At 43.4% G+C, this 56,426-nt stretch overlaps 1 protein-coding gene across 1 annotated transcript; it reads right to left on the bottom strand.

Annotated features, from left to right (window-relative positions):
• Nucleotides 1-1,726: 1,726 nt before the first annotated feature.
• Nucleotides 1,727-51,300, bottom strand: insrb (insulin receptor b). The gene is made up of 22 exons (XM_019880212.1): nt 50,721-51,300; nt 24,296-24,504; nt 24,069-24,202; nt 18,009-18,148; nt 17,682-17,826; nt 17,389-17,603; nt 16,394-16,520; nt 15,998-16,248; nt 15,230-15,397; nt 14,953-15,151; nt 13,691-13,823; nt 13,389-13,542; nt 13,084-13,232; nt 10,744-10,900; nt 10,429-10,525; nt 10,206-10,273; nt 9,876-10,105; nt 9,507-9,617; nt 9,241-9,403; nt 8,650-8,779; nt 8,417-8,551; nt 1,727-7,069 (listed from the first exon to the last, which is right to left on the bottom strand). The coding sequence occupies exons 1-22, from the start codon at nt 51,298-51,300 to the stop codon at nt 6,715-6,717; spliced, it is 4,050 nt and encodes a 1,349-aa protein (XP_019735771.1). The 3' UTR covers nt 1,727-6,714.
• Nucleotides 51,301-56,426: the final 5,126 nt, after the last annotated feature.

Raw genomic sequence — 56,426 nt, 5'->3', positions numbered from 1 at the left:
CCGCATTGGGGGGGGGGTGGCACAAAGTGTGTACGGTACGTGTATGTTTCCACAGGCTCTTCTCCTGTGTAGTGGGCTGCGTCGTCATTGACAACAGAAAATATTCTCTTGATTTAGAAAACAACGCAACTGAATTAATATCCACACGAACAACAAATTCCTAATGTACAAGAGTAGTAAAAGTTTACAGTAAGAAAAAGAAGTCATTGTTTGCCCTCCCTATTTAAGCTAATATGTATATGTGTGTGTGTGTATATATATATATATATAACAACAGGATTAACAACAAAAAACAAAAATGCTCAGTATATATATATATATATATACACACACACACATATATATATCAACATTTCTCTAAAAGGTAATACTTTTTTTTCTTTCAAACAACAATCATAATAATACATACAAATGCTTTGTTCTCAACCCACACATGACATGAGCAAGGCTTGCAAAATTAATTTGAGGGATTTTAAAATTTAGACACTTTGAATGGGAATTAGTGGGAACACAGGGAAATTTACAGGAAGCGTCATCTTGCCTGCCTTGTCCTTGAAGGGAAACCAAATGAGGGAAAACACATTTTTGATAGCACAACTCTGGCATGTATACACTGTGGCCATATGGCTCCAAACATGGCAAAATGTATAGCGTATAGTCGTATATTTTTTTTATGTTTCAGATAAAGCGTATCCACGGTTTTGATTGAAGATTCGAGTGCATCAGATTGAACCATAATCGTTCCACTTCAAAATATATCAAAAATACGTACAGCATTAAATCATCTTTTATTGGAGACATCCATCTTTGAAAGAAGTGTTACATCTATAGTACTGACAAGTTCATTCTTAGGCCAAATGACAAGAAACTCAGTGCATCACACCCTCACGAACTGAGCCATACGATGGAGAATTTGAATCCCAGTGAATCAAATCTGTCCTGAATCAAATCAGACCTCATGTATCGAGGATATGTGTTGACTTATCTTTTGTTGGAGAAACACACAACACTAACATATGTGTGTATGTGGGGAAAAAAAAAATATATATATATATATATATATATATCCATCCACACACACACGTGTGTTTACATGTTCCCTCACTTTTTGCAGGTGGTACGTTCCAAGCCCCTCCCAGTAAGTGATTCTCATTCTTATATAAATACCCTGTAGGGGTCAAGCTGATTTTTTTTCATGGTCTCGATTTTTGTTCAAACAAATTCATCCCCCCAACCCCCAAATAAAATACATTTTTGACTCGTCCGACGTAGAAAGAAGAAAATAGCAAGAAAATGTGCCAAAATAGTGAGGTAAAATGGCAAAGCATTAAGTTATGGTCACAAATCAAAATCCCCAATAGAGTGAATCTACAATAACCAATCTGCAAAGTAGCGAGGCAACACCGTATTTGAATTGCTACTCATCTGATTTTAAATTAAGAGGTTTGAAAATACATTAATAATTTATGTACATTTAATCTATTATAGTTTTTACCAGCCAATAAATCAATAGTGACACAAAAATGTTACACAAATTATTACAGTTTAAAAGTATTATATAAAAGCATGCTTTGGAAACAGCTTGAAAATAAAAATATACTCCCTAATTCCCATAAATTCTCGCAAAAAAAAAAAAATGTCTGAGTGAATATTTCCAAACAATGGCCTTGCTAAACTTCCCAAGTAACGTCAATTGCCGACGACTTTGCAACCCACAAGATATGAGCAAGATCTTTTTTTTTCTTTCTTTTTTTAAGGTCATGAACAGAGCAAACTTCCCTAAATCAAGTGCTTTCATGTTTCCGAGCAAAAGAGGAGGGGATCCACTGCTATTTACAGTTAAGAGCGACTTAATGAGCTTATTTTTCTGAATGTTGGGATGTACGTCAGCAACAATGGGAATCCCCACATTGCGTGTGCTGACATACATATTTTCTACGAGTGTTTGTATATCTTAAAGAAGCTATCGGCTGGTATACATGATTTTCTCTTTCCATGCATGAAGCAAGCTTAGAGCAGACAAAAAGTTCCATTTGTTTCTTTTTTGGTACAAATCGGTCATAATAATCCCAAATGATATTTGATCTCAATAAACAGTTTGAGTTGCACAGAATTCATAGAAGAGCAGATTTCATCGGGCTTCGTTTCATATTTGGAGGTGCGCCCGAAGGGGTTCAGTGGGTTCAAAGCAAGGCACTATTGTGGGTGGGTTTGCTTTGCAATTCTCCCATCCAGCCACTAGGGGCCAGTCCAAGCCGCTTGACGTCAGAGAGAGCGCAGGGTTTTCCTGATTGTCTCCAAAAACAGACAGGACGTCAACGTGGTGAAAAGAGAATATTCGATGAGGAGGGTGGGCTTTGCGCGTCCTTTTCGGCAAGGATGCTGAGAACTTTCTGTTCAGTCACGACTGATATAAAAGGTAGCTAAGGTGTATCTCTTCATCCTCCTCCGAGTATCAGGCCGCCTCCCTGAGACTACAAAAAAGGTTACAATCGAGATTTTCTACATCTGGTTTGAGTTTGTATGGCACACAGGATTGTCCCAGTCTTGCTTTGTCCAACCCAAATGGGAGAAAGTTTGTTGTTGGGGGTGGGCAGCGGTTGGCTTGCCTGCTTCTCCTCCTCCTCTTCTTCTTTCAAACCAGCCTGTCCCGATCACCCCTACACACCCAATCCGCACATCGTTCTTGTTATTCTCTTGATATTCACAGTAGAAGACTTGGAACACAAAGGACAAGAAAACCAGAGGCATTGATACACCTAAAGAACTAAAGTCTTGGGACAAACTACTGAGATGCCCCCCGCCCCCGCTTTCTTCTGCACCAATGCAGTAAGCAAGGTTCATGGTTGAGTGAAAGAATTTCCTGTGGTCTCACAATGGTCCAAAAACAAAAGATTCCCTCACACTAAACACAAAATCCTGTTTTTGTCACAAAGGGGGAGGGACCACCTTGAAATGATTTCATTTCCGCTGTTTTAATGTCCCAATACTTTGGTCCATTTAGTGTCCAGGAGCACACGCGATTAGGCTTACTTGGGAAAAGTGTATTTTGAGGGAGCTCCAGTACAACATTAGCTTAAAAACAAAAATGGGGGAATGTCATCAATTATTTAATGGAAAATTCATCAAAATGTGTGTAAGGTAGGAAGCAGGCAGAAGGAGGCCACTCATGTGAGCGATGTTTGAAAAGATTGCATGTCACGCTTGCCTCTGCGTGCACTCAGGTAGACTTCGGCCAAGACAAGAGACAACAAGGACGACGACAACAATGACGATAAACAAAGCGCAGGCATTCCTCAACGACGACAAACAGGACTCCGGCATCGCTTCACCCTCACACACCCACCAATTTTTTAAATTCTTTTTTTTTTTTTTTTAATGCTCCACTTAGTTGCTAACCGCTTTGCTCATGATCGTAACAAAATAAATATCTACAAGTTCGGGCACCATCTTGATAAGGAATTGCATATGCCACAAGAGGTGTCCGAGAGTTCTGCTCACTTTTCATACGACATACTACGAAACTCGGAGCCGCTTGCGTTCACAGTGACTTGAAAGTTCTTGTAAAGCCAAACGGTTCTGAGTGATGTACTATATCAAATGTTGGTGCAGTGATTCCCAACCCTTGTGTCATGCCAATTACCCAATTTCACTTAACTGGTCTTAAAATGATGTTTTTTTTTTTTTTTTTTAATAGCGATAATCGATCGTGCTTCTGCTCTATGCCAGCGATATACCGTGACAGGCAGAACAATTCAATGTTCTTCCACTAGATGGCAGAGGCGAGACATCCACGACCCGTGAATCCCCCTGTTGCCATTCATACAACAGAATAGCTTTGTGTGTACAGGCTCACACCGAGTCAATCAATTTTTGAGTAAACCGAAACAGAATTATCATCTTTTCGGGATACAGGATATACTGGAGTAACATTTATGTTTGGTGAGCCTTTTCTAATGTTAAATTGTCTCAATAAAGGTTGGGAAACACCGTTAGCGTGACACAGCTCAAGTCCACCATGCTTCTATCATGCATCAAATCCTTCTTTTTAACTTAACTACATCACATTTCATTTACAAGAGCCCAAGATTTATCAAAGCTCTACCTCCTCGCACGACCCCACTAATGCTTCGCAACTCCAACTTTGGAGAAGGCACTGGTATAAAACAGAAGGGCTTCTGAAAGATTCTGACAAGCTTCCGAACGCTACAGGACCCGATTGGTGGCCGTAGTTGTCGGGTTGCACACTTATTGACTGATATGGGTGAATTCATTAAGAGCGATAATGCTCCTTTAAAATGATGTCGTGATAAAACAAAGCAAAGTTGAGTGTTGAGCAGAGGCGGAAAGCAGGAGAAAAAAATGGGAGTAAATCGCGGCGACTAAATCCCACAAAGTCAGACCCGAGTGGACCCGCGACATTTTTCCACTGTCTGGCTCTACTCGGCTCCGTTTGGATTCCTACTGCAACAAATAAGCAAAACAATCTCAGTCAGACCAAGCGGAAGGAGCGTCCCTTTTCTTTTTACTTCCTCCCTTTTTTCCCCAAAGAAGACGGAGGGCACGCTGCTGCAAAATGGAAATGGTGGAGTATAGTAGCGCAGCGTCCATAGCTAAGGCACCGCAACGGGGTAAGCGGATGTTAACACTGACATATCATCAAACCCACCAAAATCCTCAACCAATGAGCAAGCAGCGGTGATTCACACTACCGGCGCTCGAGAAGCATCAGTCGGGAGCCCGTGCAGTTGAAAAGGAAGCCGTAGACAACCACAATGCATACTACGGGATATCTTTGGGATTTTCTTAAGTGCTCCACGTGGATGAACGCACAATTGGGGCGTAGTGGGGAAGTTGCTCAATTACAGCTTCATTCAGTGAACAAAAACCAGAGATCCAATTTTTAGCCCGCATTTAGATCTCAAGTGATGTTGCGATCGCAAAAACACAAACTGAAAAAAAAAACCAAACAAACAATGAAATGTATCCTCGGAGGATACAAATATAATTGGCGCACTCACATGCCCTCAACTCAAAAAGATCGTCTGTCTCCTCTACCTGCTGGAACTTTGTAGCCATTGCGTGGAAGGTGGGAGTGGAACAAGGCAGGGTTGGGGGAAGCATGAGAAGTCGGAGAAACATGCAGAGGCAAACCTAACAAGGAGACAAAGGAGAAAGTCGCACCTTTCTTGTCACTGGAGATTCGGCCAGTTTCGTAGATTCTGACAAATTTTGCTTAAGTGGACAAAAAGGATCACACAGGCCAACCCAACTTGAGGACACTCGGAACCTTCCAACTAATACAGGGACTAGTGTTGCCATCAAAAAAAAAAATGGAAGTACATTCACTGGGCCACCCTCGGAGCAAAATGTGATCAATCGTCACGTGACCTCTTCCGTCCTTTTTTTTTTTTTTTTTTAAAAAAAGCTTTTTTCTGATGGTTTTAGTTATCGCCGTAAAAAAAAAAAAAAAGTCTCCTCTTCATACAGACAGAGGGTCCGACGGGGACTTAATAACAACAAGAAGAACAAAAAAAAAAAAGAAATGATTCAGTGGGTTGAAGTTATTTCCCGTCCAGGTGGTCACAATACGAGAGGAGAGAGCACTCATGGCAGATTAGTGGGATATCTGGGGCTATAAAAATAAAAACATTTCAAGGAAAAACATTGGCAAAAAAATAAAAATCTAGATACTAACAAAGCTTTGGATGAAAAATATTACAAATATGAACTATGTACAAAAAACATCAATGTCATATATTATATATATAAAATGTTGGTACCTTCATACCAATATTCCATATATACTATATATATTATATAAATTCATATATTTCTATATCTAGTAAAATATATCAAAGCAGCAGCTATTGGTCAGTCTGAGGAACTCCTTTATCCAACTCTTAACTGTTTAAATATCCTTCAGCCATATAAGTGAGGACACAGAAAAGAGAGAAAACAATGATAAAAGCAAATAAATTAAAACTAGTCACCCGATGAATATGTGTGTCATTTTGGAATTCTGCAGAACCAGAAGGAAAACAAACAAACAAACAAACAAAAAAAAAGCAAAACAAAAGCAAAAGACCCAACGTTCCTCTAGGATTAGACGTTTGTTCTATGATCAACTCATCCCACCGTTTCCAAACTGAAATGTAATCGTCGTCAAAAGGGAACAAACACGAGCGCAGAGAGAGACACTTCTCTTCATGTATAGGCCACATATCCAAAGGCCACTATCTGAGTAAAAAGACTGAGTCAGAAGAAGAAACGCCCAGTGGAAGGGAGAGCCACGTTTTTCAAGAGGTCGAGCATAAGAGCAGCCTTGTGGTTGTCTAAGGTTCCTCGTGTTCACAGTTCTTTTTTTTTTTTGTTTGTGTGTGTGTGTGTGTGTGTTTTTCCCTCGATCGTTTCCAACAAAATGCGTCCTTGGAAACGTGGGGAGAAGGAGAAACCAAAAGGATGATAGCAGAAAGACCCATGTGCTGTTTGCATCCCTTGCTAGCCTGTGTTTGGCAGTCATGAGGAAGAAAAAGTAAAAGTCCTGAGATCTGTGTTTGTATGTGTGTGTGTGTGTTGAGAAGGTCTTCTCCAAGGATAAAAGAAAAAAAAAAATTGGGAGGATTCTGAAGAATTCCGAGAGGGCTGCTGGAGAAAAGAAGGAAGGTTGAGGTTGGGCCAGTTCAACAAGTTCTTTCCGGACAACAGGAAACGTTAGGAAGGGCTGGGTCTGGGCAACGATAAGATTCGTCCGTTTTTCTTGCCACCGTTCATGTGTGTATAGGGGACGTGCTCCTCGTAGTTCCCCCTCAGGGCCACAGAGGGCCCGCCGTCTCTGTTTAAGCTCTCCTCTCTCTGAGAGTACGAGGACGGGTCCAGGGGGATGCTCTCCATGTTTTCCAGGTCCAAGTCAAACTCCTCGGTCTCGGGGACCTTGTTCTCCTCGCTGTAGAAGAAGGAGACCTCCTGGAAAGACGGGTGCAGGTCGTCCCGCAGCATTTCGATGATCTCGTGGAACATCGGCCGCATTTTGGGATTGTACTGCCAGCACATCTGCATTAAGTTGTGCCTGCATGTTCGAAACAGGAAACTCGCAAATTAGGAGGCGGAATCACATGACCCAAACATCCCTAAATAGATGAGGAAAATCGTCAGTACCCTAGACACATTTCTGACATATTTCCCCAAGTTTATTCAACAAGGGCTGGGGCTATTAAATACAGTAAACCAGCCACCATCGCGGGTTCCAGGTTTGCGGTCCCTCTATTTCACTGATTTTTATTTATTTATTTATTTTTGCTACTTATATCGGGTGTATTTCCACTGTTTACCACTGGATGGCGGCACACTTATTAGCTTGAGAGGGTAAAAATTTGCAAGAACAAGACAGGAGGTACTGTAGTTCGACACAGCCGAGTTTTTGTTGAAAATTATTCAATGTCATCTGCTGTAATCCTGCTTTTTATGCCTACAGAAATCAACAGCTATAGGTTAATTTTATAATGTACGTCTAGGGATGTATTATAACTCGTTTACATTGAGGGATCAGTACACTGTACATTGTTTTTGCTTCATCAATTGCTCTCTCTCTCTCAATTTATGTGTTTAAATGCATTTTTATTGTTTTAAAAGTGTGCTTGAACACCTTTAAAAATGAAATGCCGCAAATGCTATAAAAACATGCCTCGAGAGTATTTATGGAGGTCATTTCTATATCGCGGACTTCATTTATTGCGGGAATGGGTTGGAATGTAACCAGCAATTGAAGGGGCTTGACTGTATTTTTAGCATAAAAAATTCTACAAATGGCGCCATCGATTAATCATATAAAAATAGATTTTTAATTATTCGACACAATAATGTGCATGTTAGGTGCATGTGTCGTCCACTCGAGGCCGCCATCCTCACGTTCCACTGTAGTATGTGACTGAGTGTGGAGGGTTTTTAAAAGCGGAGCCTGCCCTGGTGAGTCAGCGTGTTTGTTTTCTTAGCGTTGTCAATCAAGTGACTGAAAATGCAGCTCTGTCTATTCTTGAATACATTCTAACTCGCTAAATTCATTTTGCTAATATTGACATGTCACACTGTGTCGGCATTTGTAGACATGCTGTTATGATACACATTGCACTTGTTATCTATATATTCTTCGTTTTGTGTGAAATTATCCCAAACTTTGGTTATTCTCTACCTTGCATGCACTCTTTCTGTCGTGCCAACTAATTTTTTTGTACAGGAGGTGCGTGAAACAATAGTTTGTGTGGAAAAAAAAATGATCCTTGCTTCAATCTTTTTTGGTAATCGAATGATTTAAGTTAGTCGTTAAATTGTTGCAGCCCTAGTTAAAACACATGCAAAACTCACAAACACTTGTCATCTTAAGTGAGTACAAGTGAAATTGTGACTTTCAAGAACTCACATCCTCTCGGGACAGTTGTCCGGGCGGTCCAGGTATCCTCCGTCCATGACAAATTTGAGAACCTGCTCATTGGACAGGCCCTGGTAAGGCTGCTCTGCTAGTGTGCTGATCTCCCACAGCACGACGCCGAACGACCTGCGAGAGAGCAAGAAAACATCTCAGGATGTCTTGATGACAGAAACATTTGCAGCTGTCAGGCGCTTGTGGGGGCGGGGGACAGACTCGTCGCCTACCAGCAGTCAGAGTGGGCAGTGAAGACTCCGTCCTTCAGAGACTCCGGAGCCATCCACCTGACAGGAAGCAGGCCCTTCCCCCCTTTACGGTAGTAGTCAGTCTCGTAGATGTCTCGTGTCATACCAAAGTCTTAGACGAAGGGAACGTAGGAGGGGGGAAATCAGAGAGCAGTTTTGTTATCTTATTTAGATATATGAAATCATGTAAAAATCTGTCATTATCATACAAAGCATGACAAACTACACTGCAAAGTACAAATGCAATATAAAACTTATTAAGTTACAAAGAAGACCACAATGTAGCTTATCGTGAAGGACCTCAACGCATTCTGTTGAATGGTGGTCAACAAAATAATGAGTGACAAGTAATGAGGTCAGCCAAAATGAACTTTTGTCTTTTTGAACGTTGACTTTAAACGAAAAACAACTGATACTGAAGATTTTTCTTTTTTTTAATTTCAGATTCACATACACATAAAATAGGGGGAATTTTATGCTGGATTGTATTGTGTGGTGTGCAAATCAGCATAGAGAAAGATAATGCAGCCTCAAAAAAACGAAAACAAACAAAAAAAACACGTGTGTTGGTACCTCCAATCTTGACAGTGAAGTCCTCTGCTACCATGCAGTTTCTGGCTGCCAGGTCTCTGTGCACAAACTTCTTGGCGTTGAGGTAGGCCATGCCATCTGCGATTTCCGCAGCCATCTGGATCATCTCCTTCAGGGTAGGTGGAGGACGACCGGTTGGGTTGTTCTAAAAAACAAACAAACAAACAAAAAAAAAAAAAAAAAAAAAAAAAAAAGTGACTATGGGGTGGAATATTCATATTGGCCATGCATTTGCTGGCAGCGCATACCTCGGAGTCTGGCCTGAGGCTTCGCAGATAACTCTTTAGGTCACCGTGTGTCATGAGCTCCATCACCACAAGGGTGGGTTGACCCTTGGACACAACACCTAAGAGGCGTACCTATAAAAATACAAATGATCAAAATCACAAATGAATATTGCCACCCTTCTATGGTGAATCTCGGAACTGATTATATGAGCCAGCAGGAGTAAATATAGAAAGGAATGTTGGGACATATGTCAAGGCAGTAAAAGCGCAACTCCAAGTTGGAATGTTTGTTTTGGGAGTCAAACTGTGAGTCAGGATGGTAGCGTCAACATGACAAGCCAGTCGGGAGTGCTTATGCTGGTCGAAGTGACTGTAAGTGTTGTCAATTACCACATGGTGACAGCTGAATGCCTTCATAACGGAGGCCTCGTTGAGGAACTCGATCCTCTCTCGCAGGCTGGCCGATTCGTTGACCGTCTTGACGGCCACGCGGGTGTCCGGGTCACCTTTGACAATGTCCTTGGCGATTCCTTCGTACACCATGCCGAAGGAGCCCTGACCCAGTTCCCCGAGCACGGTGATCTTCTCCCGTGGCACTTCCCATTCGTCAGGAACATAAACTACACAAAATGGTGGAGTTGAGAGTAACAGTCAAATCATCAGCTGAAGAGTTATAGGCCCCCCCCCTCCCCCCCAAAAGTTTGTCATGATGCTTCTTACCGTCGTTGGCACTGAGATACTCTGGGTTTGAGGAGGCAATGAGAGGTCCAGTTGGGCCCTCTGTCTGCCTGTAACCGATCCAAATCAGATTTTTTCGTGAGATTTCTTTTCATTTAAAATATGTGCTTTGGCTCCAAAAATATTGGGGGAAACACTGCCTGAATGAACAGCGGGTCCCTTGGTCTTAAAGCTACGACATGTGGATGCTAACATCTTTACGTACTTTTTCTTGAAGACCACAAAGACGGCACCCCCCACGATCAACAGCAGGATGAAGCAGATAACTGGGCCAATGACAACGCCAACTATACCGGGATCCTCTGCAAGTCACATCCAAGTCTTTGGTCAGGTAACAGTTACAAGCCGAGCCAACAGAAGGCAACTTTATTTCAAAATGTGAAATTTTAAATGGAACAATGTGAGGTCAATGTAATGTATCATGTCCACATGTGTGCTGTATGTTGCAACAGTCCACTTGTGTACTGTCGATGAAAACAATCTGTTAACGGTTTCATTTCAATTATTCATCCGGCCTTACTGTTGGGCATGAAGAAGTAGGTGGTTTCTGTGAAAGAGCCGTTTCCTGCCAAGGAGGTGGCGCGGATCCTCACGCTGTAGTTCCCGGGGTGTACAAGCGACAGCTTGGTGCCGCCAGACTTGAGGTACGCAGGCCGAGAAACACAAGCTGTGTGGACCTGGTGCCCCGCCCCCCAACATTAAAATAGTCAAGAATCCAAATACGTACGGATGTTTTGTCAGGTTTTATCGGTCCAACTCATGTATTTCTATTGTTAATTTTTCATATGCCACCATTGTGTTAAAAAAAAAAAAAAGTTTAATTGAAAGGTCAACCATGCCACACATCAGGGGGTGTTCAAACTTTTTCGTTTGAGGGCCGCGTACAGAAAAATGGAAGGATGAAAGGGACACTTTAAAGTTCGTCAACTTTTTGAAACATGCTAAAGTCAATCAAGAAGGGAATTTTATATATACTGTGTGTATGTGTGTGTGTGTGTGTGTGTGTGTGTGTGTGTGTATTTTTTTTTGGTATTTTCCAGTTCATTTCACCAGCTTTCTGTTAAAGGTGTTAAGGAAAATAATTGATGATTTTTCCAAGTTTTTGGGGTGGCCAACATCCTCCTATCTCACAGGACTTAACAGAAGGCGAATCCGATGTCCACATTCAGAACCAAAATGAAGAAAAAAACTATAGTAAGGTGATCATTTTTCAGTTACTTGAGGATCATTAATATGATGTATTCCTAAATCAGTCCCACAGCACAAAGTGAAAGAAACAATTTTTGTCTCTAAAATTGAATTATCTTTATTCACGACAGTGTTTCGAAGATAAATTGTGTTATTCTTTGAATCATTAATGGCTTATCTGTATCTTCGAATCCAGTGGAAGGTTCTACAGTACTCCCCCCACCCTTCACCTTTTTAACTAACCTTGTGGCTCATGTCAAATGTCATTTTTAGTGTTTGACATCCGCTGAAAAATGGATGGCGGGCCGTAAATGCCCCCAGGCCATAGTTTGGACACGCCTGCTATACATTTTAGTAGAATGATAGTTTGTTTCAGCTACAAGATGCGTCCAAAGTGCAGTGCAGTGCGGTGCAGTGGAGGTGCCTGTCCATCCCTGTGCCTGCATTCTAGTCTTCCTTCCCGCTTCTGTCACTATGGAAACAGTGCAGCAACTGGCTTCTCAACTCAGGCAGTGGTACCATGAATAGCAATGCAAGTTGAATCCACACATTTATGCCACACAAACAACTCACAGATAAATATATGCAAACATACACAGCAGAGGTAGCGGCGCTGCAGTTTTATAAACGAATAACCACCCCCCGCCTCTCCATGGAGGATTTTGTAGTTCCGACTGTCCGACTACATACAGCATGGCATTGTAAGGCAATAATGTAGTTCCTAGACCTCCTGGTGGTACAGTACTGACCTCAGTCTCCTTTTTTTTTTGGTATTTTCCAGTTCATTTCACCAGCTTTCTGTTAAAGGTGTTAAGGAAAATAATTGATGATTTTTCCAAGTTTTTGGGGTGGCCAACATCCTCCTATCTCACAGGACTTAACAGAAGGCGAATCCGATGTCCACATTCAGAACCAAAATGAAGAAAAAAACTATAGTAAGGTGATCATTTTTCAGTTACTTGAGGATCATTAATATGATGTATTCCTAAATCAGTCCCACAGCACAAAGTGAAAGAAACAATTTTTGTCTCTAAAATTGAATTATCTTTATTCACGACAGTGTTTCGAAGATAAATTGTGTTATTCTTTGAATCATTAATGGCTTATCTGTATCTTCGAATCCAGTGGAAGGTTCTACAGTACTCCCCCCACCCTTCACCTTTTTAACTAACCTTGTGGCTCATGTCAAATGTCATTTTTAGTGTTTGACATCCGCTGAAAAATGGATGGCGGGCCGTAAATGCCCCCAGGCCATAGTTTGGACACGCCTGCTATACATTTTAGTAGAATGATAGTTTGTTTCAGCTACAAGATGCGTCCAAAGTGCAGTGCAGTGCGGTGCAGTGGAGGTGCCTGTCCATCCCTGTGCCTGCATTCTAGTCTTCCTTCCCGCTTCTGTCACTATGGAAACAGTGCAGCAACTGGCTTCTCAACTCAGGCAGTGGTACCATGAATAGCAATGCAAGTTGAATCCACACATTTATGCCACACAAACAACTCAAATATATGCAAACATACACAGCAGAGGTAGCGGCGCTGCAGTTTTATAAACGAATAACCACCCCCCGCCTCTCCATGGAGGATTTTGTAGTTCCGACTGTCCGACTACATACAGCATGGCATTGTAAGGCAATAATGTAGTTCCTAGACCTCCTGGTGGTACAGTACTGACCTCAGTCTCCCCAACTTTCCTGTAGAAGACCTCATAGAGGATGATGAGACCATTTGGAGAGACGGGTGCCTTCCACTTAATGAACACGGATGCAGGCTCACCGTTCATTAACTCATGGGTCACCTGGCTTGGGATGTCATCTGCTTTCTCTGTACATATCAGACCATGAAGAAGAAAATAGACAATGTCGAGATTATCTTCCTTGCATGCTTTGGGGGGTTAAAGTGTTGATCATTTCTCAAGGCGGTGTGCATGCCTGTCAAACGACACGTGTGTATTTAAACAAAGGTGCAATGCGTATTCACCTTCCGGCATAGTTCGAGCACTGATATAAGTCGCCATGCTGCAGCGCTTGAGGTCTGTGGGATGGTTGCAGGCCATAATCTCAATCTTATAACTGGTAAAGTGTTGCAGGTTGGAGATGACAGTTGATTCTTTTGAGAAGACTTTCAGTTCAACCTGTGCGGGGGAAAAAAAAGAAATTCAAGGATGACCATTTATACGACGTCATATTGCTTTCCAAGCCAAACTGGAATGATCGTGTCAGTCAAATGATCATGTCACTGAAGCCAATAATTTGATAAACAGCCTATGCGGCAAAAAAGACCTTAGCTCCCTCCTCATCCTCCTCTTTGGGTGTGGCTTTGGTAGAACCGTTATGAACGCTGGGGACTGTAGGAAGAAGGAAAGGCATTTCGGTGGCGTTGGCCACTCCCACTGAACGTCGCCGACGCGAAGGTCTGGAAGAAGAACGCATGAAGCATTTAGCAAATGTCGAGAAAAAGAGAGAGGAAAACGGTTTGAGGCTCCAGATGAACGAGCGACAAAAAGGTCGAGGGAATATTGCAATGGGCAGACAGGCTTGTTTGGACCCCCTCCCCCTTAATAGATGGTCATTCAATCAGGTTGTTGATGGGCGTGGATTCAAACTTGTAGGCATGTAATTGTAATTGAAGCTGGATTTTCCCCTCACGGGCTGGTCTGACTCCATGACATCTATCCACTGCTTTAACAGAACAACTTCTCCGTACCTCCACTAGATGGTGTTCATGAGCCAACGTCCACTTCCTGAAATGTAAATGCACCACTGAACCCATGGAGCAAGACCTTTTCGCAGTGGTGTACCAACTCTCTCGGACGGGCATCTTCACTTCTATGAAAGCATCATTGACTACATTGTACTTGGCTTGCTAAGAGTTCAGAGCTTCAGGGTTGAGTTAAAAGCTGCTCAGGTGGGAGGGAAAAAAAAAATGTCCTAGATCCCCTTGCGTGATGGAAAAGAGGAACACGGAGAGGTCTTCGTGCACCGGCTTGCATGACACTGACCTATTACAGCATGGGCTCGAAGTCCTGCTGAGGTGTGTGTGACGTTCATAGTGTGTGTGTCCGAATGGCCGTCTGCATGACTGCACGCCTGACTGGCGTGAATGATAATGGCCGCAGTAATCACTCCCTGTAGAGAAGCCGCAACAGAGCGTGTATGTGTGTTTCAAGTGGATGGGTTAGGTGCGTTGGAGCCTCCAAAATCGGCACCTCCCACCATGTGCCCACCCACTGTGCTGCCCGGAACAAAAACAAGTCCACATAAATGACACACACAAACATTGAAGGACAAGGGAGACTTGGCACGCAGCTCCAGTAGACAAAGACGAACAAAAGACGGGTGATCATGTCTGGCTGGTTGGAGGGCCTCTGATAGTCTGCCGTACCACCGAGAGAGTAATAACAGAACCGCGATCTGCTCTGCATGTTAAAATCCATTTAAAAACACCAGCAACTTATTTGCTGTGTTCGCACTTTGACTTTCTAGCGGTCGCCGTGACAAGAAAACCAAACCGCCGCTGTTGAAATGGCACTTCTGCAATGTACCTGCTCTCAAAGACTTCATTGTGCAGGTAGTTCTCAAAGGTCTTGCGGTACTCAATCTCCTCCTGCTCCTTCTTGAGCTGAACGTCCGTCTTGGGACAGGCGCAACACTTGCCCCCAATGTTCGGCTCGTCTGTGTGGTTCCACTTCTGCTCGTCATCGCTATCCAGGTGGGTCGGGGTCCGCGATGGCAGCTTCATTCCTGTGGAAGGGCCAAATATGTTTTCCGAGTGCGACAAACTGATTCGCGCGAAAACAGCTCACGTGGTCGGATACCGACCTTGCAGGCAGTAGTCAAACTTGTAGAGGTCGCTGTCCTCGGGTTGCTTGCGGCAGACAACCCGGTAGTGGGTGATGTTGCCGTTGGGATTGGTGGGGGGCTTCCACTTGAGGATGATTTGAGAGGAGGAGTTGGAGGAGGAGATGGGATCCAGAGGCACTGAGGGCTCTGAGGAAGATTGAGGTCGACAAACGTTAGGGCAGAACATTCTAGAAACGTCTGACTCCATCAGTCATCATTGATCCCCCCCCCGCCCCCCTCTCTGTTATTGCTGTACGAAAGTAACCTGCCGAGTCTTTGTCCCCCATTGGCACTATGGAGAAATGATTTGAACGAGTCAGTCCTTTGTTTGCACGTTTGTGTGCATGTGTGTGCAAATGACGATCGTGGCGTTCCTGCCAAGTGTTTCACTCCGTTTGATTGATCAGCGGTCAGGCCAAGACACATTCGCTATTAAAATGGAGCAAGAAAACATGCTGCTACGAGCAGCATTTGAACAATGTTGCGTAAACAATTCAGGTCAACACTGACTAATCATTTATGAGTGAGGATTTTTCCTGTACCTCAAGACACACAAAATGTTTTTGGGTGGGGAAGCACGACATGCAAACGGTGTTTAAGAAACTACAAGATACCTGGAAGGCAAATATGGTCAAAAGTTCAAATTTAGATTTTTACTTCTTAATCCCTCTGGTCTCAAATAAAGGTCTACAATTAGTTAACGCGTCAATTCCAATTTGTATGTGGCTCTCAAGCAGTGGAACTCACTGGAAGCATCGGTGCGGACATAGATGATCTCACTCTTGGCCCCGTGAACCTGATGTTCGTCCGACGCAGACAGCTGGGTTTTCACCATGATGGCGTACTGAGTCCACGGCTTCAGGGGTCGGATCAAATGGCCCGGCTCATTCTGCTCCTTGTTGTCGGTAACACGTGCCGGTGGGTCAACGTCGGCGATCACCCAGCTGTTTGAACCGCACGCATCCTGCCCATCAAACTCGGTCACGTTCTTGTACGGCCTTAGAAGACACGAGGAAGAAGAGGGAAGTCAGCTGTGATATGGTGTAAAACATCCATCCGTACGTTTCAGAACAATGGCAGAATTCACGCTAAAGAAACACCTGTCCAAAAGCAAGACAAATTGGACTTGGGTCAGATGCTTACGCTTCTTTGTAGAGAACCATGAACCCCAGCAAGTCTCTGAAATCTAACGGCCAAAAAGGCTCCCACTTCACTAAAATCTTGTTTGACGCCGCCTTGATGAATGTGAATTTCAGCAGCTTGGTTTCACCTGGGAGATAAAGCAGATGATCAGCATGTATCTTTCACCCCCCCCGGGGGAAAAAACAACTACATGAATAAATAAATACAAAATAAAAACAGGAGAGGTTCCTCTAATGTGTGTACAAATCCAGATGGCCTAAAAGCTAGAGGCACATGCGCTACATCTGCAAACATTGGCGCACTCAATCCTTCACCACAAAAACAATGGAAATAACACTCTAAAATACAATGGTAATCATGTGGGGGCTCTATCGTCAAAATCACTTTGGAAATAAACAACAAACCACCCAGAAAATGTCTCATCAAAGAACATTAAGTTTAGTGTCAAACCACATAAAGGCGATAAGCCTAAAAAAAAATTACGTTTTCTACAGTAATGACAATGAAGATTTCGTAGAACTGCGAAGAGTCAAAGCAATGTATTTGCCAGGGCAGTGCACAAATTGGTGGTAACTCCAATAGATGGATTTAAAATTGGTCCAAAACAACATTCCGCCTTTGGCCAATGCACAGCGAGGGATAAAAAGGAAAACCTTTCCAGAGGATGATACGGCTGCGTTAGCGCATATATGCCGATGTTTTCAAAAAAGTGAATATGGGGCTTGGAAAAGCACTTTGGGCAAGACGTATCGTGCTTTTTTTTTGCACCATAGGTGCACTCCATTTATCATTTCATTTGAGCATTTCAATATAACCAAATTGGATTTTTCTTTTTTTTTTTTCCCACTGATGTGTTTTTCTGTAAAAATTTGTAACCCGTGAGAGTTGATTCGGGACTCACTGTTTAAACGTGAAACAAACAACAAACGCAGACTTGAGGTGTGAGTCGGGGCTCTATTAACTAAGTTACGCTCACAGCGATCGCATCAACTTACAGGAGGCTTGGTCTCCGTTGGTGCGCCCAGCAATGTCATTCTTTTGGTTGCGCTTGATGGTGCCCGTCACCTGCTCCATTTTGCTGATTTCAGACATGCACAGTTTGGAGTTATAGTGGAAGAAGGTGCGGCCACGCTGGATGGTCAGGTTGTGCTTGGACCAGTCCCACAGCTCACGCAGATTCTGGTTGTCCAGTGCATAGAAGGAATAGATGCTGAAAGAGATGGAGAGGTGCATTTGTCAGACACTGCGAGAGAGGGGGAGGAAGAGGGAAAAGGGGAAGAAGACTCACTCTCCCTCAAGATGCTCCCCCCTGATGATGCGCAGTTTACGGAGGAATGAGAGGGACACGAGGGCGTAGGCTCTGCGAACCGTCAGGTAGCCTGTGATCTCCTCAATCTGACCCAAACTAGCCTCCAGCTCAGCAGCTATGTTATCTGCAGGGTAAAAAAAAAAAAAAAAGGAAAAAAAAGACAGCGGAGTCAGCTACTGGGGTGAAAAATGATGAAGAGCAAGAAATGCACAGTTAAGACGGTGACTGAGCGAGAGAAGGCAGAGACGAAGACGAAAATCTGAGCGTCTCGAGGAGGCCCAGAGGGAGTTGTGCAAGCGTACTCACTCCCGCCTCGAATCTTGATGATCATGTTGCCGTGGAGAACGGTGCAACCTCTCAACGCCTGGGCCGAGGTGACCGAGTCAATGGTTTTATTCCCCACGCAAAGCTTGGGACAGAGACCTGCGCATGGCGAGCACGTCAACCTGCATGGAGCGAGAGGACCATCAATAAAAACATCAGCATCCTAATGAGAGCGGCACTTGCTGACATGATACCGGTCAAAACGGATCAATACAGACAAACAAGGACGTTTTATGCATTTATTCAAAAAGGGATTACTGTGCTCGATGCATTTCAAAGCTGAGACACGACTGCAATGGAGGCAATGCTGGAGGTCAAAAGGAAGCACCAATTCCAAACGTTTGGGAATTTGGGATGCCAATGTGAGCTTTACCGTGATAGCAGCACATGGTGGCATTGTAACCGAGTTCAACAATCGGGTGCTTTGTTCTTTTCTGGTGTGTGTGCGTGTGTGTGTGTGTGTGTGTGTGTGTGTGTGTGTGTGGTTTAGTACAAGAAGTTGCTTTGTTCAGGAAAAGGCTTTGATTGTGCTCTTCCTATAGTTTTTACAATACCTAATCAACTGAGAGCAGCGGAGCATCTCAGTGTGGCAGTTTGCCCAACAAAAGCAGGCCAAAAACTGTACAATTCGGGATTCAACCACAATGTTTCAGATAAAAAAATATTGACGCAATGACAAAAACAAATTGTGCAAGTGTAGCTCTAAACAACAGCTTGATTGTTTTGTTTTTTTTAAACTTCCGATCGGAAAATTGTGTTGAAATGCTAACCAATCGGACGTTGACCAACAGTATTCTGCCGTGTGAAGTTCCACTCTATTTTGAGATCCATTCACAACTTTTGATTTTTAAAACTAATCAATTTGCATACACTATGTCAAGCCGCACTGTACTGCTGTTTTGGAAAAGGAGTCAAATGACTTTCAAGATGACTGGATTAGTGTTAACATATACTGTGTGTGTGTGTGTGTGTGTGTGTGTATACATACACACACATGAGTCACCCTAATATATATATATATATATATATATATGTTGTGCCTGAAGTAGACAAACAAGTGGCTGTATTTGAACACGGAAAGCAAAAACAAAAACCACAAATGCTCAAGTGCGCAGACCGATTGGCCATGGAATGGGAGATGACAGAGCTCAATGAAGCAGGAATGTGTTGTGTTGTGCTGGTGTGCGTCGGTTCGCGAGCGGGCATGACACAGCACTTCCAACACAACAAGGCCTGGAGTGTTCCAACAAATTAAAAGCCCCTTTTTACACTGCCTGTAAGAGAGGCGTTTTTCCGCCTTTTCACCATGTCACTGTCCTGTATATGCAGCAATGAGGGGGGAAATAGTCGACCCAACTATTTTTTGCCTTTATTTAAAGTACCTTAGCTGTAATGTCGACACCTGCATGAAAAGGTATTCTGCAAAGGGGTGACAAAAGAAACTCTGACATCGTGACGCATCTAATGACCTTAATACCACTGTGTGAAAGAGCCGAGTTACAGCAATACCCCAATTTGCAAATCATGGGTCAGCAATGATGTGGGACCTCTGTGTGAATGAGTCTTAAATAATATGTAGTGGTACAGTAGTAGAAGTATTTCCCAAGAAGGGACACAGTCTGTCTGTATATTTTAAATGTGCGACTATACAATAAATATTTTCCATTTAAATGAATGCTTTCAACATGATGACATTTTGCAAGTGATTTGAATTTATCCCAGTGTCTGCCACAAATTAAAAGTATGGCCAGGAGGCCATACTTGGACTGCTCTGTTCTTTATCCAGTCTATCGAGCATTCAGAGTTTTATTAATACAAAACGCTTTGTTTCAGCTATGGTTGTTGTTGGTTTTTTTTTGTCCAAATTATTTTATCAATAAAGTTGAGTTGATGTATTAATTGAGTTGTTTCCCCCCTAAAATTTGGTCATTTAATGAATGCTAACCAAAATTAGTATTTACCGGTATTCATTTTGTATTTTTTTTCTTCGTGTATGTCATTTATTAATTGGCTAAATTGATTCATTGTAAATTTTAAAAAATGCCAAGACACCAATTTATACATTTACTGCATTTCCTGTAGTGAATTAATTGGTTGACTGAATCATTAATAATTGACCTTAAAAAATGGTTTGTCAAATAACTGTTTCATTTCTTATTTTTTTAAATAAATTTATTCTGCAAACAGTATTTTTTTTCATCACATTAGTGAATGACCTGGCCCATGTGTCCATTTGGAAAAAAAAAAAAAGCAATTGTGCCCCTTAACCACAAATGTTGGGTCACCCTTGCCTTAACCTCTCAAGTCAAACAAGCCATATCCAAAACAGACTGATCACAAATCCCAATTAATACAGTAAATAAATCAAGGTCAACATACTGTAAATAACTATCAGCCAAAGACACGGCATGACACGGTTTTGTTTTATTTGCACAATGCCGGATACAGGCGCAAGGCTCATCATCCTCTGTGCATACATCATCACGTACGGCTGCAGACACAACAAAAAGTGAGACACCAGCTCCAGTCCCCAGAATGCGTGAGCGGCCTTCTCACACTGCAGACGTGCACTTCTGCACGTAATCACATACGCTCGCATGCACTCGGAACGGAGGGCTTCATAGTGCCGCCTTTCAGGAAACCCATTCACAAAAGCGAACCTCGTCCAGCAAGCGCCCGGGCACACACACGCGCGCACACACACACACGCACGCGCACACTGGTTCAACCGCATGGAGGATAACGTTTCATACACAAATGAGGCCTCTCAAAAGAAACATAATCCTGCTTTTTAATTCCGACTGAAGCCTTGACAGCTTTACCTCAGAAGGTCTGCCTCAGATCTCAACCAAGAAGCCGTGCAGTATTGTAGAGTTTTGCTTCTTTCACCGTACTGACATCTCCAGTGGTGGCCACTGTTGTGATGAATGTAACAACACTTCCAAAGCAGCTTCTTTGTTTGCTGGTTATGGCGAACAAAGAATGCTGGGGAGGGGTTTGGAATGTAAGACCAAGCCAGCATGCATTAATTGCCATTTTATATTATGTTTACGCAAATGTTATTATGAGGCCCTTTGCCTGGGAAGCACACCCAAGAGACGGTAGAAAACAAAATTCTTCAACCGTTCGACTCCCCTTGCCACCTGGGGCTCACGATGGAATGCAGTTGTGGATTTTTTTCCGTCACAGCTGACTGGGTCAAACGGCCCATTACAGTTTCCTGAATATTCATCCTTAAACAAAGGAAATTCCACCACTGAATATATATATATAACATATATAAGTGCTTCCGCTTTATGACTTATTATCGAATTGGGAAACACTCTGCAATGATGTCTATTAAACAACGGTAGGAGGCAAATCTCGCTTGTATTTTTGTGCCTTCTTTTTTTTTTTTTGCCCCCTCTTCCACATGGAAAATCATATATTCAGCTCCTTCAGAAGTAACGCTCTAGTTGCAGCGTAGAAAGAGAGAATGTTTTGGCCCGTTGTAGTGAAAAACACAGACACAGAGGCAGACAGCAGGCAGCTAGCTCTTAAAGGGCCAGTGTTTATCTGTCCGGTTGAACCCGGTGACTTGGGCAGCGGCGTCTGGTCGAAAAATCTGGAAGAGTGGATGCAGGTCTGGCAGAACCAGATGCGTCACACACCAACATGCTCTTTTTTTCAACTGCGCTGCTTCACTTGATCTGTCTTTCATCTATCTAGCACCATAGTAAAACTAAAGGGCGAGAGCAAACATGAAACGTTTTGTAACTCCTCTCAACAAAAGAATAGTCGCAAGAGGAAAAAGCAGGCAAGCGTTGAAAGCAGTCAACACAATTGTGGTTTCTCCGGAACTTTTGCCCAACATTAACATGTGTTCCAGTGTCACGCCAGTCGGAGATAATTGCCAGTAGCCATATGGATGACAGTCGCTTCTGTTCAATCACGTTTAATGTCATCCTTTTGGTTGGTTTCTACTTCCTATTTTCCTTCCGATTCCCGACTGTTAGCCAGAACCGCTGTTGACCAACTCTTTGTGCGGAAACAACTTTTATTGGGTACTTCCGTGACTGCTGTTGTGAATTTGGGTCCCACTGGTTTGTGCTCTTCGACCCAAAAAACGCAGAGAGTGAGGATTGACGGGATTCAAGTTTAAGCATGTTTGATTGCATTGAACATGAAGATGTGTTCCAAACTTCATATGGCGAGTATGTGAAAGTGTTCCAGTAAATATTGCCTCCATCGAGCCATCCGCTTTCTATAACGCTTATTCTCTTGGATAACGTGCATATGAGCATACAAAATCACACACTCTCAAAGGAAGCCCCTATTGCGTCTGCCTGAGGGAGTATGATTGACTCTTAATGCAACGTTCTTTTTGGGGAATCAGAGAGAAAGTCGCTCACTCTCATGCACACGTGGACACGATTCATGTTGGAAAAAAAAAAGCCATTATAGGAGGTTGAAATGTACTTAAATGAACTAAAAGCCCAGAGTGTGTTGTCTTTCTTTTTTTAAACAAGCAAAAACATTTATACCAACAAACAACGCAGCGAACAAGGGTAGAAATGCTTGCATCCAGGTAACATTTTAAATTATTTAGCCACATGATGGAGATATCCTCGGGGCAACCTTCTCTTATTTGAACACAAATACAAAGCGCTGTCCTTTTAATTCCCTCTTCCATCTGTCCTCCTTCACCACACCCCACTAATGTCTCTGCACGAGCAAAAATTGCTCCTCTTCCCACTAAAGACTCATCTTGGCCTGCCACTTGCTAAACGCATGTCAGATTTTCCGAGCCACAAAGGGACAACAGGAGGACTTTACCCAATACATTTTAGGCTTCCTGTCCAAACCTGTGTGAATGTTTTGGAACATTTCTCCTCTTTTAGTAACAGTTGGCCAATCTAAATAAGAAATCCACTGATGTGCTCTCTGTGGTCTTTAATACGTGCAGAAAACTCATGTCAGACTTTTTTTTTTTTTAAACACTGTAGTTTGCCTCTTTACCCATTTTTATCTAAGGAATGTTCAGTCAACCGGACTACATCTGCACTGGTTATGCTGACGACAGCAATCGTCAACTCTGATTAAATCCAAAATAATAAAGAAAAAAAAATCCTTAATACATTTGCTTCACATGAAATAATCACACTTAAGCCGCCTAAGTGAACAAGTTCCAAGTCACTGAGTAATCTTTCAAACAGGAAATTAATCAGTTATTGGCAGCAAAATGAATCTGGCATTATAATGCAAGCCGGCTTCCAAAATAAGCAACGCTTGGCCAACGACTACAAATGTGAGCAAGAGGTAATTCAAAATCACTAGGTACTGTAGTTGGAGATAAGAGTTAATCGTTTTCGTAGCCGTGGTTATTTTTACATCGAGACTTTCACTGTCAAGGGAGTTTTCGGGAGCACATCCTCACATTAAAAACACGGCTCTTTCCTCTTGTCACTGTTACAAGATCTAATTTATGCAGGTAAGTCATCCACAATCATGATTCTGTAGCCGGACCGGATGTTAAGGAATGTATGTTAAAGGTCCATTTAGTAGAGCAATAGGTTGATGTTAAAGGTCGTAACCTTTCGGTTTTACGACCATATTAATACGCCAGTATGATGGACTCGGCCGCCCTCAGGTCAGAATGTCAAAACCCTGATTTATAAGACACCATAATCAATGGGATGATTAGAAAATACTAAACACTTCCAGTTAAAATAAAGACTCATTGAGAAGTCATTTCATTATTTCATGAATATTTTAAATCTAGCTGTTAGCAGAGCATTGTGTACACTGGCCTTTGCTTTTTGTCACCACTAAATACCTTTCGAATTATTTCAGGAAAGGAAAAAAAACAAAACAAAATCCGCCTTCGTGTTTGATCAACTTCCAAATGTCATCACTGCTTGTGTGCGAGTGAGTATGTTTACGCAGTGTAGCAGCAAGCCTGTGGAGACGGTATGACACTTGATGTGGGTGACTGATAGCATGTGCCAGTCGCCACTATCAATAGTGTTGATGGTGGCATGTGCGTGCGTGCGTCAGACATACATGGAGGAGTTTATAGTGGTGTATCCAGAAGGACACTCTGGAATGCAGGCGCCGTTGTGGATGACGTATTCATGGCAACCAGACTCCCGGCCCTGGTTCAGTCTCTTGGTCTCCTTACACTGGTTGTGGAGCGCCTGAGAGAAGCGGCAGAGACAAAACAATTCTTCAAGACTATTTTCAAGTCTATCAAGGGCTACTACATGGGTAATATCAGAGCAACAACACACCTGACAGAAGGAGAAGCTGACGCAGCGCCATCCCCGGAAGACGTAGTATCCAGCGGGGCACTTCTCCACACAGGTGTTGGCGTGCTGGAGGTTCCTGCAGGCCACGCAGCTGCTGGCGTTGCCTGGCTCCGAGCAGCTGCCCAAGCACTGGTCGTGGCAGCATTGGCCCCGGAGGTTACACGCGCCATGCTTACAGCGGTCCAGGCACACTAAAGAGAGGCAGAGGGGAGAAGGAAAAGAAGTGGTTAAGACCAGCTTGCACATTGGTGGGCAATAAGAAACTTTCGTTCTGTATCTGCACTGCTACCAAACGGTGAAGCAAAAGGCTGAACATTCCGATTGAGTTTGCCCAAATGGACACCATTACATGCTAACACGAATGACCACTGAAGCGCACCCAATTCGACAAGCTTCAGCTGCAATTCGCATGCAGAAATGGAAGTGAATGACCGCTGACTGCTCGCAGCCCCAGTGAGCAGCGCCACGGAGACAACTTTAATTGCCAAAGGGCTGAACATTATATGTCATTTGCTCGTGTCAAGTTTCATTCGACCTATCGGGAAACAACGTTTGGTCCGAGAGCCAGCGTGTCAATGTGATTGGATTAGCCTTCAGGTTCGACCGGTGCCCTGTAATGATCTAATAAACGGGCGGTTATTGCCTCATCTGTGGCCCAGTAGAGACTGATTACATCTCATACAAGCCACTGACCTTTCTACCAAATGCACATACTAACCGGCTGTGAACAAAACAGGCATCCATAATAAATCACTTAAAGGGAAGGGTTTACGAAGTCTATGTTGGACTCGGGTAACAAAACAGTAATCAAGAGATAAAGAAAAAAAAACTTGGCAAACTCTTGGATCTTTACTTATCAGCATTAAATTAATTTGTCATCCCCAGAGGATGCTTATTATTGATGTTTCAATACCTACCCTTTTACCCTGTTTTATATAACCAGCAGGGCTTGAGATGACGACCAATTTGAGCGTCTAGGCATCTTCATTTTTCAATGGTACGCCCAAAATAAAAATAATAATAATAATAATAAGTTCTATCAGTGCGGCCAGCCATCCAACATGTTGCGAAAGCAATGCTGCTATTTTTTTTTTTTTTGATAGGCTGTACGAATCTGAATACAGATCAGGTTGTTTTGATTTGCTTGTTGTGATGTCATTTGTTACTGCTCCAAAAGGATTGTTGTTGGCACTTCTTCTTACTCAATTTGAAAAGTGATTGGCAGTATATTGCCTTCTAAAGTCATTTCTGTCTCTCTAAATATTGCTTCCAAATGTCTGATATTTGCTGTGCAATTTTTGTGGACAGAGCCTTTATTTATATATATATATTTTTGCCAATATTTCTCATCAAATCAGCTTCATAAAAAACATCAATGACATTATCATTAAGTATCACTCATGATAGTTTCTGGGAAAAATTTCTAAAAAAATGTGTTATCATGACAGGCCTATGTCAATGACTTACATCCATCAGATCCAAAGTGGCTAAAGCTACGGTGCTTACGATGAAAAGAACAATTGCCAATTTCTTGAATGTTAAGGCCAAAAACGTCAGGGAAAAAAAACAAAAAACACAACTAACGTTTTGTGGTGGTGCACCAAAGAAAAGGTTGGTACATTTTAGCAAACCATAACGGACATACAAGTCATATTAATAGTGTCTACATCGCCAAGATGGAATTTATTAAAAAAAGGGAAGAAAGATGAAAGAAGAAACAAATCCACCCATTAGTTACCGGGACATAAACAGGCCCATTTAAAGCAGAAAGATTCTTGTGGTGTCCGAGACTTTTATCCAACGTTCCAGTGTGTTTCGGTGTCTTTGAGTGAGCACTAGCAGACACCAGAACGGCTGAGCAGACTGAGCAGCATTAGCTTCTGTTAAGACATGTTTAGAGCCAGTTGTTAGTTTGATTTTGCTAAGTTTGTACTTCCTGTTTTTTTTCCCCTCAATTCCGCTTATGTGACTACTGTGGTTTATTTGAGTACCACTCGGATGAATGGATTGTGGTTGACTTTCGAGGTTATGATTCATCCCATAGAATTTGAAACCATTTGAAACTATATGAACAAAAAGGTTGTTTAGGAAGTGTTGTAACACAGTAAATGAGCTATAGGACAATAGTGGCACTCAATGTTAGCCTCAGTGGGATGCCAACTCATTGTGGCTCACATGAGCACACATTGCCAAAGATACAGTCAGGAACAGCCCCCCAACCCACCCGCCCTCTTCCACAGCTCCGGGAGGCCTGCCTGTTGTGCTGCCTGTGCAAAAGAAAAGGACAGATGGGGTCATGGCAGGAGAGAGAAACGCTTTCGAAGGGCAAAGTAAAAAACAATGAGAAAAGGAGTGGCTGAAGAAACGTAACCTAAGTTTAAAGCAAGGGTCGCTGCAGATTTTCTGAGCTACAAAAGCCGCCACTTGCGCGAGGCTGAGGTAAATGCTGCGCCCTCCCCCCCTCACGACTGTCTGCAGTGTGTGTACATGCTGCGCTTGCCAATCCGGCTCCAGTCGAGACTCCATGCCGGAGTACCTCTCGAGCCCTAGATCCACCCTCAGTCTTAGCCAATGTGTTTGCTGGATGGGGGAGGCAGCTATTCAATGGCCTCTTCCATGTCAGGCAAGAGAGCCGCCCAGGGTTAACCCTGGCCTTGCTGTGGCAGACAGGGGGCAGCGGAGTCAACAAGCTTGAAAAGACCCTGCTACTGATGCTACTTAAGGAGAATTTGAGCATGTACAAGTCTCCTGCTTTGCTTAAGATGCATGAATACAAGGTCATGAAAAGTGTTGTTTACTCTGCACCACGCTTTAAGAATAATATTGACAGACTGCTCGGGGGATTTCTCGTGCTCTCCTAATTTATAATGTAGGCAGGGATGTGGCGTCAAGAGTATAAGAGCGCCACAACCAGTGACTCCTGCCCAGCCCCACAAGCTAGTCGCTATGCCAAACATGCTCCGTTCAGCTCGCTCATTCATTGCTGGCCTCCTCCTCCTCCTCTGTTTTCCTCTTCTCTGCCACCGCCTCACCCTGCACCACTATCTCTTGCTCTATCTGCCTGCCTGCCTTTCTAGGCCAGCCAACCCCTCCCACTTTCATTCATGCGCCTTGTTTTGTTTTTATGCTGGCTTGGATGGGGGATGGAGGGAAGAAGGCATGGATGGGCGAATGATTTCGCAACAGAGGAGAGATTCCAAAAGAGCTTTATCACTCATTAGGGTAAACACACACACACACGCACACACACACACACACACACACACACGCACACGCAACACACACGCCACCACACACCCCCACACACACTCACACACACACGCACACACACACACGCACACACACATGCACACGCACACACGTAAATCTCGGTGCCCCGCACTAATTTGCCCGCCGCTTACGCACGTGCAGTTCCAGTAAAGGGTTTTAAATGCAAAGCCTAATCAAAGGTTTGTTGTGTTTACCTTTCATCAGGCTCACGGCAATAAAGAGCCCCGGCTTCTCAGTCAACAGGGAAGGAACCTTGGGAAAGACCGGCGAGCCAATCGCGAGCGGCCACACACGGCAACACTTCCTGCTCTTCACACATAAAACCGCCCCTTTAATTGGCAGTGTTGTCTGCAGGCCAAGCGCTGGGAACAATAACAAACACGTTTTTGCCCCAGAGCCATTTACTCTGGAAAACACAAGCGCACACGGCCATCCGCGCGCACGCACACGCACGCTCACATGGCTGCTGGATTCACGTTTACTATATTTGGCCACGGTGGGAGTCCTAAGCTTCAAAAGCTTTGCTATAAATGCTTCGGAGACCTGATGTAAGACAGTCGCCTGGAGAGTGCGGAGAGAGACGTAAGAGGCGTAAACAAAAAACAACTAAGATTGACTGGTCAGAAGGGGACGGTATATCCCACATCTATTCCATAGAAGTGAAGCCAGGCTACCACATAAAATAACAATAGAACAACCTCCTTTCTTGATTGTTCAACAACGAGCGTTTAGTATTTAAAAAAAAAAAAAAAAATTGGACCCACGCTCTGCCTTTCTATGCGCAACACGTGTCAATCAGATGGCGTATTTGTCAGCGAGCTTAACCACTATCTATGTATCATCTAGTTTATTGTCCCCTGACCAAAATAACCGCACATTCCCTTCATCGAGAGCCTGCCGACATTCAAAAGGAAGATCACAGCACCCCAAGCGTTTCTTTTCCCTGCGTAGCAGCCACTCCCTCTCAGGGTTATTGACACACAGATAAAGATGGCTATTATGCAAGCGACTTTCCAAACAAGGCAACCTAAGAGGTTCACATATGTGACAAAGTTCCAATCTGTTTGAGCAGTAAAGGGCATGAGAACATGCTGTACGGGTCCATGTAGGAATTACAATGACAATTATATTTGCACAAGATTTTATTGTACGGCGTGTCCAAATCGACGTTTCTTTTCCAGTGAGCGTGTCAATGCGTCCTATCAGGTTGAAGAAACCCGAGTAGTCTCGGCGACAGCTACTGGGAGGAGGCGTGTCCAAATCGACGTTTCTTTTCCAGTGAGCGCGTCAATGCGTCCTATCGGGTTGAAGAAACCGAGTAGTCTCGGCGACTGCTACTGGGAGGGGAACAAAAATGTTCTCTATCACAACCCAACAGCGAGGCAACATGATCACGGTCAAACTGTTATTATTATTACATACACTCGAACAAATGTCTGTAAAATCAGTGAAGGTAAAGGTAAAGTGAAAGAACGAACAAGGGATGGCACTTGTGGTAGAAAACACAAAACTAAGAATTTCATGTAAGTCATAAAATTGTGAATTTGACTAAAATCCTCAAGGCAAAAAAATTACTTCTTTAGAATGGCCTTTTCTTTTATGTTTTTGTATTTGAAGCCATAAGAGAAGGTGATAGCAAAGAGGAAATGTGTAACAACGATCTTAAAGGGAATTGCAATTTAGCAATGGCAAAAGGCACGAAAGAAGTGGTCGACGCCTCTCATAAAATTGTGAATTTGACTAAAATCCTCAAGGGAAAAAAAATATTTCTCTAGAATGGCCTATTCTTTTATGTTTTTGTATGTGAAGCCATAAGAGAAGGTGACCGGTGATGGCAAAGAGGAAACGTTTAACAATGATCTTAAAGGGAATTGCAATTTAGCAGTAGCAAAAGGCACGAAAGAAGTGGTTGACGCCTCCATATCTGAACGGACTCGAGTTTAATAACTGGGGAAGAAAATGGAATGTACCCTCAGGTGTTAAGAGTTTATTGGTTTTATGCAAACAATGGTGAACTTCTTTTTACACTTGTATTACAGTAAGCCATGTTACTTTGCTGTTGTGTTAAACATGATTTAAATTTCAGTATTTCCTATGACGGTTAAAAACAAATCAGAGGGTGGGCAGTATCTCAGAATCGATTGCGTTCAACTTGGGAGGTTCCAATATGGCCAGTATTGCCACATCTATCTAACACAATTATCCCCCCCGCCAAAAAAAAACCCAACACTGCAGGCAATATCAGAAAAAAAAGAGTTTACATTAGAAATCTCATGGATATATTTAGAAATATACAGTTTGGTTGAGTTTTTTTACCCCACCTTTCACGTTTGGCACACAATTTGTCCGCATAGCTCGATTCATGCCTCAACCTGCCAAGTTGTTAACTTTCCATCAACAGTAACTACTTATTTCCCAAGCAATACAAAGCATGCTCACGATACGGCTTGTGAGTACGCACGTGTACTTTGTCTCGTCGAAAGCAGCAAAATTTGTTATATCCAAGCTTGATGCAAGCCAAATGTATCAACATGTGCAAGCAGTCTATTTTACGTATTTCAAGAGGCGGATCAGAACGATCTGGTGGACAAACTGCGTTTGTGATCAGCAACACTATCAAAGACAAGCGTAGCATCACAAAGCGCTGCTTTTTGCTGGGCTTTGTCTGTCTTTTTCATTGATTTCCTTCTCTGCGTCTTCCTGCAAACTGGTCGGCCATGCTGGCCCATCTTGTTACCATGGAGACGAGTCCAGACAGACTGTCTGCAGTAATTAGCTATGTTCTCTCAACAGACATTTTCTTAAGATTTCCCCCTCGTCATCATTTGTGTCTGATCCTCATGACTCGCCCTCGTCTTTTTTAAAAGCATCCCCAAGCCTCATCCCCAACTCATCTGGCGGGTTTCCTTCACGAGCATCCTCCCCTCCTCTTGACCAACCTCCCACCACCCCGCTCAGACGTAGTGTCTTGCCGCAGGTGACAAATCTGCTCTCCCGGAAACCCCCAGCCACTAGATCTCATTACAGACACTAAGGATGGAGGTAAAATTGATGCGCTGCAATGATGGCCCTCCTCGCCACTCCCTTATTCTTCTCTCGCCTTGGCACATTTGTCATTACTGACCCGTCATCGTCATTTGTCCTTCCAAAACTCTCCCGCATGTGCACATCCTTTAAGGCTACTATCCACACACATCTTGTCTCACACATTACACAAGGAAACAGGAAATTCACAACGCAGGGATGTAAAGTTTAATGGCCAACGAGACACTAAGGATGGAGGTAAAATCGATGCGCTGCAATGATGGCCCTCCTCGCCACTCCCTTATTCTTCTCTCGCCTTGGCACATTTGTCGTTACTGACCCGTCATCGTCATTTGTCCTTCCAAAACTCTCCCGCATGTGCACATCCTTTAAGGCTACTATCCACACACATCTTGTCTCACACACAAGAAAACAGGAAATTCACAATGCAGGGATGTAAAGTTTAACAGCCAACACTAACTCCTGCCGACCTTCGGCGCTAAAAGAAAGAGTCGCAGTTGGCCAAGTATTGTAAAGAGTTAGAGCGACGCTTCCTTTCACTAATTTAAACGCAGGATCTTGCGTGAAGGCACTGATGAAGAAATTTGGACTGATCTCTGGGGTGTCAATAATACAGCAAGATTCTGGTCTGACAGAACCTGCAGTGCAGCGCTGAGCTGATCTGTTTCATACTCACAACATACCATCAAGTACGGAGCAGATTTACAGAGAATTCTAACCTCACGTGCACATGCATTTCTGCATATGCACTGAGCCGAGCAGGTGATGAGGAGAGACTAGAGCGTTGTGACCGTTGCGGGGTTGCAGAATGGAAGATGAAAAGCCTATAAATGTTCGATTATTCTAAAGAGAAAACAGATTCCGAAGCATTCTAGCGGACAGATTTGTCTCCTTCCTCGATCCAGCTCCTCAGGAAGGCTGTTAATTGCGAGAGGCAGCCGGGAAACTCGCCGTTCAGACACGGAGAAGCAAGCGGGCCACATTTCCTTGACTTGTGTCTATAATAACAAAAAGGTGCGGTCTATATTTCACGTGCGTATGACATGTGAAGCTCTTAGCATCATTGCAAACGACCGTCCCCGAAGGGCACCACAGCAAAGCCCAAAAGCTAACAACATTCATGACTTCTTCATGCATTGAATGTATTCCCAAAGGAAGCCTTTGGAAGTGTGACGATAAATTAAGAGTCCTGCATCCCAACCGTAACTCTAGGTTGTCAAAGATTTGAGAGCCATCTTTCCACCCGCGCAACCAACGGCCAAGCAAAACAGCGAAGCAGACAGACCCAGGGTCTCCTGGGCCAGCTTGCAGGGCCTGATTGCGGAGAGTGTTAGTCACAAGAAAAACAGGGTATAATCTGATTTACACTTAAATGTGTCAACTGGTTTGTGGGGAGAATTCTGGGTGATCTGGAAAAAATCGGCAAAAGTCACGTGGCTTGGTTGCTCGACTTTTGATTGCTGCGGTTGAGGTGGACTCGAGACAAAGGTCGGGAACACTGTGCTGTTTCTTTAAAAAAAAGTCCACACATACGGCAAATGGTAATACAGTTGAACCCCAGGTCAAAATGGTGACGTGCCTTGTAAAAATGAATGCCCCGCGCAACCAACGGCCAAGCAAAACAGCGAAGCAGACAGACCCAGGGTCTCCTGGGCCAGCTTGCAGGGCCTGATTGCGGAGAGTGTTAGTCACAAGAAAAACAGGGTATAATCTGATTTACACTTAAATGTGTCAACTGGTTTGTGGGGAGAATTCTGGGTGATCTGGAAAAATCGGCAAAAGTCACGTGGCTTGGTTGCTCGACTTTTGATTGCTGCGGTTGAGGTGGACTCGAGACAAAGGTCGGGAACACTGTGCTGGTTCTTTAAAAAAAAAAAAGTACACGCATACGGCAAATGGTAATACAGTTGAACCCGAGGTCAAAATGGTGACATGCCTTGCAAAAATGAATGATACAATATTAAGATATAGTTTTGTGGAATTGGAAACGCAAAGTAAAACACTGGCGGGTTCTCTTTGTTCTGAATTTGACAGGACTGATGTGACTGCAGGATGCCGACTTGTGCCTTCCTGCCAGTGGGCCCCTCCAACAAGCCTTTTGTTGATCATGCTAATGCCAACGTGTGCCGCTCTAAAACCTTTCCTAATTAAAATCTTAATTCCAATAACTGTCGGACTAAGGAGATTTGCCGCAAGCACAATATATGAACTGCCAAGCCGGGGAGTAAAAGGGAGATGTTTGTTTCCTTTGCGCGGGCATAAACAGCAATGCGGCACACACACACACGCACACGCCTGCACTCGACGGATCTCCCCCCCACCCTCACCCAAGGGCACAATGATGCCTCTATGAAAGACAGACGGTCAGTGATGGCAAAGGAATGGAGGGCAGCGGTGCATCACAAGTGAATACACTGATACTGTACGAGTGAGGTTGCAGAGGTGAGGGGGTTGTGGGTAGGCAGAGGGTGAGGAGAGACTGAGGATGATAGACTAAGGACTGGCCCTGTAGCAGAGGTTAGAGGCCATGAAAGCAGTAATTGCACAGACCGGCCTTATCAATCCAATCTGTAGGCTCACCTCACAAGGCTTGCCATTCTCCTGCGGAGCCCTCTCCTGTCTTGCCAGGGTATAATAACACGAGTTGCTGTTAAAAGGAAACCAGTGTCTTCTTTTTATCCTTCTCTGACTTGATATTTTGTCCAAGTGGGTTAATAAAAATTAAAAACAGCCGCACAGGAAAACAAACACCCTGTGTGTCTGGCGGCGCGGAGTGCGCCGAATGAGGCGCACTTTTATTGTGAACTCATTGAGAGGCAATCATGGATAATGTGGACTTTGCAGGCGGCGAGTAGCAGCAAGCCGGGCCCTCAATCAGCCTCCGCGCCAGACTCGGGCACATGGCATCCCTCCAGGGGCCTGATTGAAAAACAAACCCCAGCTGAGGGATTTACACAGCGGGGCGAACTGCTGGAGGAGAAGTGTCCAACCACAGAGGAAAACCCGTTTGTACTGCTGCGTATGCATGTATGCACATACATAATACATGCGGCACAGGGGTACCGGGGCAATAGACTAAGGAAGCTCATGCATTAGGAAAAGGGGAAGAGGGTGTCAGGAGACCGAAGAGGTCCTGCTTATCCTTTGGGGCCCGAGGTGGTGTCAACAGAGGCCCTCCAGCACGCAGAGAAGAAAAACTCGTTCATTGAAACACAGCAGCTGAAGGTAAAGGAGGAGCTTTGCGCCTCAAGGCAAGCTTTTCCTAACTGGGATGTTGCCATCAAAATAGAAATCTTTTTTTTTTCTTTAACACCGTATTTTTCCTAAGAACAGTAGAATAACAAAAATCGGAATTTTCACCGAGCGGTTTAGTGAAGTTCACTTAGCCATGACAGCTATGGGGTATGTTGGCGGGAAGACAACAGCTGTGTCAGCAACGTAAAAAGGGCAACAATTAAACATACCGGCGAGAAATTAAGTCTAGAAATAAACGCTACATGGTACCGTGGTGTATGCGCAGCTTTAAATCCTTCTTCCATTGTAAATCAAACAGTATTCTTCTGATGCCGCTTTGTTTTCTTCCCGTAGCACAGAAGAAATGGCTGTTACCAAAGCACTCCAAAATGGTATTTGATAAGATTTAGGTCGGAGATTTTGCAATGGAAACGCAATAAAAAGGTTCTGTATAGAAAATAACCATAGCGTAGTGCTTTCTGGAACGTACGCTTCAGAGTGTAAATGACAAGTCCAAGCCAGCGTGTGCAAAACGATCCGGTATATTTATTCCGCTTTTTTTCCATAGTTTTTTACCTGACAGAAAAGGTTATTGCTGAGTTTTCGGCGCACAGCAAACCACGGTGTCTGTGGTTGGCTTGTTTTGCCGCACCATTGTATCACGGACGTCATTCATCGCCACACCGCATTGAACAGCCGCAGGTAAACAGCCGTTGTGTGTGTGTGTGCATCTGTATAATCAGATTTGAAAAAGTCCAAATGAGGTTTAAATCGAATCAGTGTGGACAAGAGAAGCCGGGTGGCCCTGAGGGAGAGCAGTTAACAGGAGACGGTAAACGGGTATTGGTGCTGGATGCTATCAGCGGCCATGGCGGACTCCTGATAGAGGGAAAGGTTACCGAGAGGCTCGTTGACATTTCTGAACATTACTGCTTTTGTTTTTCAAAGGTTGCATTTTCATACCAGCTCAAAGATCTTATTCATATTTGAGGTTGAAATAAAACAGGGCAGTTCCGTCAAGTGCAACTTGTAATACCAATTCTACATTTTTGACAATTTACCAAATATTCACATGGAGTCAAGACTTTTAAGTTTGAATACCACTGTGGTCGCATTCAGACGAAGACCTCAGTCCAGATCACAAGACGTGGAGATTGAGAGGATAACCTGCACGTGTTATGATTTGTTTTTTCTTTCCTTTAGCTATTTTGGAACTTTTTCTAAAAGAAGAAACAACAAAGAGTGTTAAGAGAAGAAAAATGTGAGACCACAATTAGATCAATGTGCGGCGAACGCGACGAGAACTGAGGGGGCATTCAACGCAGTAAGGCTAGCATCACTACGTGCCTCGTCAATTTTTAAAGTTAGCTTGAACATTTGATTGAATTTCGAGTTTTACCATTAATAATGGGTAACTTCTATTCACAAATGTTTTTCGTTGAGAGGCGTGAGAGTCATCCTGATAGAGAAATCGACGAACACAATGATATCATGTTGAAAGTTTTATTTAATTTCAGTCCTGTCTAGACTTTTGGTGTGTCTTCAGCACCCCCAAATGTCTGTGCGCAAGCGTGTCGGGCCGTTTCGGGCAGAGGGCTGTTTGAAGTCCACAGGTAATCGCTTTACCGCAAGGGTGCGAACAGATGGAAGGACACTAGACTCAGCTTGAGAGTGGCAGTAAACAGTTTAGGAACGAAGTGTTTTAGAATATCCAAAGCCCGGGCGAACATTTGTCATCTGCAACGTCTGTGACTTCTTCGTGGGAGGCCAGAAATGAAGGTGTCAGAGTATCTGGGGTTCAAAGCTTGACAAAGGTTCATCAAATCTCTGACCGAAGGGCCGGACTGGGGGTGTGGTACGCAAATACAGGTGGGGGTGTTTTTGTTGTAATTTGCATATGTAATCAATAAAAGTTCGACGAGGAGCACGAGGATCTTGGAGTGCGATATGCGGAGCAATCGTCGTTGGTTGTTCTGGGAGATCGCGCTCCCGTCGACTGCAAAGACAATCTTCCCTGAGTCGAGTCGTTTGTTTAATTAAACTTGTCCGGGTAAATCTCTGACACAGCCGCAAGGATACTTGGGGATTGATTTACTCACACTTCCAATTTCCTCACTTCAAACTTCCTTTTGCAGTTGTGGTGTTCTACCAAATCTATGGCGGAAACTTCAGCGCTGCCCCAAGCGCACAAGCCTCTTTTAAACACGGCAGGCTTGATCGTTTTTGCACCTTTTGCCAAAGATGCCAGCAATTTGCGAAAGTGAACTTGGCAACACAGCCTTAGCTATTTGGGATCTTAGTCAAAGACTGCATTTTCAATCACGTGCAATCTGTTAAGAGCGAAAGCGTAATTTATAAGCCGCTCTTTAGGATCTTAGTTAATCAGGTTCATTGATTCGAATCTTTTACGAAATGGCAGTCAGTTTCGAGACGTGACTGAAAAGTGGGAATGTCAATAATTCGACTTGGTTTTTCTAGTAAATGTTTTATGATGGCAACAGCAAGTTGTGAACATTCCGGAAAAAAAATCAGGGGCTGCTTGATTGATTATGTTTGGCTTTGGAGTTTTCAAAGAGGTGAACGAAGCGAGGTGGTTTTTACATTAATTTGATATTTTAACTTTGATTGTAAAAGTGTCAAATCTTTAAAAAATTCTCAGACGAGCGACGCTGTCGAGCAAATCTCAAGCAATTAAGCCTGAAAGAGGTGGTAGCAAATGGTCACTCGGGTAAGACAAGCGGATACGGCCATGCATTCAACTCAGTACTTTTCACAACAACTCCAAAAAGCGCCATTGGTAAATCCATCACAGTCTCTAGTCCACATTGTAGAAAAGAGACTGGAGCATCTGTCTCAGTCTCCACATACTGTCCACAGACGCTACGCCGTATGGACTTTCATGAATGCAGTAGCCGTTCAACCAAAGGAACTTGGGAGTGGAGCATGTCATCCATTTGCAATCTTGTCCTATTAATGGCTATTTATGTTGAACATAGATTTTGTTTGGAACAATTAAAACCCCCTGATAATGTTAAAACCCCTCAACCAAAGGACACCCCTGCGTCCCTGCTCTCCTGCTTACTCGCAAGACTTTGCAGCCAATTTGTTCAGTGGAATTGGCTGGAGGAACGCTCATCTCCTTGCAGTATCTGCATGGATTGACTGACGAACACAGGCGGAAGACCAGAGAGGCACAAGCTGGCGTACCATCTGGAGGTTTACGTTCTTAGGAAGGACACAATTTGTTATCAGATGTGCCAGAGAGCGATTCTGTGAGTTCCCAAGCGAATAGAATAAAATCACATGCTGATTTTAGCTCATTTATTTTCCCTGATTTGCTGGTATGATACTTTCAAAATGGTTGCTGGTGTAATAGGCTGACGGACTGGAACTGGTATCCGGATCGTGTGCTTTTGGGCACACACAAGAAATATTACAGAAGTGGCTGATGTCATTCAGCTCATCAAAATTTTTATGAATGTTACATAATCACACAATGAATCATGTAAGGCCACATATGTCCACACGTCTATGGATAGCATGTCGTCGCTGTGCTGTTAAAAACATCTCCATTTTTGTCTTTTTTTTTTAACATTAATGGCATGTCTATGTTACGGATATCCCATGAATGTAAACATTTTTTAAAATGACAAATACGGACATACACGATTTTCACAGGACAGCGACGATATATGTGTGTGTGTTTTTGTGGACATGGCCTCAGTCATGAGTGTAAATGATTTGTGATCTCAATTGTTCCTCCAAGATAATATAAACCTCCATGGCGATACAGTAGTTGGCAATGTGCGCGCAGTAAGTGTGGTTGACATGCCTAAAAACCATTTTTAGTTGCAACAATGCCATCACGAGGCTCGGCTCAGGCCCTGGAGAGAGAGCAGGCATGATAAACATTAGCTTGGTTGGACGTCATCCTGCCTGGTGATGCACGGACACACACAGGCACGAGCGCGCACACACACACACACACACACACACACACACACACACACACACACACACACACACACACACACACACACACACACACTTGTAAGAGAATAGCTCACTTAGCTCATAGCCTATTTAAGGGCTTCGCTTTGGTGCCATTCAGTGTCATCTCCGATCCATATTAGGAGACACAGACAACCCCTTAGAATTGATTTCAACCAGAGGTGTCAAAATTAATCGGCTAATCAACAATTGACTGATGATCAAATGAATCAACAACTATTTTCATAATCGAGCAATCGTTTAGCGCCATTGTTTAACTTAACAAATCCTGAAAATCACCACTTCCAAATATGAGACCATGGAAAAGGGTGGAGTGCTCTGTCCAAGATAGGGATGAGAACTTACCACAAGTGGAGGAGTTCAAGAATCTTGGGGTCTTTTTCACGAGTGAGGGCAGGAGATCGACAGGCGAATCGGCGCAGCGACTGCTGGGATGCGGACTCTGTATCAGTCTGTCGTGGTGAGGAAGGAGCTCAGCCGAAGCGCTCGATTTACCAGTCGATCTCCGTTCCTGCCCTCACCTATGGTCATGAGCTGTGGGTCGTGACCGAAAGAACGACGGCCCGGATACAAGCGAAAATGAGTTTCCTCCACAGGGTCTCTGGTCTCTCCTTCAGACATAAGGTGAGAAGCTTGGTTGTCTGAGAGGGGCTCAGAATTTGACCCGCTGCTCCTCCATGTCGAAATGGATGAGGTGGTTCGGGCATCTGCTTAGGATGCCTCTTGGACGCCTCCCTGCTGAAGTGTCCCACAGGCAGGAGGTCCCCAGGACTCGCTAGAGAGACTACGTCTCCAGGCTGGCCTGGAAACGCCTTGGGATTCCCCAGGAAGAGCTGGAAGAAGTGGCTGGGGAAAGGGAAGTGGGTGCTTCCCTGGTAAAGCTGCTGCCTCTGCGACCTGACCACCGATAACCAATAAATAATGGATGGATGGCTGGATGGAATGTTCATTTAATTACTGCTAACATGCTTCTGCTTAAATGAAGTCAGCATTCAGTTGTCCTTCACGTGTCATGACAAGAAAGTTGGCTCAAATCAAAAGCTGATCTTCCTTCAGCAATATCAAGATACAATATTGATGATGACATACTGTTATTGCTAGCAAAGTTGTGCATGATTTATTGTAGGATTGCCATCAGTCATATTCAATCATTTGCAATGTCCCATATTGTTCCATTTACTAACGTTGAGATTGAGTTATGTTCAGATGATCAATGAACTAAATATAGAAGACTCAAGAGTTACAATCAGAAAATTACACATGAAAAGTGTGCATTCAGCAAACACAATAGCTGCAAATCACACTTTTTGCCATCAAGCACGGGCGATGTGGACAAATAGGTTGCGACCAATCACGTGGATTGGAGCTCCATGCGCACCAATCACAGGAAGCCAGGGCAAATGCAGCCATCTTTAGTAACAGGAGCCAGGGCTGACAAGTTTGGTCTATCATTTTGAGGCCCAGAAATTCCTGCATGTCTGCATACCACAGTGTGCAAGGGGGAGGAACAGGGGGCGAGAAAAGAGTTGGAGAGACAACGAGAGAGAGCACAAAAGCGAAGGGACAGTTCGGGGGGGTGGGGGGGGGGACGAAATGCGCTAAAAAGGGAGGATCTTTCCCAGAGGGCAGAGCAATGGGGAAGAGAATGGGAGACCGAAAAAGAAAGACAATGACAGGCATTTCTTCCAATTCTTCATCTTCCCGTTTGTGTGACCCGTTTTTCCAGACAACTGGACAGCTAGACTTCCCGACTTTATTGGGACGATAATTAGCAGCACCATCTCCTCATAAGGGCAACGGGACGTCAAGCAGTACCGGGAAAGGTTACCGTGCTACAAAAGTAGATCGAGATGGCAGTGGAACTACAACAGCCATTTTTACTGCAGTCTTATAACTCACCGCTTGCATTTACGAAAGTATTTATCATTGCACCTTTTATATTTGTCTTCCAACTTGTTGAGAGGGGGATGTCGCAAACAGCAGCCAGTAGAATTGATCGAATTTATGATTTTACATTAGTTTTCAGTAATGGGAACACTCTGGCAGAGAGAGCAAGTGCTCTAAACGCGTGACTGGCTGCCTGTGCAAACCACTCAAGCAATAGTTTACATTCACAATATATGCAGTCAAATCCCGAACTTCCGAAAATGATGAAGTGGGTCCTCCTTCAGTGGAAGCTCCATCAAAAAGGATGCGCCGAGAAACCGTAGGTTCACGTGGAAAAAATGCCATCAATATTAAAAGGAGGCTTGGTTTGAACGGCAAACAAACCGAACAAGGCTAAATTAACTCACGGGAAATGCGAGATTTGGAACAGTGCAAGTGGAGCCGGCCGACATAATGATATGCATTTAATATGACATACAAGTGTCTACCATACAATATCCAACCCTCTCTTCACTTCTATGCTTATTTTGATGTGTGAGTGGTTGCCTTCGCTCTCGCTACAACAATGAATCAACTCACTCAACAACGAATGATGGTTAATGTAAATGCAACAATACTACTACAGTGAAACTCCTCTACAATGAAACCTACATGGGCGAAAATACCCCCTAGTGTGAGAAAATCTTCATGTATTAACACCATTCCCACTCTCCTGCCCCCCATACAACGAAAAAAAAACCCTGTTGCGTTGTACGAAATCTTTTTCTCTGCTCTTGCCTCGCGACGAGATTCACTACAATGAAGCCTAATCCAACAGCGACCTCTAATGCTTCGTTCGGAAACGGCAACAGCAACCACCACACTGGTTTACACATGCGCAGTAGTCCAGGTGTGTGTGTGTGAGTGTGTGTGTGTGTGTGTGTGTGTGTGTTTACATCTGAAAACAAATTTGCTACAGTGAAAAACCCCCTGTTGTGAAAAATTTTCTTGCTGCAAACATGATTTTGTTGTAGAGGAGTTTCATTGTACTAGTTTGTGGGTCAACAGACTTAAAAATAAACAACACATTTAAAAAGAAATACTGGAGGTGACGAGGACACATGGAGAGGATGTTTTTATAACATGGACGGCAGTAAAATCAGGCGCATTTTGTGTGTTTTAGTTATATATTGCTGCATAAATATGATTTGCTTTCATCATTGGTTATCAGCAGGAAGACATTATTTCTTCTAGGCTGTCCAACTACACGCACGCACGCACGCAACAAAAGGAAAGGTCCCGCTCTCCTTGTAACACGCCTCAGCATCTGTCCCTCCCACCAACCGCATCCCAAAATGTACATTATGTCACAAATAAGGCCTTAACTGAAAACAGAATTTCTGGAGTGTTCCATTACAGCCACAAGTAAATTACTCCGTGTACTGCGAATTCTTGGACATGAAGCATATTCTGCGTAGGGCTGAGCTCCCCGCTAAGTGCTAAGTGAGTCAAACGTGTTCAACGGTTCAAGGAAAAGAAGCATTTCTTGGACAAAACCTTCAGCGAAACGAGGTCGGTCTGGAGAGAAAAGTGTGGAGAAAAAAAAAAGAAAAAAAAACACGTAGGCTTGGATGGAACTTCAAGGAAGGCGAGGTCACATAAGGATTCAGCTGAGGAAAATCTAATTTAGAAATGTCGATTTCCGGCGCTGACTTTTGAGGGCTCTCTGAAAATTTGGTGGATTTGGGTCGAAGCTGCCTTGGATGTGATTGCGTTAGATACGTGCCACAATTCCGCGCAGTGCACCCAAGAATGTTTTGTGTTGGGCTTGACAAGTTTGACAAATGAATGCTTTTTATTTTACTTATCACATTTATTATTCAAAAATGTTTTGGTCTTATACTGTAGGTTAGACCGACGATAAAATAAAGTCAAATGAACCATGAATTAATATGAGGGACTGCTTATTTCCTTCAGTCAGCGTTAATTTCGACTTGCAGTCTTTTAGGCGTTCGCCATTCATGACAACAAAATTTCAAGTTCAATCAGCCTGCCATGCATGTTTTTAGAATGTGGGAGAAAACCGGAGTACCCGCAGAAAACCCACGTAGGCACGGGGAGAACATGCAAACTCGACAAAGGAAGACCGGAGCCAGGCTCGAACCCACGACCTCTGCACAGTGAGGTCAACACGCTAACCACTGGACCACCACCACACGAAACTACAAACGTGGAGACCCAATATCATCCTGAGTTCTTGTCCACACAATTGTGCTAAACATTTACAATTATGTATTTATTTATGGCACAATTCAACTGCCATAGGGTGGCCATTCTCAACAGAACCACTGTGCAAAACAAAACAAAAAAAGAGGACAAATATTTGGGAAAACAATCATGTTTTTGTCATATGATCTGTTGGATGAGCAAACGAACAAAGGAGAACTACCCACTTCAAATGATTTCACAACCTGGGGGAAACCCGGCTTTCCCATGAAGATGATGTAACGGATATCTTGAGAATTTTAGAAGTCCAAATATCCCACCAACACCCTTCAGCTGAGCTGCCGGACAACAGTGAAGCCGTGTGTGCAATGCAAAGAATTTGATGAAGAATACGCCTCACATATTCCAAATAGAGAACAGACCAGTAAGTTTGGTTGCAGACTTTGCTACGCCATTGTGATCACATAGGTATGAACCTCGCCTATCCTGCTAGAGGGGAAGTACAGTGAATTCATATCCATCGAGGGGGATACGTTCCAGATCCATTCGCAATGAGTAAAAATCTGCTCTTCGGAAAAACTCTTTTCATTGTCAACATAGGTACACAAAAAAATTAAAGCATAAAAAATTGGTATTGTGATACTTTTGGTGTGACAATTTTGGCTAGAGCAAAGGCCACTGTGTGTTTCTGGGTGTGTGAAGGTGAGTTTCTGGGTGTGAGCTGTGGCCAATAGCAGCACCACAGCGAGCATTTTTTTTGGGGGTGTTCATTTTAGAGGTGCAACGATTAATCGATTTTACAACTAGTCTGTTATCAAATGATTTGAGTATTATTTTAAATAACTTATTTGTTTAGAGACCTTGTTTGATTTTAAATTGTTCAAATCCTCAGAATGGCTTTTTTAAGATTCTCATTTCCGGCATGAAAGCAGACTTTTTATGCTTGTGTTGAATCAAAATAAAACATTTGCAAACATTTCTTTGAAAAACAATTGTCAACATTTTTGCCTATTTTCTGACGTACGGATCAAATCGTAATCAATAATCATATACATCATAAATATAATTTTTGTTTTAAAACCCAAATTGTGTTTTCTCCACTATCAATTTGAAATTATGCCATGTTTTTGAAAAGAGGAATGAACATGAAGACATTTTTTGTCCAATTCATTGATTAGTCACCAAAAGAATCAATGGACAAATTGATCATTAAAATACTCATTACATGGCGTCAAGGTTTATTTTATTTTATTTTTCTCCCAGCATTCAATAAACGGCTGAAACGTGCGTCAGCAACTGTGACGCTCCTTTCGTCCATCGATGGCTTGACAATAAGTACAGTGACACCTTGATTTCAACTAATTCATTGCGCTGCGAGCTGTGCCCTTGTTTGCTTTATATTCAGTCAAAATGCGAGTTACGAACCATCCTCAGGTACGCCGCCGTTCGAGTGAAGGGGAAAAAAAACAAAAAAAAGAGAGAGAAACAGTTGTGATGCACTTAAACTAAGTGCCAAACAGACCAAGCACACAAATACAAAATGAAAACACATCAAGAGTATGGAGCTGTCACTCATACTGATCTAACACTGTCGTCGACTAATTTATCAAATATAATTGGTTGTCCTTTGCTGGTTTTATTGTGGTGCTCTTGTCCAGTCCATGCGTTACACTATATTGTGCTGGTGTAAAATCAAGCTATTTACATAGCTCACGCAGCTATGTAAACGAAGCCGAGACGCAAGGCGGCGTACACAAAAGGCAGCTCAGGGATTGGCATTCCAAACTTTACTTAAGCGAGCTGATATGAATTGTTCCGCTTGGTGGCTTGGTTGTCAAGTCCTAAGCGGCAGTGGAATGAATGGAAAAATTGAATCATTCCGTGAGAGATTAGTACGATAGTTTTTGGGAATGAGCCAGTACCCACGTAGATGTTGCACGTGTCCCACGTGTGATATGAAGAAAAATCACTGCATGCCGAAAGCTGTCTTGACATATCCTGGCATCATCTATGACAAAGCTAAAAGCATCAAATTATGTCTATGATCGATACACATTTTCACACATGGTAGGTCAAAATCGATTTTAACTGCCTGCGAGTGAAACTGCTGATTTCAGCCACACCTTCGCAAAGTAGGCACGGGAATGCTCAACAGCGGTGAAACAGCCTCGTAATAATTCTGTCAACTGCATAATAGTTTGTTCATCGCGTCGTAAAGCAATTGAGGCAAAACGGAGGGCACGGTTGTTGTTGGCAGCAGACAGCACAGCAGCTGTTGATACAGTTCCAACTCGTTTACAGTCTAAAAACGAACAACATGAAGTCAGCGGCGGAGTGTTGACCTCCACCGCTCTCTCGGGCACCGTGATTCTACTCAATAGGATGCTGGCATTGTAAACGGGAGTTCAGCATATTCAGCCAGCCAGCCGCTTATTTTCTACACCACTTATTCTCATTACGGTCATTGGAGTGTTGGAGCCTCTCCCGGTTGCGTTTAGGCGAGAGGCAGGCTACACCCTGAAATGGTTTTTGTGTGAACGTGTGGATGTCGAAGTTGGAAGGAGGCGGTCATCTGATCTGACCAAACACCTGAAAACAATCCCCTTCTCTTGAGCGGAGGGAGGCTCGTGTTATATTGCCCTCGAACACACAAACACAATTTCTCCCCCCTTCATCTCAGTTTTTCCCTTATCCAAACATCCTCAAGGTGACGAGATGGATATTCAAACAATTTGAAGCTTAGAGTTTGGGAAAAGCTGTCCATGGCAAATAGCCCCAATAAATGTTTCCGACAGCGCGTGGGGTTTTTGTGAATGGGCTCCTGCAAACTAGTTATCTTTCCTTTCACCGTCTCTCATATGTAAGTAATATCTCAGCGCCTCTCTCTCTCTCTCTCTCTCTCTCTCTCTCTCTGCCCATTAGCCTTCCCCCGGGGGCCCAGCTGTACAGCTCAGCAGTAGGATGTGCTCTGGACAAAGACAGGAAGTAATGAGGAAGTCCTTTCAGACAGCCCACGCTGGAGCAAGCACTTGGCTGCCGACAAGCTTTTCCTGAACGGCTCAGACATTTACACAGATGAATAGAGAAGCGCGTGAACATAAATAAACCATCATCGCGCCACACGTGAACGTAGAAAATCAAACTCCTGCGCTCACGAGGGAACAATATTTAACGTCTGTCTCATTTTCCAGATGAAGCACATGCCAAACGAGCGACACTTCGATATGAAACGACAGATGAGGGACGGAGGCGCCGCTGCCTCTTGTTCCGACGCATTGTGTCCTCAGACGCTCTCATCCTCTTCACACGATAGGCTACTTACATCGCCGCTAGCAGCCAATCCCCTGTCGGAACAGTGGGCAGAGGCGTCAGCCAGGGTGCTCTACTTCAGCTCGTGCGTACGTTCGTGTTCCACTTGGCTCAGTGTGTCAAGCGTGTAGTGTTCCCTGTGTCTTTGCGCACATGCACTTGCATTGAAATGTGTGTGCGGAGCAGAATGTGGTAGTGCCAGTCCATTGATGAGCTGGAAGAGAGAGTTTTCCAGATCCCCCGAGGGTGAGAGGAGGCGGCGTGCAATTCACACACCAACGAGGATGCGCATACACAATCGACGTCGGCTTAACAAAGTTAATTTGGGACGTCCAGCGTGCTTACAGGCAGCAAGAGGAAAGGTGGCTACACGTACTCTCGCTGTCACTTATTCCATGTAAGATATTCACGGTACATCAGAGACCTGCCAGCGAGTGTGTGTTGATGTGAAGGCCAGCCAACAAACAAAGATGCTGCAATTATCCTAATCGAAAAGCATTGAAGACAAACTTGCCAATAGCCGTAGCAATAATTATATAGAGGAAGATGCACACTAATGTAGGTAGCACTTTGTGTGCCAGTGTGTTTGGATTAGTAGGTAGATCACTATCGGCATTTTAAAAAGACGGAGGTAGAATGGAATCTTTCAATATGGAGGGATGGGTTTTTTTTGGAATGAAAGGACACCAATGGCTTTTAAAAAAATATCTGTGTGCACAAGAAAATTGAATTAGAGGCTGTCAAAACCATGCGAAAGCACCAAGCGGCACTGTAACCGCCTAACCTTGGGCTACTTTAGACAAGCACAAGCCTGAAGAAAGCCATTTCCAGAAAAGGCACAACAGCAACAATGACAAATTGAGGATTAGAGTATAGTTTAGTAGTATAAAAGTCTAATCTGACATGGTATAGATGTAAAATATTTTAAACCAACATGTCCATTTTCAATATCCTAAAACACGTACTTCTGAACCAGATGTACGACAAAAATGACATTTTCAACATGGAACAAATGTGCCAGCCCGTGACTAGTGAAAATATGTGTGGAATTGACGACCATTAAAATACAATGGTCAATGGTCACACGGTCACATGTGCAGTATTTTTTTCTTCAATAATGACATTACTCCAAGCCCACAGTGGTGGTATGAATTTAACTGGGGAAAAAAAAGACTCTTATAAATAATGTGACAGGTTAATGTAGAGGAACTTTCTTTCCGGAATCTGCCTTTTTTTTTGGGCAATCTGACCTGTTCCCAGTGTATGACGACTTTTATACTGGCTGCAACTATGCAGGTGTCTCGAAGAAAGGGCTTAACGTTTTTGAATAGTGGTAAGAGAAGCTGATGATGGGCTGTGTTGAACACCGCCATCCTTACTAATGTGTTTCTCTTTTCGGCTGCTGGAGCTTGGCCAGTTGCCACCCTGGTGACAATGTGTGGGTGTGTGGTTGCGGCATGTGTGTCAGTCGGTGTGTGTGTGTACCTGGAAGCCAAACTTGAAACACGCCGCCACGCTCGGAGATAAGTGTGCTGTAATTCTTTTTCTTTAATGGGGTTCAAGTAGGTTACTTCCTGTGTCGCTCCATTGCTGTTAGCATGATATGAGTAGCTTGTTGTGAACAAAGGACTTTGATTTGGCTTTTCGCTGACTCCTGCCATGGGGTAGCATACCGCCAACTAAAGGCTCTATGGCTGCGACGGTTTGGAATCTTAAACAAATTACTCTCAATGTAATTGATCTCAAAGTTAGTTTTCAAATAAAATATGAAACAAAACCTTTCAAAACTGTGCCATGAATTCCACGCTAGACGCTTCCACGGATTACGGAGGGATGCAAAGTACTTCTTTAAATGAACAGTGCGAGAGACGAGGCACAGACTGCTTCTTGGCTGACACTTTCTATTAGCTTCATGTGAGTATGTGGAGAGCTTGGACAGGTCTGATTCAAGAGCCCATCGTGTGACAGAGTGTCACTTTGAAGAGGGTGACTGTGTGTGCGTGCATCTGTGTGTGTGAGATGGAAAACAATCACAGTGGGCAACAAAGCACGTAGGCACAGCCAGAGTTCACGTTGACCTGAAACACATTCTCTCCTCCTGCTCGTGTGCGTGTGTGTGAGTGTGAGTTGTGCAAACACGCAGAGTTTGTGAGGCTGAACATGTTGTGCAAGGCCTCAGCAACAGACAAAGTTTGATCCAAACAGCAGCATGATTGTGTTCTCTTATTGTCTTATCGGCGAGTGAGAGTAAATCTGGTCATTCATCTGCATCGATGTATCTATTGTCAGATCAGTTCTACACTGGCAGCAAATCATAAAACACACTACAAGGTCATTTAAAAAAAAAAAAAAACCTCAACAACTACAGTACATTAATTCGAGCGCTATTGATGTGAAACGATGAAAAACATTAGCTATGGCCAGCAGACGGGAGAATTGGGTCTCTTTTGAATGAAATCACCGTGTCTCAAAGGAACACAGAAAACCATGAACATGGTTGATGTTAAAAGCACATTGAGATTGATTAAAGTGTTTAGAATGTTAAATCCATTAACAACAGTGTCACAAAAGAGAAGAAAGATGACAGAGATGATAAAAATTTAGAAATCAAAACACTGACATATCCTAGGTACACAAACGCACATGCACACACTACTCAATACTACTACTCCTACTACTAAATGTGCAAATGTTTTTTTAAAGTGTATCAAATGTAAATAGTTAAACTGGTAATATACAATAATAATAAGAATATTTGTAAATACATGATTTTGCCATCAAAAGCAAATTTTCATTGTTGGTATTTTATCGAAGAGGATTGTTCAGATGTTTGAGGCGTCACTCAAGCAAAAAAAAAATAGTCGCATCAAAGTTACTGCTGTGCATGAAATATTTCTTTTCCACAAAAACCTGCAATTTTTGAGTCCAACATTAAGTGATTTGGGTGAAACTAACCCATATTCTACTGCTGATTTAAAAAAAATGGGAGAAAGTAGAAAGAAACTTTTTTGTGATGTTTGGTAGTGTCTGTGTTTCCATAGCCATAAAACAATATTGTGAGACCCTTGCAAAGATTAGTCAGACTGCTCTAAACTGGCTGGCACTCAAGGTTTTCTTTTTTGAAAATGGCTGGCAGTGAAAGAATTCATGAATAGAATAATTTTGCATACTATTTTTTTAGATACATTTTTCAATGCCAAAAAAGAAATGCAGTCACATTTTTTCCAGAATAAAAAAAAAAATATTTGGCAGCAAAATATTGGGGCCTGAATTACCTGAACCCTCTTCTGGTTGCTGCTAAGTAGGGAAATGACAATTGCTTCAAGACACGCACTGTACGTATAGATCAGTCAAATTACAGACAGCAGTCTTTGCTATCAATGAATTTGTCTCTGTCAACCATGGTTCGAATTGTCAATGAAATTTTTATTTCTGTAACACATGAATTTATTCTGTGATTAACGCAGGCTCACACGCGCGCAGGCTCACACGCGCACCTTTCCTAATTAAAATCTTAATTCCAATAACTGTCGGACTAAGGAGATTTGCCGCAAGCACAATATATGAACTGCCAAGCCGGGGAGTAAAAGGGAGATGTTTGTTTCCTTTGCGCGGGCATAAACAGCAATGCGGCACACACACACACACACACACACACACACACACACACACACACACACACACACACACAGTGGTGGTTTTCCTGCATGTGTAAGATCAGAAGAATGTAGGCGCTCCCTGTCTCTTACCTAAGGCAACTTCGAACTAAAAAACACAAAAGCACAACCCGACAGTTTCCACATGTACAAACGTTAACGTTGCAGCTAATGTTCGCCTGCTCTGCACCTGTGTGCACTAAATTTTAAAAAGAAACAGCACTGGATTGGGCGAATGTGTTTTCAAAGGGATTGAGGTGACATTGCAGCCCTTGGGAATGACTCACACGTTTGTAAATATTAAACACTCACACCTCAAACATGTGGAGTCAATGCTAATTTATTATCCTTATGGAGCACTCTCTCCCTTGCATACGCAGTCGCCTGCAGCAGGGCCAGACGGCCACCTTGCATCATGTTCTAGAAATGGCCCCAGCTTTACCTACACTGGTCTGTATCGCGTGACGTGCATCATACCTCCTCTCCCGGCCTATCAGAGCCAAAGGAGACATGAACGCACATGCACAGACATTACTTGACGTACCATAAACACGCTTGTGTTTATCAGTCGACATCCCCCCCACCCTCTGCTCCCCTCACTCTTTCCCTCTCCTTTAGCCCATTGGTGATCATGGCAATTTGTCTTTGAAACCTAGTCCTGTCCCACATGTAAACTATCTATTTTGTACATGTGTACAACGCAAGAGGTGCATGGACACACACACGAGATCACTTCCTGTATCGCTTTCCATTCCCGAACATTCTGGAAGGATAGCGAGGAGCCAACGTAAATGCGGGCTGGGACAGTTGAAGTTCAACTATAAACACGGACGCGGCCATTACGCTTTGAACGCTAGCCTCTCCGTCAGACACAGAGGCGGACGAGAGAAAAAAACAAGGCAAGCTATAATCGCTCTCAAAAAATAATAAGCATTCTCTCTGAGTGTCCTACAATAGACGCCATTCTCTGTGTTTATGGTAGGAGAGGAAAGACTGACTGGCCGATTGGCCAGCCGGAGCTCTGGCAGGCCGACGGGCAGCAGCGCGGAGAAAAGCCGCAGTTCTTTTTTTGAATAAAGGCCGAAAAGAAAATACCAACAAACATGTGTACTATACTGTTTATCCCTATCCATGCACCCTCTCCTTCCCAATGTACTTTTCTCCCATAATGCCTACCTTGGACTGCGCAGTTCCCTGACTCAACAATAACGCCTGAGTCATTCCGGACTTTAAGAAGATCGCCAGCCTCTAATTACGAATCATTTCTTCTGACACACATGCTCCAGTCAAAGAATGCTAATCAGAGGGCATTGCCTGTCCCTCTTTTTTTGGCTGTGGATATCAGGGAGACCCCCGCCCTCTCGCTCTCACTCACCAAATGAAGCTGATAGCACACATATCAACGACTGACATACGTGTCTCATTGGACTCCTTCGGCAACCAATAACACAAATGAGGACAGTCAATATGGGGATTTAACATTTCCCACTGTTACAAACTTTGGCCTGGGACCTAAAGTAGTGGCGGGATGTCAAGTGTCAAGAGTAAAATACGGTTGATGATCAAACAGGCACTTCACTTGTGGACTTTCTGATTCACATTCTACGTAAAGAGGTCAGATTTGCAGTATATGGAGGATTTTAGCAAGTGGTAGTCCCGAGGGGAAAAGCAGGTTTCAAATTCATGCCTCGTGGTGAACAGGTTTATGAGACCCAACTCGAGCTTATATAAACTTCAATTGAAGGGCTGAGGAGAATAAAGCAGATATTTGGCCTTTCAAATGCACTTACTTCTCTGGCAGTGGTTCTGGGACCAGCATCTTCCCCTGAAGTGCCCGTTGATGGTGTTCTGGGGGCAGACGGTCTGACCTTGGGCCGTGCCGGGACACACGTCTCCGCACTCCCGGTCATTCTTGTTCTCCACAATGTAGTTGTCTTCCACCGAGTCCAGGATCTTGGACCAGTCCAGAGTGGCCAGGTAGCAAAGATCTGGGTTCTTCTCAATCCTCACAGCCCCCCTGGTGATGTTCATGAGGCTGTGAAGGCCCACCTCCTTCAGTTGCAGCATCTCGTAAATGACAAGGGCATAGTTGAAGAAGAGGTTGTTGCCGCGAATCACGGTCAGGTTCGGAAAGAGATCGGTGAGGGAATCGAGGCCGTAGACGCGGAAGAGCAGCATGTAGTCGGTCACCACTTGCAGCTTGGGGAAGCTGAGGCCCCGAAAGTCCTCGGTTTTGGTCTTGAACATGAGCAGGATCTTTAGGTGGCCCTCGATGATGGTGCAGTTCTCCAGCGATTGGAGGTTGGTCACATTGTTGCGGATGTCTTTGCTCTGACAAACTGCAAGAACAGACATGACACAAATTAACATTTTCATATTTATTTGCTTTATCCAAGAACTGCTCCAACATTTATTTTGTGCTTTTTTTTGAGAGACCTCATTATATATAACGTTTTCAAAACATAGCTATTAACTTGGCTCTTTCATCTTGCCAAAGATCAAATGTGCTTCAGTCAACTATCCTAATTTAAGAGCAAATATACTGTAGTAAAAAAAAAAAAAAAACCCTGCATATTAAGGAATAGGAATATGAAAGAAATTTCCTTGATCAAACATGAGGAACACGGACGGTGTTGACTACACAAACTAACCGTCAAGACATGCTGTTCTTTTCAAGTATTTTAATGAGATGGGAGTCGTTGCATTGTTTCAATGTCACCGAAGCTAATAGTGCTGCCTATGCGTGTTTTGCCTTCAGCAAGGCTGCAGCTTAGCTTTGCATCGCCCATGTCATTCAAGTTGTTCTCCATGAGACCACAAATTAGTTGGGGGACTGAATCAAAAGTGCATTTGATGGTTGTGGCTAAGTAGCGCATGATATCATACAGTACAACTATTATGCTGACAGTTGAACACTTATTTGTACGCTCTGAACAACACCAATGGAATTCGCTTCACTCCAGCTTGCAAAGTAGAAATCCACCTACGTTTACGAAAGCAAGCAAATGTGAATCTCCGCTGAACACTCTTCTAGCCCCAAATTAAGCCATGAAACCTCAAGTGACGTTGGATTAAATATAGAAAACCCATAAGGTTTTTCCACTCGCTACTCTTTCGCATCCCGTGAACGTTGCATTGGCGCAGATTTTCTCCAAAGAGGAAACTACTGTATGACACAACTCTGATCTGACTGACACAGACATGAGAAGGTTAACCGAGGCATCGCCCGAAAGAGCTAAATGCTTATCCACGCTTATTCATACTCTTGTTCAGCTGTAGTGTACTCGCACCAACACACAAGCCCACATTTGTTTCAGCGAACGCACGAGCACACAGGCACTCGCGTCAGAGGAGAAAATTCATTAGTGGGCAGCAACTTAGGGAGATGCGCGGAAGTGAGTGGTATACAGTATAGCTTCAAACAATTTATTCAACATTGGGGGGAAAAAAAAGCAAAGACAGGAAGTGATTCTCAAGCATGGAGCTGTACAAAGATGAAACAATTAAAATGTAAAGTCATAAGATATTACTGCAGACTTGGTGAAACGGTTCAAGATATCAAACTGCAGTCCTTGAGGACCGGGATGCTGCATTTTTTTAAAAATGTTTCCCTCCTCCAACACACTTGATTCAAATGATCAGCTCACCAACGAGCTCTGCAGGAGCCTGATAACGATCCTGATCATTTGAATGGAGTGTGTTGGAGGGGGGAAGCATCTCAAACATGCAGCGTACCAGCCCTCGAGAACCGGAGTTTGGCACTAATTATAGACACGATGCATTTTATTTTGACTTGTTTGAGATTATCCTCACATGATGACCACCTAGTCAAAATACATTCAGTTCAGACACTGCAGCGAGCTAGCCAGCCAGCTAGCTCGCTAGCTAGCTAGATAGATAAATAAATACTGTAGATAGATGAATGAATAAATAAGGGAGGTTTGCTCATGTGATGAAATTAGTGTGAAAGTGAGGGCATTGTAAAACTACACAGAGAATCTTCCGTCAACATCCGACGACTTCTCCTCCTGCCATTGCATTAAGGGCCACATTAAACATTCATTTGGACTTGAAGATTGTACAATGAAAGAAGTGAAAATTATGTAAGTCGGACGTGACAAGAAAAGTTTACTCTCAATAAGTTTATAGCCTCAAATATGCCATACGTTTGGTTTATAAAAATGGATGAAAATAGAACGTGGAACAGAAAAATCGACGAAGAATAACACGTGGAGTATTTTCTCCCAGCTAAAATGAACACAAAAATTATTTATAAAACTAAATTTCCTGATAGGTGATCAAGGAAAGTCACAATTATCAAACACAATAACCCCACTGCTTGCTTCTTCTACCCTTTTGTATGCACATAAATTAAAACAAAACAATAATAGTTATAATCAAAGTAATGAAATACATAAAAACAGAGTCAAAACTCAACTGCTTGAGACGGCCTAGGTGTGGCTCACATTATTCGTCATGAGGAAGCTACCTATTAACGTCCCAATCTGTTAATAGTTAGCGAAACAAACATGTCAACAGTCCAAGTACAAACTTTGACCAGCAGCGTATAAATGGGACGGTTTAAGAGACTTGTAAATGGATTGTAGCCAGTAAGGCCTGTAATCACTAGACAGTCAAATAAAACCAGGTTGTTTACTACAACAGCATGCTGGCATTCGTCGCGAGTCATTTTAGACTTGCATTTCGTCCGGGTACAGAAAGTTAAAAGGTAGACCTCAAAAAGTCACAGCGTCTTCTGGTAGCTGACAACTGGAAGCAACAAAGTGACCTTTTTTTGTCACCTTATGGAGGAATGGAGGAAATTAATAAAGTGTGCAAAAAAGTACTGTGACTGCTGCCTCACAAGTTGGCCTCTCGTTATGTACTGGACCGCCTTGCCCCTCATCGTTACCAGGGCAGAAATCATTCGGTCATGTTTCAACAGCAAAACATAACTATCACTAAAAATACGGCAATATTTCACAAACAAAACAAGTCAAGTGATTCAAAGTAATGTGAAAGACACTACACCCAACAAAGTGTGGAATGATGAACCACGGTTGAGACCTTAGGAGGCAGAAAAAGCAGCTACATACAAGAACGTGAACCAGGCAGCATTCATGGTAATGACGCAACGAATTCAAAGCAATGTTTCCTGTGTATGGCATTAATTAATTTTGCTTGCAGCAAAGCTGTGTTTAGTCATTTTCTTCATTCTTCTAATTACGAGCGCTGTTAATAAAAGAGTGAAAATATTTTTTTGCAGGTGTATCATCTTACCAAGACTTATATTGCATATAATTGACTGCTAAAAATTCAGTTTTACTTTTGTATTTAGGCACAATTCAAGATTCATATTTTTGTACTTTTAGTTAATTAAAGGAGTTGTGAATAAGTACCAGAGTATTTTTTTATACAGGTATTTGAGCTGCTACTTAAGTACAGAGTGCGAGTACTTTTGCTACCTCGGCCCATCAGATATTAATAGTTCCAAACACTTGTGAGCCGAAGCCACGCTCCCCTTTGGTCAGGCGCTTCCTGTAACAAGGAACCAAAAGACGCAGAAAAACAAACCACTTCTTTGCAGCAGTTGGTGTTATTCCCAACGATAACGTCAACATTACACCTCGTGCACCTCCTGCCTTATCACCTGGACACATCAAACAGGCCTTCGGGCCAAGAGCTCACCGTCAGCCTGCGGCAACTAATTGGATACCCGTTGTGCAACACAACAACAAACTGGATTGCACAACATCTGCATGAGCAGAGTGTAACACACGGTCTGCCTGTGTGTTACGCAGATCGTTCCCACTTTCATGTATTTTATGTCTCAATGCAGGTAAGAAATACATGACCGATCTTGTTGGAGCTGACAAGGAATATTTTTGGGCCGTTATACTGCAAGGGAGTGCCACAAAATGCTTGTCTTGCGTTTGATTAACAAGAGAAAGCATTCACATATTTATCACCATATTTGAATTAATTTAGAAACTCAAAGATGGTGGAACTCTTCTTACTAAACAAGTTCCACCTGGACACTGTTATTAGTGAATTACAACTGCCTTAAGTGAAAGCCATCATCAAGAGCTTACATTTAAACCAACAAACATGAAAATAAAAAAAAAAAAGAATAAACTGCCAAGTGGAGAAGTGAACTGTCAGATCCAGCAGATGGAGCTGCAGTGAATGAACGTGAGAGGGCAGTTGGTGCCCTTCGTAATTTGCATGACCGCCACCTATGGGATTGGAATGAAAGCTATCCACCTAGCATGTCAACTTTACATTCAAATAGATGACGTCAGTAACTCAATCTCACTTATAGTCCACATGGACGTACGATTCGCACGTTCATTGTTTCAGCACTGTTAGTGCGCCTTTTCCAGATATTCTTTGTGTATTTTTTGAGGAATATTCCTTTTCATGAATATAGGTACAGTATTTATGCAGTATTGAAGGCACCCAAGTGGTGCCAGCTGCTGTTGGTCCAATTCCAAGAAGTAGTTTAAAGAAGTCAATAAATGCATGCGAGACGTTTTGGAACATGATTTTTTTTTTTTGCTTTCCACAGGAGTAGGAAAGACATCGAGTGATGGGGGAGAAGGGTGGCAGGCAAAAGAGAAGATGAGGTGAATAGAGGAGAGGGACTGGAGAGCCAGAGAAGGGACAGGAGTGAGCGGGGTGAAAGTGTAACTTGAGCCCGGGCAGGAACGCAGCATGACGTAAGTGACCTACAGGACGGTTGGTGATCGCATGCATGAATGGAGGACCGTGGTGGATCACTGTTACATGACCGCCAATGTGAGCACAGACAAATGGCCACACAGGGGGCAGCAGGGGAGGGGGGGGGCTTTGCTGCTGACTACCGGACGGACAGAAATGGCAAAAATGAATAAGCATCTCAAATGTAAAACAGTCCTTAGCATTTATCACACTCCATGTCAATGCTGCCATTTTTCAGCAATTGAATAAATATGTAAATACTGCAGCAAATACAAGCATGAACTCCTGATGTGATTCCCAAATGAACTTTCATAACCCTGCTACGTGCAGGTGGAGATGAATGCAGTGGTGGGTGGGCGTTTGGTTTGCTGGACAGTGACCGTGACCCCTCCATTGCCCACCCTCCCACTGAGCGTGCCCTCACTGGCCACACAAGAACTCTTAATTACAATAACAACCCAATCAGCCTCTAATGAGCCTTGGGCAAGGGTGGGGGGTATACAGAAAGGGGGCTTGTTTTGCCATTAGAGAATGGAATAACAGAACAGAGGAGCCCAGACTGGAACATACTGTCCCACACTGCGGACCTCCAGTAGAGATATGTGGACTAACTAACCACCCTCGCTTTCTCTCTAAACGATGAAAGGTAAAGATGGGTGAAATACAAAGTAGAATACTTTGCAGAAATTATTAAACAGGAGGAAAATTAAGGATACAGCAATCCCCTCTGCATTTTGGTCTTTCAGAAAAATTCACAAAATGCCCCCCAAAAAAAA

The sequence above is a fragment of the Hippocampus comes genome, unplaced genomic scaffold, assembly GCF_001891065.2.
Source record: "Hippocampus comes isolate QL1 unplaced genomic scaffold, H_comes_QL1_v1.1 scaffold151, whole genome shotgun sequence".
In the NCBI taxonomy this organism is placed as follows: Eukaryota; Metazoa; Chordata; class Actinopteri; order Syngnathiformes; family Syngnathidae; genus Hippocampus; species Hippocampus comes.
The sequence above is the reverse complement of the archived record's forward strand: the minus strand, read 5'-3'. Positions and strand labels throughout refer to the sequence as shown.

Excerpts from the sequence above, each read along its gene's own strand:
- insrb (XM_019880212.1), bottom strand. The coding sequence starts at position 51,300 with ATGTTAATTTGTGTCATGTCTGTTCTTGCAGTTTGTCAGAGCAAAGAC. Across the intron at positions 17,604-17,681 it reads GGGGAGCATCTTGAGGGAGA|CATCTATTCCTTCTATGCAC; the intron begins GTGAGTCTTCTT and ends CATCTCTTTCAG. Across the intron at positions 15,152-15,229 it reads GTTTGACTACTGCCTGCAAG|GAATGAAGCTGCCATCGCGG; the intron begins GTCGGTATCCGA and ends GCCCTTCCACAG.